This window comes from Mesitornis unicolor, unplaced genomic scaffold (assembly GCF_000695765.1).
Source record: "Mesitornis unicolor isolate BGI_N332 unplaced genomic scaffold, ASM69576v1 scaffold1869, whole genome shotgun sequence".
In the NCBI taxonomy this organism is placed as follows: domain Eukaryota; kingdom Metazoa; phylum Chordata; class Aves; order Mesitornithiformes; family Mesitornithidae; genus Mesitornis; species Mesitornis unicolor.
In genome coordinates this window covers 190,247-262,335 of record NW_010206408.1, presented here as the reverse complement: position 1 = coordinate 262,335, position 72,089 = coordinate 190,247, and the positions used below count along the sequence as shown (strand labels likewise).

General features: G+C 37.3%; 3 protein-coding genes across 3 annotated transcripts; all 3 read right to left on the bottom strand.

The window, feature by feature from the left end:
* Nucleotides 1-24,673: 24,673 nt before the first annotated feature.
* RNF212 (ring finger protein 212) lies at nt 24,674-45,160 on the bottom strand. The gene is made up of 12 exons (XM_010191735.1): nt 45,049-45,160; nt 43,480-43,541; nt 39,286-39,360; nt 36,417-36,473; nt 33,516-33,574; nt 31,694-31,758; nt 31,538-31,604; nt 30,667-30,712; nt 29,867-29,930; nt 28,018-28,090; nt 27,038-27,234; nt 24,674-24,711 (listed from the first exon to the last, which is right to left on the bottom strand). Exons 1-12 carry the CDS (start codon nt 45,158-45,160, stop codon nt 24,674-24,676), a joined length of 915 nt encoding a protein of 304 aa, XP_010190037.1.
* A 3,146-nt stretch (nt 45,161-48,306) lies between these two features.
* LOC104546360 (transmembrane emp24 domain-containing protein 11-like) lies at nt 48,307-53,481 on the bottom strand. The gene is made up of 5 exons (XM_010191734.1): nt 53,329-53,481; nt 52,330-52,430; nt 51,516-51,641; nt 49,302-49,448; nt 48,307-48,456 (listed from the first exon to the last, which is right to left on the bottom strand). Exons 1-5 carry the CDS (start codon nt 53,456-53,458, stop codon nt 48,307-48,309), a joined length of 654 nt encoding a protein of 217 aa, XP_010190036.1. The 5' UTR covers nt 53,459-53,481.
* Nucleotides 53,482-58,812: 5,331 nt separating this feature from the next.
* Nucleotides 58,813-63,891, bottom strand: SPON2 (spondin 2, extracellular matrix protein). The gene is made up of 6 exons (XM_010191733.1): nt 63,830-63,891; nt 62,804-63,029; nt 62,221-62,444; nt 61,761-61,952; nt 60,816-60,990; nt 58,813-59,820 (listed from the first exon to the last, which is right to left on the bottom strand). Exons 2-6 carry the CDS (start codon nt 63,024-63,026, stop codon nt 59,642-59,644), a joined length of 993 nt encoding a protein of 330 aa, XP_010190035.1. The 5' UTR covers nt 63,027-63,029; nt 63,830-63,891; the 3' UTR covers nt 58,813-59,641.
* Between the last annotated feature and the right edge of the window lie 8,198 nt (nt 63,892-72,089).

Genomic DNA, 72,089 nt, shown 5'->3' with positions numbered 1-72,089 from the left:
CTATCTTCCCTGTTGCTTCTGTACCTAAACCATCCTGACAGCATCCTTGTTTGCACCTCTACCTCATTCAAGTCCCTTTTAACAAGTTATTCCTTTCAAAATGCCCACAAAGAGAAACCAATAATGGGCCAAAAGAAGACAGTGAAGCCATTCACCTCTTTGATGCTGTCATGCACCCATGAACTCAGTGTTCAGGCCTTCGCAGTGTGGGCTGCCGTTCCCCTCTCTCAGTCCTGCCCAATGCCAAGAAACTTCATAAATAATTAGGGAATGTGATTTGGTTTGGAGAATGAGGCACTGACCTTGCTCTGCTTTCAGCCCTGCCATTAGGCTGCTAAATGACCTTGAATAACTTTTTTAACCTTGTCTGTCCCAATCTGTCTCATCCTGTGACTTTTTTCAACAAAACGTGTAAGCTTGTTATGTGCTGTTAAAGTCTCTTGAAGAAAAGGGCCCTATTTTACCATTGGCTGATACTTCTCCCCTGCAACCACAGACATCTGCATTGTGAACGTCTACATTTGAGCAATTTGTTCAAGCTTCCTAGAAAGTCAGAAGGAGAAAATAGGCAGTTTTAGGTTGAGATTCACCTAAGCAAATGCAGACTTCACATTTGGGATTAAATTAATTGCTCCATCAGAACGCTTGCATGTTGACCTCAAATACTAAACAATTACAATTCATTGGTGAGTTTGGCTGAAATAATTGATTTTTGGGGCCAATTAGAATTATAAATAAAATATTCAATTAAAAAAAAAATCATCCAGCTCTTTTGGGAAATACTAAATACATGGTAGGTGATTTTTCTAAGTCTTTATAGAAGTCTTTTTGTAAGTGCATTCTTGAACTGTTTCACGAGGCAGTTTTATCACATTTCTTGCTCCTGAAGAGCTATAACTGTGTGCAATGCATGTAGACAGATAGATAACAGAAAGTCAGCACACTGGACCCACTTCAGAGAATCCAGGTTGGTTTTAAGTAAGCAAAAGCATGACCTCCTTAACATCTTGAGAACACCACCAGTACCTAAACATGAATATAGCACCACAAAAATAAGATGTGACAAAGACACTTTTCCTGCCTTAAATGAGCACATGGAACTCCCATGAAATGGCATTTGCTGAGGAGTACATGGGAAGGAACATTCTGTTTTCCTACCCAAAGGAAGAAGTTTTGAGAACAAACTTTTTGCAAGGCAACTGGATGGAAAGGTCATATCACTCAACAACTAGGCAGAAATTGAAGAGCTGCATAACTGACTAGCATGAACATTACATCTATCACTGCTAATCAGCATCACCTCATACAGCCAAAATGGCAGTAGAATACTGGAGTGTCTTTGAAAACGTCTAACAGAATGAACTTTTGAAAAAAACTCTAAGTTCTGCCAAAACCTATTACGTGCACTCTACAAAGGGGTGTCTGTGAGCAACTGAGAGGGAAACAATAATAATAATAAACTGGAGGAATAGCTTTCATAGGGTAATAAATGAATTGCAAATAGCACACATGTCAGGAACACTAATTCTAAAACAGAAAACTCTTCCAAAAGAGAAATAAAATGAGATTGTGGCTGGGACAAATAGCTTCTTCATCCTTAGAAAAGGAGAGACACTTTCCTGAGCAAAGGATTAATTAAATAAAAAAAAAGAAATCTTTGGAGTTCAGGGGCCATTTCATGTGCTTATGTTAAAAAAATAAATATATACACACGCATTCAACTACCTCAAAACCCTAATCTTTACCTAGAGAGATTACCACACTGAGCATGGGGCCTGCCATGCCCAGTCAAACAGACCTTTTAGAGCCCACCTGAAACTGGATTAGGCACAATTAGGAGAATGGATCTAGCCCTAGGAGAAAACCTTCCACAAGGAATAAAAATCAGGGTTTTGTTCAGTACTCACCGTTATTGAAAATGCCTATGCCAGCTGGAGAAGTCATTGTGGACAATGGAAATTGGAGATGGACACAGTCCCTTTGAAGGAGACGGAGGAGTCAGTACCTTCCTGTGAGTCTTTCTCCCTGCGCTCCTCAGGAAGGGCTGGTAAATGTGGAGGCTTAATTATTTCAGATCGTGTGTGTTTGATGCTCCCGAGAAATACTGGAGTGGCTTGTAATTCTGAAAACTGGAAGCTGCTCAGCTAAAACCTTAGTTAGTTTGAAGCCAAGGAATCCATCCCTATATACAGCAGCTGGGGATGTAAAGAAGAGATGTAACTGATTAACTGGAAGGAAAGCTTCATCAGTCCCCACATCGCTCCCATCACATGCCTCTGCACTGACTTGTAGATCACTGCTAAGGAATGAGAGGATTCTCTGTTTTTAATAACTCTGCTGAGGCCACAGCAGTACAACTGCAATGTGAACGCCTGGTAACAGAGTAGAGGCTCATCATCTCATTTTGAATGGGCCACCAGTCCAAATACTATTTGCATTTATTATCAGGCTGAACTGGACTTTAGCTGGGCTTGGAAAAGAAAATTGTCTTTCAACAACCCCCTCGAGCCATCCTGTTCAAGAAGGAAACAGCACTGAGACATCACAGTAAGGTAATGGAAAACACAGAGCCCTCTTTCTTGAAGCTCATGTCTAATGTGTAGAGCCACCTTTCTTTGGCAGTAACATTGCACGGGCCTAAAGAAATGAAAAGCTATGTGCAGGTGCTCAGAAACACCCCAGGAGCAGCCATGGATGAATACAAACGACGATCCTTCAGTCTTCTTTGAGGTAGAGCAGTGAAAACCTGCATCTTCAGAGGTTCACATTGAGACATCCTCAAAAAGGATCAGCAGGAGTCTTGGATTCACTTAGGAGTCCTAATATTTATGGCAAAGCCTTTTAGAACTGAATAGGGCAAAGAAAGGAAATATGTCATAGAAGTTAGACTGCAAAACAGTACAATATCAGAGTGAAAGCCTTTCTACAGGAAACCTTGAGGGTTTAATTCTGTATTAAACTCATCAGAAGGATTTAACTGCTGGTTCAAACATAAAAAGTTTGCACTGCTCAAGTTAGGAAATAATGTTCTGCTGCAATGACAATGTTTGTGTTTGACTTGAGTAAAATCACTACTTATTTCTTTCCTTTTGGTCAAAGAGCAGTTCTGATGGTGGTCAGCAATGGAAAGGGATGCTTGAGAAACAGAAGAGGATGGCTTTGTAGTGAAGATTCATTTAGACAGTTGGGTATCTATTTCAAGCTGAAGTCAGATGGCGTCTGCATGCAAATGTGAGGAGGCAGTGAAAGGGAACCTCACGCAGTGAGAGGGTCCTTTTTCTTCATTAGCATTTATAAAGTGAGTGAGTGACATAAAGGTGGGATCTGATGACTGGAAACACACTGGACATGCCCTGCATGTCACAAGACTCTCAGGCCTCTGTGCTAGCACCATGTGCTACTATCAAGTTCAAGTGCTCTCCTCATCCAGTTGACTTTAAGGATTACCATTGTGGAAAGGGTCTGTAATCTCACATCGGTAGGTCGTGGCTGCTGCTGCACACAAGGAAAACCTTTGTCCTTTAATTTCTTGTCCCTTGGGCAGAATGGCTTCACTTAGGGGAAAGTAATCAAGATATTCTCAGATGCCCTAAATTCTTTACCACGCTGTCTATGGCTGGAAAGCAAGGAAAACAAAAAGAGTGTGTGACGCAGAAAATGACAGTGCATGCCCCAAGCCTATCAGGGTTTCAGAGGCATTTGGACAATGCCCTTAATAACATGCTGTAACTTTTGGTCAGCCCTGAATTGGTCAGGCAGTTGGACTGGATGATCTCTGTAGGTCCCTTCCAATGGAAATATTCTGTTCTGTTCTATTCTATTCTATTCTATTCTATTCTATTCTATTCTATTCTATTCTATTCTATGACAAGGAATAGAGGGTGTATTCCAAGAAGAGGCTTAGCTGTCTTAGCCTTCAGATCATGTCAGGAAAACAGTCCACAGATTGCTCTTGGAGCCTGACAGTAGCAATTCGCTATATAAAATCGCTTCTGCCTTGCTCCATGACTACTGTGTGTGAGAGAAGGGATGTGAGGAGAGGAGAAAGGCAGCAGATGGCCTTGCACCGGGGCAGGTGATTTTGAGTAGCTTCCAGATGGCACCAGCGCAGAGTTTTCTCTGTCTCATGAAGAAAGTGGATCTGTCATTCAAGCCATTCAGACAGCCTTTCTTTTCACTCTCCTGGAAGTGTTTGACTTTACCTGGCTGTTTTCTTACTGTTACCCATGAAATAAAGATTATTATCCCTTACAGTGTAAGAGCCAGAACTTCTTTATAGTCAGTTCTGTTGAAACAGGAGGCCAGTGATGACTGGAAGAGCTGGCAGCTTGCACAGGCTGATGTGAAAAATAATTTGCTGAGCCCTGACATTCAGATAAGGACAAAGCTCCAGGTCCAGCTCTGGAGGAAGAGTGTGGGATAAATGAGGATCTGCAATTGGGGAATAACCAAGGGAGCAGAGGGGTACAGGTGGGGAGATATTTCTGAAGTGAGGATTGTGGAAATAGCATCTAGAAGACGAAGCAGAGATGGTGGATAGCTAAAAACATGTTTACAAAATTTCATGCAGAAAGGAAGAGACAGCAAAACCACACTGAAAATCCAAGTGTGCAAAATCTTCCCACTGCCCTCCTCTGGCCCTATTATTGCACAGGAAGAAAAAAAGGAAGATATTTTGGGTACAGCTTTAAAACAGGCAATCATTTGCCTGAAATTACACACAAATCTGGTTTTAATTTCCCTGCTGAAGTACTTTCTTTTGCTTGATGTCAGTAAGTGGCCAGAAAAAGACGGCTCAGGAGAACAGTAGGAAGCTTTGTAATGTATGATTGCAGAAAGGAGTTAGCAGGGACAGTAATCTGAATGTCTTTAGTGACAGACCTAATATTAATGACTTTTAGCCTAGCAGTGGAATCAGAATATAGTTAGTAAGTGCTACATGCCATGCCATAATTACAGTACATCATTCTTACAGTACTTACATACAAGAAACATTGTTACAATGCAGCAGCCCCTGCCTTGGCTTCCTCATGCACAAATACATGAGACAATACACTTCCCACAAGCCTTTCAGCATACCAGACAAATGTTATATCCAGAGAAAAGACAAAAGAGTAATTTCAGTGAAGGCTGAGGCAAGGGAGATGAGAGGAAGGAGAGGGAATGGGGGGTGATAAAATGTTGAGTATAGAAAAGCTGTGGCACCCCCTTCTTTTGCAGCACAGGGCAGCGTTGAAGGACGAGAAGTACCAGCACAGGGAGCAACTCGTGTGTCTCCCACCCCACAGACACCATCACTGCTGCACTGGACCATGACAGCAGCAGATAAACAAGATATTATCAATATTACTGCATTTAAAGGATGGCTTCAAACTAAACTGCTAAAAAGCATTTTAATTTTTTTGATTACTTTTAAATCTGAAACTATTCCTTGAAGGCAGTTTCTCAGCAGGAGCTGAAGGAGAATAAGCTGGTTATGGTCTAATGGACTAGTCCCAGAGAGCTTTTCATAAAATAGTTACAATATTATAAATGAGAAATGTCGTAAGAATAGCTAAAATGGGAATTTACACGAAGTATGGTGCCTTTTATTTGCATATGACCTCAATGATTATGTGCAAGATTTGGCCCTCCTCACAGTAAATGCCACATTCCGGTTAGAGAAATACGATGCCTTTGTTTTGGCAGAAAATAAATCTCTTAAGGTAATCAAAAATTCATGTAACATATTCTAAAAATATCCCCTCCAAAACTGTCTGTGCCAGACAAAACAGGAGAAAATATTTGCCTTTGACAGGGATATTGATCTATAAAATGTTTCTTTTCTTCTCACTGCTTTGCCCCCTTGATTTTCTTCCAAGCTCCCTCTTCGGGTGCTCTCAACAGAGCAAGACCTTCTTATGGGAAGGAACATCCTGAAACGCAACTTTTCCAGCTGTCCCCTGGTTTTTATTTACACTGAGGCCCTTTGCATTCTTCTGACCATTTAGAGAGGGATTACAATCATTTTTAAGCTCCTCAGACTCCCCCCAGCATGTATAAGGACCTTTGTATGAGCAAGGACCTAAAATGCACATTACTGCAGAGTTGCTTTGGATGCCCTCTGCCCTGCATGGAAATAAATGGAAATGAACCTGGAAAAAATGTTTCACTTCCTATGCAAGTCAATCCACCTGGAAAGGAATCCTCATAAAGAGGAATACTGCTCGAGGCAGGGATTTCTCTGAATAAAGTAACTGTCTAGGTGCTTAGGAGGTGGATTTCCTATTCATTGCTGTACACTAGTGGCTTTATAACGCTAGGGTGACGCAAAGCACCTATGCTGACTTAAAAATACAGAGTTTAGGATGGCTGGAACAGCAGTGCAAAGCAGCTGGGCTAGACCAGTGTATCTGACACTTGCTATAATTGTGGAAGCTAATTTAGACCAGCTATGGTTTCCTTACATTGGTCACTGCTCACCTCTCACATCTTTTTAAGGTGGGGTGAGGAGAAATTGCACCACTATACATCTCCAAGATCAGGATTTTGATTAATAACCACTTTTCTTCAGAGGACTTTAAAAAAAATTCTGCAGGTCTTTGACTGATATGATTACAAAAAAGGGGCTTTTTTGGGTGGAGGGGATTTGTTTCTTGTGTAGCAGAAAACAGCCAGTCACTGGGGAGATGGCATTTCCAAACACCAGATATCCCACCTGTCTCTTTGACCTGGCACCCTGTCACACCAGAAGAGTGTTGGGTTAAAGCTTTTATATAGTTGACTGCTGTTTCTCAGTGTCATTTTTCCACCAAGGGCTCTATTTCCCCATTAGCAAATGTTTTTACTTCGGGCAGACTACAATGCTTTGTGTGTGTTTGTTTGGCAAGCCATGGTCCTGCCTGGCCAAAGGAAGGTGGAGGCACAACTTATCCCTTATGTGACCCTCTTTTAACAGCTCTGAAATGTTGCTGGTGGGCAGCTGTCCCTTCTGCACCCATGCTGCACTTCAGGCAGACCATTACCGAGATAAACCAACATAACCTATGAAGCATAAGCTGACATATGGCTTCTGAGGGACAAAATCAGATAGGAAAGAGTTTAAATATTGAATCTACTTGCACAGACTTAGAATTTTTCTGTTTGTAAGAAGGCAAAACACAGAGGCTTACTTTGAACTCAGTCAATCATTTCAAAACGCAGTCAATAAAACCAGTGTATAATAGCTGCTGGTAACCACAACCATGTGTCAAATGAACCATCATATTTTCTAGGAAAGAGGATGTAAGAAAGTCTGGTTCTTGGACCATTCTTTTTCCTGGAATACTATATGTCTAAAATAGCAGCTTAACAAAATACCACAAAGATCAAGGGACATTTGCTGTCAAAGCCCAAAGGAAGCACAGGATTCCTAAACTGAGGGGCCTTCGATGCCTGAAGAAGCACTGAAAATGGTCTTTCAACTTCTCTTTCTCTTCTTTCTGGTTTATTTTTTATTTGTATTTATTTGCGAAACTAAAACCTTCTTTCTCCTAATTCTGAATTCATAATTTCACATGGCTTAAGATTTGTTCAGGACCCATGGCATAAACTGCCATTCAGAAATCTGAATATATACGTCCCTATCTTAGTGCATACATGTAAGTACATGGAGGGTACTCAAGTACACCTAAGTACATGGAGGGTAGCCAGCTACTCTGCTAGCAGTTTCAGGATTTCAGCCTTAATATTCAAAGAAGTCCTTCAGGTCTACAAAATCTGTGACAGGGCTTACTGTTTACAGTGACTTTTGAGAAATACTACCATGTTCCTGGTCCTTCTTTCCCTGCAGCCCGCAGAGAAGACAGGTCAGCTCCTTAATTGCTAGTACTTTCATGTTTTGTGGAGCCAGATAGTAACGAAATCACCTCTCATCTGTGACCTCTTATAACTCTTGGTTAACTTTCAAGAAAATGCAATGAGAAGGTGAGTGGGTCATCTGCACCCTGTAACCTGTCACCTTCTCAAGGCAAGACCAAGGCAATGACAGTTGGAGTCATGTCAATCAGAGCTGTATCTCTGCTAGAGTCAGACTTTTGGCCTTTGATGATCAAAATGAGCCCTTCCACTTCCTTCTTGAAATCTGGAAGTGGCCTTTGCTGTTGAAAACACATCAGTATAACTATTGCCATGGGCATTTAGTGGGCTGTTGGACACCATGACAGTGTCAGCTTCTGAGCAGCATTGAAATGTAGACCCAAGATGCAGCTGATCACACCTAGACCTGAGATTGCTAAACCATCTGAATGTGGTTGAGTTCACACTTTTTTCTCATCAGAGAGAAAATACTGCGAATTTCTCATGTGAAGAAAATAGGAAGGCATCGCAGTTGCTCATGAAATATCAGTCACGGAAAAGGAGTCAGAAATTCATGAGTAACAAGAGTTACATATTGTCACATGAAAATGTGTTCCTTTCTTGTGGAGAACACCCCGCATGCCATCATTTTGCGCAACACACATCCAGTAAGCCAGTTAAATTTCTTTGAGAGAGTGAAAGAAAACAATATCCCTTCTGAGGAGACCATGAGGTCTTTCCTGAAGACACTGCAGTTGTTCCTTCAACTGTGTGTTCAAATCAAATAATTTGCAACTTCTGTTGCAAAAGCAGGAAGGAATCAAAAGTAAGAATTACTCACTGCATGGGAATAAGAGGCTTTGCACAGCTTGGTTGAGTTCCTTCCTCCACCTCTTTCTCCTGCCAGATCCTTCTGAAAAGAGCTAAAATAATCATCTCATGAGTCTATCTATTACTGACAGCCCATTACACGAATATGAATGAGATTCTTGCTTTCAATTTAAAACTGGAGATGCTCTTGCCGTTCATGAATGATTTTGTATTTGCTATAAAAACAGCGCCGTGGGAATGTGTAATTTCAGTAACAAACTGCCTTTCACTGACACTATTGGTCCCTTTCATATTATAGTTAGAGTCACTGATTTTATTTTAAAAGATAGGAAAGTTTCACAGAGGACTTAGAAGCTCCCTCATGCTGAGCTGCTCTCAACGTCTTTCTTGGAAGACGAATCAAACAGTACCATGGAAGATAATTACACCTGACAGACTGGCCTTCACATCTGCAGGACCGATGTTAATAAACCAGTGGAAAAGATTCTCATTAGATGTTCTGTTAATGTCTACTTTTATTACTGAGGCAATATTTTTGTATAAATTTGCAGAAACACACCCATGTTTAAACCTCTTCTCTCAGAGATTTGCTATTTTATAAGTACTTTGTAATCTAGAGTTGTAAAATAGTCCTTTTTTCCTCTGGAAATACTAGTATTTTGTAGTAGGGTTTTGCATGTCTGTGTAAGGTCCTGTACACATATGCACAGAAGCATATACTGTTGCATGATTTGCCTTTGAATGGAGATTTCCCATAAATATAAATTAAACTATTCCCCACAAGCGAATACAGTACAAACACAATTACATCAATGTGTTTCTTACATATTTTGGCAAATTAGTAGGATCTGGTTATCAAATTTATGATGTTCTGCTCCCGTAATAAATAATCTGTGAACCCATTAAAACTGTGTTTCTCATATATCGTTAACTATGATAGACCCAGCACATGTGCAAGCATAATCTCCTTCCTAAAGCCAGATACTGCATGTCAAACTTTAGAGGTTCCTATGTGGCCTGTTTGCAATATTCTTGGAACGGAGGGAATTAAAATGTTTGCTATATATTTGAGACGTATAAGAGATTGGGTTCGTTTCTCCAAATGTCAGATAAGTTTTCCACTCAACAGATTCATCCGAGTTTTCATTCAGTACCTCCTGCCACCAGATGCAAGCCTTAATCTCCCAATTACCAGCAAAAAACCATTCCATTTTTAACTTGCTCAAAATTGCATTCTGCTATTATAACATCTTCCAGCTCCAGCCTGAACTGACAAATGTCAGGTCACTTTTATTCTCCTCTATTTTTAAATCTACCCATCTTGCAGCCACTAGCAGGTAGTGTTATTTTCTTAGCATTCTGCAGCAATTAATCTCCAGACAATTTTGTATCCTCTAGCTCCAGAATAACTCTGCCTCTCCCATTAAAAAAAAGGTAAAACCACCTTGATAGTGAAAAAAAGAGGTTATATTATTTTCTCATGTTTGCACTGGAGCTCTGTGTTTAAGGCATCGTGCAGGAGTACCAGTGCAGTACTGAAGGCCACCCTTCCTTTGGGCAATAAATACTAATGGCTTTGCAAATACCCATGAATTTAACCTGAGAGCAGTAAGGCTCTTCCTGCCAGCAGCACCACCTCTCACTGCAAAAGCAGCAAATTGTAGTTTGAGTAAAAGCTGGTAATTTGCCATCACTCTGCGTTGCTGTGCAGCAGCAGAAGTTGCACTCAAGCTTCCAAATATTCATCTCTCCCTCCCACCCATGTTCAGTTGTGAATTTTCATTTGTGAAAACATTTTTACCCTGTTCTGTTTCTGACAGAGCTCAGAGAAGTTGTGACAGTGATATTACAGCCATCTAGCATACTGTTTACTAAATAATTCTTCGTTACATCCCACCAACTGTTTTCTTTGGAGGGAAACAAACATTCTTACAAACACAACAGATGACAGATGAAATGATAAAAGTGCCTATCGGGTAAATGAAAGATCTCCTTTATTCTCAAAAACATCCAGCTTTACAAGTCTAATGTGGAGTGCTATACTATGCCAGATACATTTGGAAACCATCCCAACTATCACTTTGAAACTCTGCCTATTTAAAAGTTTTGGCAATTTTAATCACAGGCACAAAAGCTTCAGCAAAATTGCTGTTTTAATGAGGCCAGCCCTGCCAGGAAGCGACAAAGCAACCAATGCCATCTGTTTGTATCTACCCACATTTAATCTATTCATGTGAGCCAAACTTAAGTAATCCGTATTGTTTTACTGGTATCATTATCTGGCCTAAAAATAAGCTCTGGTTCTTATTCATTTCTGAAGTAACTGAAATCAGCACTGTTACACCAGATATAAATTGACCCAATGCTTTTTTGGCCAGAAAAGAAAACAGGAAAAGTTCAGCTCCATATGCTGTGAATGCAAGTGAACCTTGGCTAAGCAGACAAATGCTTTCTTTCACATACACATTACAAGCTGAGAACTAACTACACTTGTGGGTCACAGTGACTGTATCCTGAAACTCTGTGGAGTTAAAATACGTGGAATAAAAACAAGTTAAAAAGACGTTTGTACGTTCCTGCGCTACCATCAAGTTTCTATCCAATGTTCCAACAGGCAGTAGCTAAATAAATCCAACTGGCTTCTTTTCTATGCAAGCCCTCAGGTCCCTCAAGAATTTTTTCTTCCATCTATTTTCCACAGTTTAAAACCTTTGGACAATTGCAATGATAAAACATGAATATGGGCATTAGTGGGTTTCTTATATTTCAGTACAAAACTTAAAACCACGAATTGATTTGACACTCTAAAGAAAGACACTGCTGAGAAATGTCAGCTTGCATTTCATGATGTCTCTGTCTATGCATTAAGAATGGAGTAACCAGGGTTGAGCGTGAACTGCAGGACCCTGGGGCAATTCTTGGGTTCTGAGTATGAGCTCTCATTACATTTTAGCTTCCAGACAGGGAGTACTGCAGTTATAAATCTTCACTCCCCACCTCCTTATTACACCCTCTTGCAGTTTGTCTTCGTTTTCTGGCTGCTGGGAAGGAGGTCCTGGCAAGTGGGTTGAGAAGAAGCCACAGCAAGGTTTATCGAGACCTGGTCAGCACCAGAATTGTGGAGGTGCCTTAAAGCATGCTTGTCCTGCAGTCTAAGGTAGTTTATAATGCTTCAAAACTTCTTGAAGAACATGCAAGGCCAACATCTGAGCCAGCTTATGTCATACCTGTGAGGATTAGTCTGGATATCTTAAGCAACGATGTAGTCCCATTCGCAACGCTATTTCTGAGTGCCGCCTCCCAAAGAAGGAGATGACTGAAAGAAAAAAAAGTTCATTTAAAGGGTGATGGTCTGTCTGAAAAACACAGTGAAGGATTTTAGATGGGGATGATGTGAGCTTGTGAGGAACAGAGAGTGTTTGGTTGACAGTTGCCATCCTTCCTGCTGGAATGTTTAAGCCTTGAAAGAGGAATTTATTTATTTCATTTTTGACAGTATGAGACTGTACATGTGCAAAAGGAGATGCAGTGTCGATGCACCATTTAACAAGTGTTATCACAAAATAGAGGTAATGAAAGCAAAGGCAGAGGAACTGTAATCTTTTCGACTCCTGTAGAAACTGGAATAGGACATTTCTAGTGGATAAGGAAGGAAATGTTCCCAGTTTTCTACTTGCTTTCCACATGCAGGAATGAATGTGTGTGGAATCACTGCTCTCCAGCACTTCTAAACATAGTTTACTACAAGAAAGACAGCAGTTTCCTTGGCTGACTGTAGGCGTCCTTCTGCAATAGGGATAATTCTTCCCAGTTCCTTGGGCCTTTCATTGCTTTATTTCTTATTTGTTGAAAAAACTACTTAAGTTCACCTATATCCTCTGAGTTAATGGTACTTTTTTTTCGGGCAGCTTATGTTATGATCTTTGAGGCTATACTGGATTTAGGGATTTTAGTTTGGTCTTTTGTGGCTCATACATATCACAAATCTAATACATATCACAGGGCACAGGGTAAAACAAAACGCGTAACTGAGGATGGCATTTCTGTAAAAGCCCAGAGTGCTGTAGTACACTGGCAGGCTAATCTGGCATGACTAAGAATTATTATATGCATAAGTCTATACCACACAAACAGAATACTCTGATCTAAGTGAAATTACTCTGGTTTCATGGCACTGCTACTTGGATTGCATTACAGGCTGTTACTCGTGGCCTTGCTCTGGCTGTAAGTGGTGACAGACTCTGGTGTCTTCTATAGCTACATTGTCCCCTTACTTTCAGTGTTTGATCAACTGGCATAAATAAGTCTGGTTTTATGGTATAGCTTGATTCACATGTCTACCTCAGCCTCCTCTCTGGCAAGTATTATATTCTGCTTTTTGATCAAACTTTTTGAATGTATCAGTCTTCTCTTTTTTTCAACAGTGCTCCTTACATCTTGCTTGCCTGATTCTTAACCATTAGGATTTCACTAAGCTGTGACACGAGCAAACTTTTCCAGCATTTTCTACCTCTTCAATGCCAAAGTTCACAGCAGTTTATAGATTTTACATTACCATGTTTATTTCACATTTTATTAGTGTATATATATCAGCACATCATGTTCTGACTTTGCGGAATGTTACAGGGTTTAGTGTTGATTTCTCCTAAACACAATAAATCACAGTTCCCAAACCCAGATTACTTTAAGCATCGCTGGCCTGGATGACCCCAAAGACACAAGTTCTCAACACACAACGCGGCCGCCGCATCTGCTCCAGCTCCGACTCACGGCTCCTACATCAGCTGCTGCAGAAAAAAAGGTGTAAACGAGCAGGGTTAGGGTAACCTCCAAAGAAAATTTATCCCTACTCCACCACACCTAGTCACTGGATTAAGCTCTGGAAAAGATGCAAAGTAAATTATTATGGAGAATGGGAAATGTGGGGGGGTTACAGTTTAGTTCCATGTATTTTGTCAGTGCAAGAAGAGGTCTGTACTGGCCTTGGGCAGCGTGGTAGTGGGGCAGCAGGAGCAAGGGAACACCGTGCAACAGTTGCATTTAGAAAGAAAAGTACTGATTACTACTAAAAAACACAATTCTGTGCTTTGGATGCTAAGCTGTTGTACATGAATACACAAATATTTCCCCTGAACACAGTGACACAAGCTCTGCTGTCTAACATTCATAAATACAGACCTTAGCCTCCAAATGCAAAAAGGGAGATAAACTACAACCCTCTCGATTTTAAAATAGCAACGTTACAACTGTTTTAATAGCCTCCAATATTTATTTTTCAAAGCTAAATCCAGACCACCGGCCGTATTTAACAAACGCTGGAGCATGAGCCGCCCCTCCAGCGCCGGTTCCTCGGTGCGGAGCTGGAACGGCACAGCAATGAATCAGTTACAGGCTGCAGACCACGCTCCAGCTGTCTTCCAATAAACCCAACTGCAGCAGCTCCAGAAGTTCACAGTAGCGGCACTAATTTTTACCAGCTGAGGGCTTGAGCCTTTATCTCTTGTTTAGACTTCAGAGCAGACCTCATATTTCTGCAGCGCGAGTCTCCTCTAAACAAAGGGTTGATCTTTGGGTTTCCCTTCCTGCAAGCACAGAGAACCCTTTCCTAATAACCGATGGGGTGTTTGCACGGTTGGCGCTGCTATAGCGTGCAGCTCTGGTGACAAAATGACATTTAATACCTGGAACAATGCTGCCGTGGATGCGGGAAACACAGTACCTACCACATGGGTGCTACTGAAATGAAACTGTCCCCTTGTGCCAACTTTGCAAAAAAGAACACTTTGTTTCTGCCCGGCCTTGGCAAGCTTTGAACCCTGGCTAATTTAACATTAAAGCTACACTAGCTGTCTCAGATCCATATTGTTAAAGCCAGCTGGATATGCCAAAAACTACAAAGAGAGTGAGCTTTTTGCCTAAACAAATAATACTGACTGTCACTTTGTATCAGGACTTAATCCTGTTAATGAGCTACAGGTGGGGCAATTTCCCTGATTGAATGCATTTTTCAGAGACCATTTCCATTCACTGTATTGCTTGCTGATAGCCATAAGGTATGTACTGTAATCCGGACTTCACTCTTACTCAGCAGTTCATTATACAGAGGGCCTTTTGCTTTTATATCAACAGTTATCTCTACCACTGCCATAAGGAAATGCTGTTCTCATTTATTGCAGGGTTTGCAGGCTGTATTCAGATTTGCACCAGGCTGCAGATTCATACTTCGTGTTGTGTAAAGGGTTTGGGGGAGGTTTCAGCTCTGCTCTGCTGAATATTCACAGGATTAAATTAACAGTGATGAAAATTAGGTAAATTCCTGGGTTATTCCACTTCAGCTCCTAAAATCTTGCTTTGTGCTGGAGAGTAACAGGCCCATGGATTGGAGGAGTCTAACATCTGATTAGATATGAAAATTAGTCCAGAAATGCTATTTCTGTTAATAACAAAATGTATCTTTGTGTTTCATGTGTGCTGCTTTAATTTGATCCGACCATGTTTTGATGGCTGTGGAAGCAACAAGAGAAAGTTTTTCTTTGCTTCTGAAAACAAGTGATTGGATTCATTTCCTGATTTATATTATATGGGTATCCTTGGAAGGAAAATCCAGTGGTACCAATTGAAAAGAGACCACCTCACACCTCTAGAAACAGGGGGAGTAATGGTTCTTATATTGATCCTGCTTAGGTATCCAGCAGGCTGGGGGAGTAGTTTTTCAGCCAAGCTTTGCTATGTGACATCCTCATGTGACATATGTCTCACCTCCACTTGCTGTCTCAGGAAGGAAAGGATGGAAGAGGAGGCAGCCAGGATACCTGTTTACCTGTCCTTTGAATAAAAATGTACTATTTCAGGTAAAGCATTTTTGGGTTTACGATCTTCCATTTTTTGGTTGACAAGTTGAAAAATATGAAAAGCCTGCATATTTTTCAATGAGCACGAATTTTTAAAAAATCACTACATTGTAAAACTCACATCTTCTCACTGAAAACCAGTTCTGCTCCTGAAGACCACATAAAGACCAGTGCTAGTTGCAGACACAGGACCTGCACACCTAATTTCCCTGGGCTGTTTCGTAGATCACTACCGCAAATGATTTGCTGCTGGTTTCTAAACTAAGCACTAGACAAAAAGGGCTACTTTGGGTTAAAAGAACAAGCACTTCTTTGAGTACAGGAACTACTAACAGGCTGGCCTCCAGCAGCCAGCCATCTCATGCTTTGTTTGTTTTTACCTGAATTAGATTAGTGCTGCAGTGCGATTTCACCCCTATTAGACACTAGGAAGGCTACACAATGTAGCACTAAGCTGAAGGAAAGGTTCAGACAGAGTTCACAGCTAATTAGACATCCCAGGCTCCACAAGGCAAGGAAACCTCGCTGGTGGAGTGGATTCTTGTGTGTCTGATATGACCGAGCCGCACAGGCATGGATTTTGACTGTCACCAGCCCATGGGGCTCATCTGGTGTCAGAATACTGTTGCATCCAGCTGGGGGCTTTCCCTCAATGGTGAACTGATGCTGCCTCTCCCCTCCCAGTTTGCGCAAAACATTTACTGGAAAATCACGGAGAACTCTGTTAAAAATACCAGACTTACATGTCAGATAAATATTTATGACAGAATAGCATAACGAGGCATAACTGGAGCTCAAAGAAAGGATATACGTAGCTGCTACCATTCGGCGTAATATCTTTTTGGTTTGACTTTTCTAAATAAATTTTAAAATTAAAGTGAGTTGTGTTTTTTTGTTCTTTTTTAAAACATTATTTTTAGGCTGAATAATCAGGGGCTAAAGATAAATTTGGTATTGCCAAAACAATAATATCAGGTTTACAGAAAAGGATTGAAACATAACCCCTACTAATTGTCAAACAAACATTCGTATTTGTTACCTTCCCAGTTATAACAACCCGATTGCCAGAAGCTTGGTTGTTTATGAAATCGTGTGGCAAGACACATGCATGTGCTTCTTTTTAAACCACCAAAACCCAGCACGTGGGTAGGAACTGAGCGTGACTGGTGGTGTTCCACCCCTGATTGACTTTCATAGCAATTGTTTCTCTCCCTTCCATTTAAAGACATGTTGCTCTATTTTAAAAGTAATTATTGGCAACAAACAGTCATATTCCAGACACCTCTGCCCAAAAAGCTGCACAAAGAATAAAATACCCTTGTGCTCAGATGGTCAGGCTCACGTATCACTTGGTTGTGTTTTCAGCGTGTGAGCGGGCGACCACTGGCTCCCAGCGTGTTTGCTGACAGCCTTTGCTGGAGGAAATTCATCACTGGGTGCAGGGCTCTTTGATGGCAAAATCTGGCCTGTGCCCACCGGCTTGGCTTTGGCTGTGCTGTGTTAATATACTCTTTCAGGAGCTGCTTATTACTGCTTAAAAGAAAAATGTGAGAGGTTGTATTCCCTGGATAGGCACAATTTTCACTGTCTTGGGGTATAAAGAATGTGGATTAAACACTACGTAAAGTTGGGGAAAATACGTAGTACAGCAGTGTCTCATTAAACGTGATCTATGCAGCAATATGACATTACATATGGTGTATTCAAACCGTTCAATACTGTTGAATGGTAATTCAGGTAAGGTAAAAACATCAATCAGCGTATCATGAGAAAGCTCTAAAGCATTCTGCATAGTCTTCTATACTTTTTTTGTTACTCGTGAGCTAATTAATTTTTTGGAAACATGCTGCATTTATGGATTTTGGAAGTTAAATGAAGCACAGCAGGGATTCCAGTTTACTGCCTAGCAGAAACCATTACTCTTTTAACAGTTCTGACAGGCACAGCTGACTCTTACAAGAGCTATTCCCTTCTCTCCAACCCTTTTTTGTCCCCTCAAACACTCTGTTGCCCTATTAACAATCAATGTAGAAAACTTGCAATTACCTCACCAGCATATTGTAAGGAGCTGATTTTTATCAAGGAACAGCATATGAATTAACCATTACAAACAATGGGACGGCTTTCAGTGTATGTGTAATTTATATATAGTGTATGTATATTTGTAGATACATATTTTATAGCTTGTATCTGTACCACTAATATTTATAGCTCTATCATCGAAAATCAAGGTAAGTTTTAAGGGCATAGCAGTTTGAAACAAAGATTACCCTGCAGAAAGAGGGCTTGAGTTATGATGAATTAAAATGTTTGCACATATGAAAAGTAGTTATGAAGTCACCCCTTGGTCTGAGTTACAAAGCCAGGATGCGGGGAGCAGATTTCACTGCTGAAGTGTTACAACCATTAATCACAGGCCATAGGAAAGTCACTCTGAGTGTTACAGGAGGAGAAGCACGGGGACACCACCATGCAAGGACTCCAAATGGGTTTCCATACTTCAGCACAGAGACAACTTTCTGCATAACACTCCTACAAAGACTGCCAAAAGCTGCCAATTTCAGCCCACCAGTGAGACTCCAAACTCCTTATTCCTGAACTCCAAATGGCTGCTGTCTCCTCCAGTGTGCAAAAAGGCTTCAGCAGTCTGACGCCTTAGCATTAGTTTTATTATTAACTGGCTATGATTTATGGTGTGAAGGAGAGGGGGGTGCCTTGTTCAGTTTCCAGTTGGAGCTGACCTGGAAATAGGCAGCAACATTCCTCTAAATCTGCAACAACAGCACCAATATTTACATGAGGGTAAAGATGGGCTTCTGAGCAACCTTGAGCAGTGGAAGGTGTCCCTGCCCATGGCAGAGCAGTTGGATTAGACAATCTTTAAGGTCTTTTCCAACCCAAACCATTGTGCGATTCCGATACAGATCCCTCATTTACGCATGCATCCATGGCTGGGTACCAGCTGTTCAGTTTATGCATGCGCACACCCACCCCTGCCTCACACATGTCCTGCAAAACGTGAATGGATGGGCTCTTTAAGAAAGAAATTACTTTGGGGGCTCCTGTAATTCCTTTAGGAGGGCAATATTGTACTGCTTAGCATATTGTATATGGCATAGGTTGTGAGAATACCAGTTAGCCTGAAGGAAAAATCCTTACTTTTCCACAGAACTATTGAAACACTGACAAAGTGATATATGAGCAAATAACATGTGAGTTTTCTGCATACAGACTCGCACTTCCTGATACATTTTTTTCTCAGAATTCAGTGCCAACTGTTTCCTGTGCCATTTTTCTTAAAACCCACTGTGCCAACCAAATGTCATTGATATGTGACTTTCCACGCAGATGCATAGCATTGCAATTTTTCAAAATACTGCATTAAGGTTGTTAAGCATATTGATTTAAACTTGCACCAAAACTGGAGGCTATGAAGGAAACAGTGAACTGGCAGAACTATCCTTTCCACCACATATGTCAGTAAGACCTATAGCTTGGCAAAATGATGCTTCCTGGAATACAGCACTAATGTATTTACCGTATGCTGTGCTAGAAGCTTTTCACACTCACACTAATAATCTGCAACCTCGGTAATTTCACACACACAAACTGGAGCTCTCTTTTTATGTTTCAGCAAAGATTTAATATGTGGTGCTGTAGCATTACTAGGCTGTGTTACTTGTTCTCACACACTCCACAGACTGTCAATAAACTGTGAAATGCTGTCAGACGTAACAGTAACTGCACTATGCTTGTGAAAATGTGCAAGTCCTCTACATTATGAGGGTTATTTGCCCTGCTTCTTATCCCTTAATCTATTTATTCCTTTACATAGAAAAGCTGCATAATTTGTAAAAGACTTGCTAGCCATTACTAGGAGCTGCAGAGTTTCTAATGGAAGGGGAAGTAAATACCTAGAAAGCTGGAAATGCCCATTTCACAGCTTAAAATGAAAAAAATAAATACAGCAACCCAGGTCTGCATATCTAAACCAAGAAGAATGATATCAAAGCACAAAACAGTAGAAATCTTGACCAGGGGTATTCGACCAGCTCTCCTTTAGGTGTTGCACAGTTTCTCCTTGCTTTCAACACCTTCCAGTATCAAACCACTGCTGATGCATGGGCAACAGCAGAAAGGAGAACACAAGGAGAAAAGCTGAGCAAGACTGGAACGAGGTTGTTTATGTTGAAAATATTTCTGATGCTCCCGGATGCTTTTGTTCTTCCTTCCTTTAGCCCTCCCTCTATCCTCCAGCCAGGCTTTCCCATCCCTCCCCTGCACCATCCCCAGTTTATAATGCTCCCATGCTACAGGCAATCTTTAGCATAACAGCCAACCCTCAGACAGCTGTCCCCCTCCCCGGCTGGCTCCTGTTTGCAAACATAGGTCAAAAACATAGGTGAGACTGGACTCGGTAATCCCAAAGGACCCATCTGTTCCTTACTTCCATCACCCAAAGCCTTGCCTGTCATCACCCGCTGTGACTCTTGGAGCTCTGTCCTGCCTGTTTCAGATCCGCTGAATTCAGAGGAGCTGGAGGTGGCTGAAATGTTGGTTTTTTTCACCATGTTCTGCACAGTCAAATGCATAAAGACGCAGATGTACTTAAACCATCTCCAAAGTCAGCTTCTGTTTGGCTCAACACTGAGCTGGGCAAGGATGTCAAACATGGCTAAAATGTGTGCTCAGTTAAGGCAGGGCCAGAAAAAGCCTCTAGGAATGTCTAGTGGGACCGATTTTCTCTTCACTTTCTGTGCTCTTTCCTCCAAATGCCTTAACACAGGGATAGATGGCCCCTGATCTTGTTATGGGGTGGCCCTGATAGGAAGCGTGTTGTATGCCTTTATTGAGAGACCCTGTGTTGGTTAGGACAAAATACCACTTGCATGGGCCAGATCTCTAGAGTACCAGAATTAAAGTGGGTTCTCTCAGCATTGCTGATCTTCTGCAGAGGTTTTTTTATTGCATGGGGGCCTTAGCAGCACAGCTGGAGTAAGTGCCTGGATTCAGAGTATTGCAAGGTGAACCAGGATGTAAATAGCCTCTTTCCAAGCTTTAGTGGCTTCTGAATGGCTTTATGGTGGCTTTTGAATGGCTCTACAGCAGCAAGGTCAGGGGACTGCGTAGAGCTGTGAGCGACCTTTCCCACGTCCTGCTTAGAAAAGGAGAGCAACCCTGTTTTCACTTGTAGAATGGAGTTTGCCTCTTTTGCTGGTGGTAAAGTGTCAGTGACTTGATAACAGAGCTTGTTCACTGACTCCTAACACTGAAAAGCCTTAAAACACAGCCATGTCCCTCTCCACCTCATTGCCACACAAATATCACCTTGTCTCAAGAAAGTTCTTTCTCCATCCCCTCCGGACAGTTGGCACCCTAGTCCCTCATACTACTGCATTCTCCTGAGTCCAGGACAAATATTAAGTATCTTTCCAAGGCACAAATTATCAAGGCTTTAGACATAATTGAAGGAAAAGCTGACCAGAGCTCATGGGGCACACCAGCCAAAGAACCCTTGGGGCAGGACATCACTAACCTTCTCCATGAAGACATCCAGCAAGATGATCCTGTTGCTATGAAGGGCACCAGTGTACATTGCTGCAAATCAGACGGTGTTCCTTGCAAACAGTTGTAGCAGTCAGGGATTCTAGTGATGCAGGCACATTTAGTGACTGCATAGTGCTAAAGTTTGCTTGAGCTGATGGGATATATAGCAATCCTGAAGGTGCAACATGGAAATGCTTGCAGCATGGACATGAGCAGCTATCCACATGGATGTTTCTGTCTGCCCTGAAGAGACTTGTAGGAAGAGTCTGGCACAACAGCACATGTCTGACCATCAGAAACAGCATGTGCTCCAGAAGCACACAAAGCTGATCTGCAAAATGATGTCGGCACTCTTGAGACAGAGACCACAGAAGTAGAGTATTATCAAATTGCATTTTCTCAGGTCACGAGCAGGTTAAATTCTAGAGAAAAAACAGGACTATCATAGATAAGCCAACAGTGCTGCATCTTGATGAGTTATGGCATTTTTTCCTGATTGCTAGAACATGAGAGTTCAAAAATAAGTGGTAGCAATTTCACATTTTAATTGGCACAATTGTAGAAAATGCTACTTGGCAAGTATCAGGTATTATGTCTAACAGACTAAGCATTTGTCTACAACAGACTTCCTTTGTATTACAAAGCAGTAAATAGACATGATGCTACCTTATATGGTATAAGCTTTACCTTGTGAAAGAGATAAGTGATGACTGCGAAAGGAAGCTGCATTTGACAATGCTAATGCAAAAGGATACCTTAAGCATTCGTGGTGACCCCATTGCATCAACAGCATGATTCTGACTTGTAATAAAATCTTATGCTATTGTTTGTGTGTGCATAAAACACCCTTGTAGTGAAATATATACTCCTGTGTTCTCTCTCCCAGAAAACTGCAAAAGAGAAATTAGTGCCGTCTTATGACTTAAAGCCAGAAAGCTGCAGACTGAAACACTGAAAAGAATCTGAGGCCACTCCAGTCTCTGTTCCTCAAAGCCGTACACCATGGCTTTGCCCCTGGCATCTTAACCCTGAAGTCCCGAATACCGGCTGTGATGGTGCATTGACCCCATCCCAAGAGACCAGCACATTGCCAGAGTGCTCTGATAAGAAAGTTTCCCAGTGTCAAGGCTAAATAATGTCTTCCTTCAGATAACTAGTGCTTTCCCCACCACCATGACTAATCTCTGCTTCCATTATTTTTTACATTTCACGTATTTGTGGACTGCTGTATCTGAATTACTGTTTTAACTTCCAGTTTAGTTCACTCAGTCTCTCTTACTTGTTGTTCATCTTCGGGTGCTTTTCTGATGCTTTGTCTTCAGACTCTACATATCTTGTTGCCCTTCTTTTTATTATCTGCAGCTTTTCTACATGAATTCCAAACTGAAAAGGCTAGAACAGTACAGATTTTACTCCACTTACCCAAAAGTGGTGTGACTAAATAAATGTGTTTAGAGGTAAGTTAGCACCCTCTGGTGTGTCATTAGTGAACTGCAAATTTTCTTAACGATTAAAGGACGTTAATTCCTCATGAAAGCAACCAAAATTCGGTGAAGATAAGATGGCTGAGAGATGAATAGAGAAACCTTTGTGCTTATTGTCAGATAGAGGAAACTTTTCTTTTTCTCCTTTTCTTAAAGAAGAAAATATTGAATAAAGTATTTTCAATCTTTTTGAATGATAAAAGCATTGAGCTTGACAAATTGCATTCCTCACATATATTTTTCTATTTAATTATTTTTTCTAGCAATTATTTTGCATTATATGAGAGCCACTTAGACATAAGTCTTGAAAAATTTCACATTATAGTCAGTTCATTAACTTGTGTTCTCAAAACTTTCATTTTGTCTGAACTGGGAAGCAAGAGGGTATTTCCACTCAACATGGATGGCTTCTGTGCCCTTGTTTCTTACTAACATTACATTCTGTTTTCTCTTCAAAATGCATTTCAAAGCTGTAATGCCTCTGAAGATGAACATTTCTTTTCCTTCAGCACTGGACTGTGGGCTCAAATAGAATAGGTAGTACCTGCTAAGCAGAAGACACTATAAGGTACTACTAAGTGGTTCAGAGCAAAAGTAAAATTATAAAAATAACCATTCTTATGCCGTACTTCTTTTCTTTATTGATGCAATGTTCCAAATTCTCAACCTACAGCCACAAAACACACTCTGCCTGTGTCGAGGTTTTACCAGACAAGGTGAACTGGTGAAGATTACCAGAGCCATGAAGATTGTTTCTGAATTTGTGTGGAAACCAGTGTGGTGATGAGCAATTCAGCTCTCTGGGTGTACTTACTGACATATTTGAATGACAAGGTTCATGTTTTTAATTACTGTTGGTTCTGCAGAACTAGCACATGTGACTCCTTCCTATATGATCCCATCCAGGAAACCTTCAGAAAAGTCTCATTTATAGACACAACTTTCCCAAGGTAGAACAGTATAAGCAGTTTTACATTGAAATAAGAGAAATGTGAAGCTTAAAATATGCTATGAAAGACCCTGCTCTCTCATTGAAGGGGCACACTTACCAGTTAACACTCATCACAGTAACTAGCCAGGGAGATGATGTAAGAACTACAGAACCAAATTCAGAGATAGTAGAAACAATAATTTGCTCTTCTCTTTTCTGGGTGGATTAACACTTCATCTCAGCATCACAAAAAAACCTCCCCTTTCTGTTCTAACTTCTCTTTTAGGTCAAGCAAAACATTTCAATGTGAAAGAAATTTATAATGCACTTGGGGGACTTTATCCCAAAAAATCAACTTTTTAGTTTTATTACTTTTAAAATAGTCCAGGTAAAGTTAGGGCCAAAACAAAACGAAGGTGCATATTCGATGACTCAGTCATACCAGAATTTTGCCAGACATACACTGTAATGGTGGGAATTTCAACGTAAGAGTTATTCTCGAAAGAAAAAGGTTGCATTCTGGCACCCTCCATTCAGAGTCTCCAGTTGCTATTCCTGTGTAAGAGTAAAGATAGTCCCCACTGTGTTTTGTGTCTTCATCCTAGTTCCCTCATTTCATTCCATTTTGGGGAGAAATCATTGCTACCTAAATCAAATGGTAAAACTCCTGAAGTGTGGAACAGGTACTGTATTATGAGCTCGGCAGAGCCTGCTAAATGTAATATCCCTAAAATCTTACCCCTTTCAACAGTGGGGTGATCTGTTGAGTAAAAACCAAAATATGGAATTCTGGAATTAAAAAAATCGATAAATTCATTTTTTTTTTAGGACTGGGGCTCACCTCTAACACTATACAGGCGCAACCATTTTAAAATAGAGTTCTGCTGTGGCTCAACGCATCGACAGAAAGAAATGCTCGTTGAATATATAATCATGTTTTGTTTTAACACTTAGTTAATAAAGACTGTTTATTTATACAATATATTTTAAGCCAAAATTTCTAAAAACAGCTAGACAATTTTCTACTCCCATTTAAAACTACTGTAGATGTTAATCTACAAGATCAGTGATGTTTTAAGTAAATTATCATGCTCAACAGTTAGCTCTTTAACACCAATTTGACATTTTATAGTAATCACAAATACTTTGATATTCAAAGACTGTGTAGGGCTTCGCCAGATGTGTAATGAGCAAAACAATTCACAGATGTTTGCTTATCTTTCTGTTGAATGTCCTCCAAAATTAGTCGATCCTAGAAGAAGAACACAAGCACAAATGGAAAACAGTTCAGTAAGACTAAAGAAAAACTTCATTCATGCAAATTATTTTGGGAGCCTATTCAAGGAAGAGAGAAAGTGAAAACTATCAAAACCTAAAAATAAAACCCATACATTTTGATGAGAACTTTTGTACAGATCTTTTTATGAATCTAAATAAGCTCCTTTGTATTTATATAGAATAACTAGTTTCTCTTTCTGAAAAATTTTTTTGCCATATTCAAATTCCAGTTACACAAGCAAACGTCCAAAGCATTGTCCTGCATCTGAACTGCAATTACCTTGTAAACATAGAGCTCAAAGACAACAAATACTTACGTTCAATATAGCTGTTTTATTTTAACTTCAATTTCTACTACATCATTTACAGACTCTATCAGGCTCATGCATTATTTCACATATCACTGTCCAGAAATTCCACAAGAAAAACAATTATGATGTAAGCATTCATAACTTGGGTATGAATGACTATCTTAAACTATCTTTATTTTGGTTTCATGAGGTTTCATGAACTCAAAACTACTTGGGATGTGTTACTTAATATGGACTGGAAAAATGTTTTATAGCTGAATTATCCTATCAACACAAGTAACAGATTTCACTTGTGATGTAAACTCTGCAATACAAATAATTAGTTTTCCAGTAAGTGATTGGTCAGGGTGCTAGATAACCTCATCTAGGCTCCCTTTCCCACAAAAAGTAGGGCCAAGGTGCCTTCCAACCTGGGCGGTTCTATGAGTCTATGACTCATTTTATGATTTTATTAATTAATCTGCCCTAGTGCAATTCCTACCTACACCCCTCTTGGGTTGGTCTCTTTGCAGCTGCTTTGGCTAGTTTCATGCTGCACTCAATAAATAATACCCCAAACACTGCGAACAGTTATGTGGGTGTCTTGACAGCTAGATCTGTAACAAATGTGAAGTTGAGACAGAAGATTTGGCAAATGAGAGAACAGTATTAGGACTGAAAAAATAATGGGATTGGAAAGATTACTGCTGAAGTCTGTCACGGGACAATAGGTAATTATAAAAGAAATAATGTTAATATCGTACAGAATATTGGAAATATGGCCAGCAACAAATGATCATGATTATGATCTAAGCCTTTCCTCCCAAACTGTGAAGATAAAGAGCATGTGACAGAGAAGTACAATGAAATAAATAATAATACTTACAAAATATAAAAACTAAAGACTAGAAAATGCTTTTGTCTTCCTTAATTCTCTTCCTATCATTTTCTTATTCTTTGGTTTTTTGTCTGATCTGTATGTTGCAACTATTCAGAGCATCTCTTTTCTACTTTTCTTGCTTTTCAGGAAAAACAGCCTTTACTGTCTGCTTGTCTTTTTTCCTCTGGTCCATCCCACTGTCTCTTTTACATTAATATTCTGCATTCTTAACTCCATTCTTCATTAGTTCTTTAATCTGCTTCCTCTATAGCCTTTATTCTGTCCCATGCACTGTTCTCTTTTTCTACTGGACTCCTTTTCTACTTCCAACCCTTTTAATATCCTCACCTTGTTTTCTATTCCTTACCATGTCTTCCTCCCTTTGCTCTGCCTCATCACCTGCTCATTCCCTATCCATTGTTCATTTTCAGAATGCGTTCAGTCATTTGTTCATTTCTATTAATATTCCCTAGTTCCTAATAACCAGCTGATTAGTACTTCACTTCTTACTCTCAGAATACTGCAGTTTCCTTTTATGTTTGTTTTCTCTGCTGGACATTGTGAGACATCAGCTGTCATTTTCTACAAGACAGTCAGTCATACAGAAATTGTCTCCCATTCATTCTTTTCATTGTAGACCTTTTCTTCCTTCTTTCCCATGTGTCAACTCAACTATTCTCTTTATTAAAGGACTCCTGTTGACTATCTCAGTCTTGCTATGACTCCCACTGAGTTCACTGCACTTCCTCCACTAATGTTTTTTCCTCTACTCCTTACTTGAGATCTGTTGCAAGATTAGACTTTGCCAAATTATTATATGCTTTGGATTATTTGGAACTAGTAATTTTTATAGACAATGATTATGAACATTGTCAGATTTAAGTCTCAAAATATTTTTCTGAGGTAAAGCAAAAACACATTTTTACATTATATTGCACAGAAGACTAAGGAAAATACCACGAATTTTTCATATTCTGCTGACAACTCACTTCCAATTTTGAAATATCATTTTTGTATTGCTTAAGTTATTTATTTATTTCTTATTCTCCAATAAATGAGTAATAAGCATATGTTATGCTGAAAATTTTTCAGGAAGTGTTAAATGTTGCTATTTTATAAAATATACTTGCCTAAATGTTGTCTTTGAAGAAGTCCAGAAATGGTGATTGGATGTCTTGTTACAGACGACTGCAGAGAAGGTGATGTAAATGGATACAGCTGAGGGGTTCTGAAGTCAGAAGTAGCCCATGACCCCCTTGTACTACTCTGTGACCCAGATGATGATGTAAGTGAACATCCGCTATGTGGTAGTCTAATAGGTGTGGATCTGTTAATGGAATTAATGCATGGATATGATTTGAAGCTACTTTCATAGTATAAGAGATTTCAAATCCACTTTAATTCATAGTGCTAATATTTTAATAGAAAATGCTATCAATTATTGTGTTCTACATATTCCTCATAATATTTTTACTTTTTTAGGTTATTTACATATTTTAAAAGCAAAAGGACAAAACAAATAATATGAGAAACAGAGATGGAAAATAAATATTGAATTAAATATATTTTAAATTTGTGCTAGGAATATATATTTGGCTTAATGACTACAGAGAACAAGAGTTTACTTTTTCTGGAGTAATTTTAAGTCTTTTCCTGATTTTAATAATTCTCACACTTTGAGACATTTTCAATGTTTAGATGAAAAACCTGAAACACCCACTACACGCTGCATGAAGATGTTCAGGTTATTCAGAGAACAGCTCTTGTGTCTAGATTGTGTTGTCATCTCTGATTTTTAGAAGAATTATAAAGCAGACAAGTTGTTGCACTTTCCTACTATAAAATTACTACCCTCTGTATAAATGTACCACGACTGTAGATGCCCACAGCTACAGGAACTCAGATTATCTCTGCACATTTTTGAAGACAGTGATTTCAAAATAGAACCTTCCAACAATAAGAAACACATACAGGGAATAGCTAGCCTGTACAATAGCATTTCTTTGGATATAGAATATAACCTTTAAAGGTACAGATTAATACAGGCCAGGCAAGAGAAACTTCAGTCTCACATAGCAGACAGTAACATCTTGAAAAGGTATATAATTACCTTGTAGATCCTGCTCTGCTATTTTGGCCTGACATTATTCCAGATGACTGAGAACCTCTGTAGGATACACTACCTGTAAAAATAAAATTTTTGAAAACAGGACCAACATTAATTACCCCATTTTACTTAAGAGTTTGAAAACAAAGATTAGTACTTCAATTGCATTATTTGGGACAAATTCACGACCAGTTTATTCAAGAATTAAAAGTGATGCACAATTACAACAGAAAATGAAAGGTAAGGAATTGGCTGACAAAAGAAAATCACCATGCCATTTGAGAAAGGATTAAAACAGCCCTAAAAATTAATGGTATGTTTTTACAATTCAACACAGACAGGACATTTGCTGAGGCATGAGTTGCCTTCCAGTACCTCTGGAAGAAGATCTATCAAAAGTGAAAGCCATCGGAAGTCCTTACCAGTACTCCAACAAAGTGTGAATGTGAAAAATTGTCTTTAGGCTCAATAGATTAATTCTACACAGAGCTTAGCTGTCATAAAAAAATCATATTGCACAGTTTCTACAATTCTTTTTGAAGTTAAACACTTATGTTGGTTTCTTTCAACTTCTCTCATATATTAGACTATTTCTAGGCTATCAGGATAGTTCTGCTGAGATGCCTCAGTTCTTCAGCTATTCCTTGTTGCACCGTCCATCTCTGAGAAGCAAACTCTCTTTAGTGCACCATTAAATCACTATTTCTACTTTCCTTTACTTTTGCCAGTATGCTTTGGCTCATTCAACCTTGTCCACTGCAAAACTTTATGGGTTGCTTCTGAAATGTGCTGAACACATAACTGTTCAAGATATGATTTTACTATCTAATTAAATATCAGTTTATATTTAGACACAATAAAAAACCAGTTAACCTCAATTATTGCTATCTTGTTACCATAAATTTATAGGGAAGCATGCATTTAGGAAGGATCTCCATATAAAAATTAGACATAACACAGAAAAAGCAATTTTTGCTCCTTCATTACAAATTGCATTTGCCTTTGTTTCGGGATGTTTACACCATGTAAAAACATAAGAGTGCTGAAAGCTCTTTATGTGGCTGGAAATATTAACTGCTGAAAGTCTGCCTGAAAACAGACTGCTACAGAAACATGCTGAATGTAAAAAAAATTTTGTAAAAATAAAAGAAGAATGGGAGGGGCACATGAATGGTAGACCTGCCAAGCATTAGGAATTCTGGGAAACTCCTCACAAATAAACAGTATTCAAGGAGACTGCACTAATTTCAGCAGGCTGTCATTCATGTCTCATTTATGTCAGAGTGTTACCTAAGCTCTGCAACAGCCCCAGAATGAAAGGAAGGACAGGCAGGTAAAGTGCCTTACACTGTATTACAGTGATAAGGTGAAAAAAAAATCAGCTTTCTGAATAAATTCTTCATACTTCTGTTAACTTCCATTTCATTTCCCTGATTTTCCTCATGTGATTTTAAACATGACATTATGGACAATGTCAATCTCTGGTAACTATAAACAAAATTATGAAGGTTAATAAGGGGTCAGCAACATATATTGCAAGCATGCCTGTTCTGTTCAACCATACACATCGTTATAGCATTTTCTTTGCAACCGTTGACTACGATTGCTCAGAAAAAATAATTTTGGTTGCAATTAGTTATTAATAGAACAGAGTAGGACAGCAGTAGGAAGACTTATTCAATTCTTCATTTTTAACCATTTCCCATCTGCTGGATTGACGTCTACATGATAAGTTCCTTATACCTCAAAATAATTCAAGTTTGCTCAGTAAAATGATAATGTATGGATTTTACTTTACTAATCCTCTTAATGTAATACAACTGTTATCCAGTTACAAACTATTTTTACTCACCCATACGTCCATCTTGCGGTGGAGATATTAGTGATAATCTTGCTGGACCAGTTGGTGTCTCAGGCTAAATGAATGGCAAGGTATTAATTACAGTGTAATAAGTAGGACAATTATTAAGGCATTTTAAGCACCAATGATACATTTTTGAGGTCTATAAAGCCTGCAGTTTTCTGGTGACCTTCTGAATATCCCTTTATGGTCAAGGAAGGGAAACAGCAATGAGACCAAGAAGTATCCTTTAGAATGAGATGAATCACACACTCATCCATAGGTTATATCTATGGATACAGCCAATCCGTAGGTTATAAAAGAAACCCTGAGATGCTAGCAGAGATCTGCACTGCAGACATTTACCTGAGGTCTGGTGAAGGTGGAAATTTTACATATATTTCCATTCCTTGACATAGTAGGACTCAAAATTAACTGCATCTCTCACTTTCATCCATTAGCAACATTTATTTTGGAAACAGTTACAACATTTTTATAATATAAACATACTGAGATTTCAAGAATTTGCCATTTAATTTACTATCAGAAGTTTAAAAGCCTATATACGGCAGGTGGAGAACATAATTCCAGAAATCAATGTTGTGATATATTTCCTTTTAGTTCCTTTTTGGGGAGTATATGACTTCTACTAAGCATCAAGCACAGCTGAAATAAGCATGTGTGTAAGAATTGTTTTCAATGGGAGGCAGATCCTCTTTTTTGCAGTATTAACAGCGTAGGAGAAAACAAAAGCATATCTATGTTTATATACATTATATATATAAAAACACATATTAAAAAACCCCACTTACTTTCCTCATTGGTGAAGGTACAGGATCAATCTCCATTGGCTCCATTCTTACAACAAAGGTCAAAATAAGTATAACATCATAATAAAAACACATATCCATTATAATCACTAAAACTATTTTATATTCTCATGTTCTATTTTTCTAATAATGGAAAAGCATAATACATAATGCATAACACATACAAGTATTTAGGACTATGATTCTATGATTCTGTGACTTGCTCCCAGACCCACTAGCAGTAAGAAAAATCTATTAATTGATTCTGAGCTTTGACTTAGACATTTACAGAGAAAGTTAGTTTATGATTAGCATAGTTATTCTTGTATTTAAGTCACAATAAATATGTATATTTATGTATTTGTCACTTCTTTCCACAACAAGGACATTTTGAAATTTTATTTTTATCAGAAAATAAAGTCACAGTCACAGCTATAGTTGAGAGAGTTGAGTTGAGAAAGTTGTATGTTCAATTTATTTAAAACTTAATGAACCTTACTGGAGTTTATCCCATATAACTTTAGACAACTACAATATACATATAGGTGTCTGTACAAGTAATTTAGTTTTCCCCTACAGTCAACGAGAACAGCTCCTCACTAATAATCAACTTATCTATCCAAAAGTTTTTAGAATAAGGTACATCGTGCCTTATCTTTTTCTCCAGTGAGTAAAAAGACAACCTGTACAAGTGGTTATTATATACACTTGGATAGATAGTTTGTTTCACACTAACAGGCTTTGCAGAAACAAAACATAAAATCAGAAAATATATTTATTTTAAACTCATTACAAAAAAAAGGCTTTGTGCATAAAATATCAGTATTTTGGCATTGTTAAGATTTTCAGTAAAAATTAATGGATTTGTACCTACATTTCAGAAGTGGAAGGATGACTAGGATGAAGAGAACAGGAATAACCATTCTGTTTTCTTGAAGGAACTAAAGCCATTAATAAATTTAATGTTAGAACATAGCTATATCCAGGGATATGTATTCCATAGTTAGTATCTTAAACCAACACTTCTTACTGGAAAGTGGATTTCTACTTGTACTGGAAAACGGTAGTTGTGTAGTTTGTTCAGGAGGTTTCATACTAAAGGGGAAACAGAAGAAACAACAGATATAAATTGAAAGGTGGTTTGGTTTAGCTTGTCTAGCTGGTCAATAAAGCATAAAATCAAAGCATTTTATCCATCAATAGCTGGTTTTAACGTGACATTATTTGTCATGAAGCAAAATAATAATCTATTTGACAAGCTATTAAATCCTTCTTTGCTATGTCATAATGTCTATATCAGTCATTACATGCCATACAATATCAATTTTGGGTAACTTTATAGCAAAGTACTTTATGGAAGAACAGATGTTAAAATAGAACTATTAACAACCGCTGAGCCAAAAATCTTCATTTCTATGTATACATTGCACAAATTTTAAAAAGTTTTTTTCCAAAATAACCAAAATACAGTGGCATATTTATGCTATTCACCAATACCTATGTAAAACTGATACCTTTGCCAATAACCATAAAAAGGAGGAATATGTCTACTGGGGATGCAGGGAGAAGACCTAGGTCACACTCTCTCAGTAGAACTCTGAAAAATCTGAAATTTAGAAAGAACTCTGAACTTTGCAGAATCAAGATGCTATCTATTTGAGATGCAGACTACAAAGAGGCAGCAGTGGATAAAAATATGTAAACTATGATAATCCACCACATACCTGGTTTCCTTTATACTGTTTTTCTTTCAGTTATATTACAAATATATACATATGGAAAATGTATTAATTTCACCACAGGTGGATCACAGTAGATCGGTCTGATATCTTTTTTGTTTTTATTTATGTTCTTGTAAGTAGGGGGTTTTTTTTAAACAACAGTAAAATATTACAGTTTTCCGTGTTAATTCCATTTAAATATTAGAGTACTGTATAGGTCTCATGGACTTGAAAGCAGAGATAAGGGGAATTAATTCAGGTAAATAGACCACAAATAATATTAAAAGGGAAACAACAACAAAAAAGGGTGAAAAGAGTGCAGAAGTGTTATCAATGACGACCTCTTCAGTTTACACTTGCAACTGATCCTTTTTAATGTATTCTCTAACGACTGCAATTTGTGAAATCTGAAGACAGGAAGTTATGAAGATAGAATGTTAGATAAACATAAGGAAGAACTACATAATGATTTTTAAAATGTAATATTTTCAAACAATTGAAATAAAACGTAATTAAGTAAAAAGTAATAGCACAAAGTGCTCCTGGGGATCAGTAAGATCTTTGGCTTTGAGTTGGAAATAAAGAAGATTAAAAGATTAAGGTGTATCAGTCAATGTGATACATTTGTGAAAAAAGGCTAATTTAAGATGAGGCAGTAATTTGGTTTTTCCAGAAACAGAGAAGATGAGAATCATGTTACAAAACTGGTAGTTCTGCAAATGGGTTAGATAGTAGGATAGATACCATATCTGATGCTGGAAATCCCATTAAAAAACCACAAACACGTTCATGTAAATGGAAATAAAAAATTTTAAACTGAATATCTATATGATATTTAATTCATCACAAAAAATAAAGATACCTAAAAGTTCATATTTAGAGCAACTACTGGCTTGAATGAAAAAATAAAATGATTCCTTCCTGGCAGTCTTGATTAATGTGAAGAAAATGGACCTGATGACAGAAATAATTGTTCACTTATTTCTTTAATATGCTGCTTTTGCTTATACAACACAATACATAAGAAAGGCAAACAATGTATGACTTTTTTATTGGTTTATCCATTAAACTTGCTGTTGTCTGACTATAAATACTATTTCTCATTTACTTTTGCTGTATTAAACCTCTTACCGTTGTAGCTGATGCATTTGTTGTGTTACTTTCCTGAGAGATTCTTCCAACTTTGCCGTCTGTGAGATAATAATAGAATGAAACAAAATCTATTTGTTTGATATACAACTTCATTTTCACAAAACTACTATTCTGAAGTGGTGAAAGGCTATTTTCTATTGGTATTAATCTTAGACATGAATGCTATTCGAGATTTACTGGGGTAAGACTATACCTGTTATATGGATCCATCAAACTGAAAAAGTCTGAAAAATATATGCTGCTTTTTCATAGAATCGTCATAGTATCACAGAATGGTTTGGGTTGGAAGAGACCTTAAAGACAGTCTAGTCCAACTCCTCTGTCATGGGCAGGGACACCTCCCACTAGGTCAGATTGCTCAAAGCCTCATCCAATCTGGCCTTTTTGGCAGTTACAGACTTAGTTTGATTACCTTTTGTTAAGTGCACTGGTAATACTGGATAAACGAATACTAAGAAAAGTGCTTAAAAATAGTTTGCTTTTATTTTTCTTCCTCTTTTCCATATCTGATATAAAAGTTATGTTTAATTTAATATGGAATTATCTGGAAAAGACAGCAATAACTGTACGAGTACCATGTTTCCATATGTCTCATTTCAGATTCAAGATTTATTCCACTCTTTGCAGTATCTATTTGGAATATGCTTATGTGAATAGTATGTCCTATTATGTTATAGACACAACCAAAAATATCTCCATTAAAGAATGTTATGAGCTTGCAAAATTGAAGAACATAAAGGTCAAGAACATTAGGTCAGCTGCCTAGTGTGCATTTTTTTTACAGTCTTTCATTACATGATCATACATTATATTTTATGAAGGGTCTAAAAATTTACTCAGCAGCCTGCATCTGTGTTTTATCCTTACCTTCCATTGTGTGACCTTAATCCTTCATTACTTCACACTACTCACATTTTGATTTGAAGACAAATTACGGATTTTCTTCATAACTTTGTATGCTTTTCCTCACAATATCATTTAATATTTAATAATATTACCTGATATACCTTTAAAACATCATATTGTTTGTGGGAGATATTATACTCTTTTTGCAGAAGTGAAACTCTGCAAAACAGGTTGAAGACAAAATCTAATTTACAGAAGATGTGATTTTTTTTGTATTCTTCTTTTTTCTTTTTCCTAATGAGAGCTACGTTTGATTAAGAACGTGGTCATTACAGATGTCAGGAACAATGTACTTTACCCTGTCATTCTGTAGGACTGGATCATTTTAAGGCCAAAATGCCTTAAAGAAGGTGAATAACTTTGGTTTTCAATATCTTTGGGTCCTAGCACAACATGAGGTCTAGACTTGCCAGGAATGTGGACACCAAGTTGTCCACACTACACACCACCATCTGCACCCCAGTAGCTGTACAACTCACAGAAATGGCAACAAAGCAGCTTTTATCAAGGTGATGAGAGCTGTTGGTTGACAGTGACAAGGATTACATACTAGAAATAAGGAATGGGACCACAAATAAGATAGTCAAACATGAGAACCTGGTTGTGAATTTCCTTATGCAATACTCTCCCTTTCCCAGAGGTCAGGACCTGTAGAATGGAGAGTGGCAGGAAGATGCACTTGTATCAAAGGATAGATTTGCACTTCCTCGCCTCTCGGGGTCATTGCCATTTGCCAAACTGTTTATGCAGTAAATCACTCTTGCTCCATCCTTTTCCCACTCACCTTCGTCTCAAAGCCAGTGGCAGGAAGACTCAGATGGAGATTATAACCCTGAGTGTGAGCCACTGAAATAGCAACCAACACTGTCACCTGAACACCTTCTTTAGGTCAAGTTGCATCCTTGAGTGCTTTACAACCACTGTTAAATTACTATCTCAACAGTAAATAACTTAACACCAGAAAGTAACAAAAATCTGCACAGAGTTTTTGGAGATAACATTTCCATTTATGCAAAATTCTATTAAAAACTTTATTTTACTTTGCCTACAGGTTTTAGTTTTACCATCTGGAGTCAGTACAATAGAATAGATTAGGCCTGGCTTTGAAAGCAGGACAGGACCTAGAAAGAACTACCCACTGCACAGTACACTAGGACTGATCCCAGAATGCAGTCATGAAAAACAGGGGAGAATGAGCCACAAAGCACTGAAGTTTCCACGCTGTTGTATCCATGAGAACCATATCAGATGTTCTTCTCACACACAAAATTGTCAACTGGCCAGTGATAAGAGTTTGCCTCCCATCACTTCATGCATGGTTACCTACTGATTTGTTGATCCACCAGTATTGCCAAGTAGCTCTAAGTAATATACCTGGCCGTGTCCTTAGAAATGAATGAAACAGTCAACTATTTTATCAAATATTTAAAAGCAGGTGAGAAATGAAATAAATTTTCTTTCCAACCTACAGAGGAAGAGACATAGCCACAAACTCAGTACCCGTTCTCCACAGAATAACGAATTTTATTCCTCTTCCCATTGAGCTATTCCTAATTCAGGGTACTAGTCCTCAGTCTTGTTCTCTGTCACTAAAGCTTTCCATTTAGCTTGTCAGCTCCAGCCTTCTTTTTCTCCAGGCTCATCATCTGAGTACCAATCTCTCCCCACTTCTTCCACTTTCACCTCCATACAGTGAAATGGTTTCTTCTCTCCTTTTCTTTTGTCTCTCCATTTAGTGTTGGTCACCCCACAATTAAAATCTGTTTTATTAAATAACAGTAGCCATAATTAAGAAAGTTCTCACATATTTTAGATAACTAAAAACTAGTATTTATAATAGAGAAATGAGTAGAAATGAGGCAGTCCTGATAAATTATTCTAAGTATTCCAATAAAAGGTACACATATTTTCCAAAAATAAACCACAGAAATAAGGCAAATATAAGGAACAAAAATAAGAAAATCACAGAGTTACCTTCTGTCTATGGTATGCCAATAAATGTTTACGATGTTTTTCTTGAAATTCTGAAATCTAAAAATAAATACAGTTATATCAAGCCTCACCTAATTACATTTATGCAACCTCAGCAAAAAAGGGATGGAGAACTACTTCACAGTACTCAAATTTTTCTGTACTTCTATAAGTATTTAACATAACTGCTTTAAATCTTCTCCAACAATATATTCTGAGTTATTATCACTGACAGAGAAAGTCTTACAAAGTTTATTTTAATCTAGTAAGACCTACCCTAGAGTTGGTAGATTTACTGTACTGAATTTATATTTTACCACTATGTTCAATAACAAGATAAAGACATTGGAAAGCCAGTTTAGCTGCAGTGTTTCTTATTCATTAGCGCTAAGCAAACGCATAAAATTAATGGCAACATAAAAAAGTAATGTGTCTTAGTGGCAATTATAACTTATAATTGTAAAAATATCCTGTTAATTAAAAAATAATTGTTAGACACATTGTCTAGTGGCGTGTAAGCACTTCGTGTGTCTAAATGAGGATCATAAACCATGACAGGTTAGAAGTAAAAACATAGAAGGTAGGCAAGAGAAGAGCCTGAGCAACAAACTACAATAGCCAATAACGCACTAATAAATCTTTCTTCTCATGTGTATGAAAACTGCCAGAAAATGCGTAGGGATAGAGACATCTGAGAAGAAACACTCAGAGAAGATAAACTCACAGTGAAGTATCTAATTGAAATAGTTACTTTTTATTCACTGTAGAAGAGCCTGGAGGTTCCCATTAGATACTCATCAAAGGATCAGAAGTGTCTTCAGAAGAACTGATGGAAGAAACAGGCACTCAGAAAGTAATGGCTCTGAGTTGCCTCCTACTACACAGAAATGAGGTCTTAAGTCTATAAAGGAGAAATCTGGGAAAATGTCAATTCAGTGCTCAGTATCAGCCAGTAAAAGCAAATCAGATCATAGAAGTGGTTAAAAAAAAGAAATAGAATAGGGAACATCATTATTCCACTTTAAAAAAACATATGTTACTATATCCTGAGTCTATATAGTAGGATATAGTAGGTCTTGAAGTAGTTCAGATTAATCAGAGGTATGTAAGAGCTTCAGTAAAATAATGATCACACAGAGCATGAGTTTTTCTGGCTGAAAAAAGACAGTTGAAGAAGGGATGAGTTAGCAGTCTAAAACTAATGATTAGTACAGACAGATTGCATGGGAATGGTTGCTTTTTCCTGCAGAATGGGATTCTGGAGTCTTAAATGAAGCTTCAGGTAGCAGGTTAAAACCTGATAAAGGAAATCATCATCACACAGTGCATAACCTGTGGATCTCATTTTCAAAGTATGTGATAGATGCTCAATATTTAGAAAAAATCTTGACAATTGCATGAGGAAAAATATCGACCAAAACCATCTGAATGCAGGGCACTAACCCCACCTTGAGAAATCCATGTGCCACAAGCTGTTGAAAACGAGGAAGCTGTTCTGAAGACATATGCATGGCAGCCTTGTTCTCATATGCTTCCCTCAGCACCCGCTTTTGTGACAGGAGATTAGATTTGAGAGTATGAGCTCCCTTATGTCTTTTGATGCTGGTAGATGTTCTGAACATTCCTTAATAACTTAATTACATTTCAATATGTCTCCCATAGGTTGCCTCAGGCTACAGAAAACCCACGTTAGTCTTTTGAGACTTTTTCCTTTCTTCGACACATTACAGAAGTTTGTATTCACACATGATTGGTGGGTGGTATAGCTGTCAGGATTTGTTCAGTTTACAGAGTAACTGCTGATCATCATACATGCTTTAAAAAAGTGGGTATGAAAGGACAGAGGAAAGCTTCTTGTTTACCTTGTGTCACCTATGCATCTCAGAAGGAGAAGTGCTGAGGAAAGGGACCATGCTTAGCTTTGGAGTAGTTTGTGAAGCATAGTGTAGAGCAAGTGTGAATCCATAATCACCACTGAAGAAAGCAGATGATTTTCCCTGTGTTACTTTTCTGCTGGATGAAGAAGCTCACCACAAGATCAAACAAGTAGCAGCTCAAGGGAGACGAGAATACATAACGAAGGTTGCAGGTGAGTTTGGGAAGAATATACTACTACAGTTCAGCCTAGAGTGGTTGGAACTGCCACTGAAATCCTCAGCAAGAGGGACAAGGACAAGGACAAGCCCCAAATCCAAGCTGAAGAGATGCAGAAAATGAGGTGGCAATGGGAGTTTGCCATATGTATTCAACAGCTACTGAAGTTCTTGACTGCAAACTAAGCCTGAAGGAAGGCATCCTGCCTGGGGTTTACAGAGGGCAGGGAAAAAATTTACATTGAAGTCTTTTACAGCATCCGTCTGAAAGAAAACAGATCTGTTTGGGGTTTTTTTTGGTTTTGAGGAATTGGATTGTTCTTATTTTTAAAAAAGCCTAACCTTTGAGATCAGAGATCTTTGTTAATTTGCTCACTTTGACTAATGAACAAATAAAGAGAGAGACTGCATTCAGCTCAGAGCTTTAGCCAGCTCAGGTTTTCGCTGTGTAAATTTTTATGGCTGTAACTAGGGCACACTATCTGGGCATGTTTAAGGTTCTGGCAGATCTAATTTTTCATTGCATGGCATTGAAAGTGATTTTATATCATTAAAATTACCAGACTAGTGGTCCTCAGAGAGAGTTTGAAAACATAAGCAGTGATCGTGATGAATAATTTATGTTTTCTTAAGAACTTTGAAACTGGAATTAAGGAAGTAAAGACAGTAATGGGCATACATTCATTTTCAAGCACTCATATATTTTTTTCCATTTATATAAAAATCAGTAGAAGTTGCTGATTATTTTATAAAGTTAAAAAGTTTTAAGGCAGATTCACCTGTGTTATTTCTTTTGAATATTTCTTGCATAACGTATCTATTCCCATGAACAGTGACTGAATATCAGGATTTGTCTACCAAGAAAAGAAAGTATACCAAGGTTAGCATTTTTAATCGCAAGTCATCTTAAATAAATCATTTTGTGAAGTGTTCCTTAAATTGACTGAAGCATATAAATAAAAAATTGTCAGATAAAAAGTAGGATGAAACAGAAATTGAAAACAAGGCCAGCTTTATTTAATGCCCTTATTAACCCCCTGGAAGGCTTGATGCTTTTCTTTAGATACATTACATACATATATACTTATTGTATCTAAGACAGCAACAATTTCCAGAGGACATTCAAGGAAGATGTGGACCCCTGGAAGAGCTATTGCCTTCAGACCAATAGCCAGGTTTCTGGCAGCCCATCTCTGGGCTTTTGGGTTCTGACCATCCCCACCCACACAGATTCATCCTATAATCAGTTTTGTTTCAAAGTCCTTTTTTGGAATGAGTCCAGTGCTGACTGGCATCCATTTATCCCTCCTGCCTGCTGGGCAACAGAATGCTATCCTAGTGTAAGAACAAAAACCTAAAATGGTAGTTAGTATTTTATGACTGAGACTTTTAACCAGAGATCATGATGTGGCCTCACAAACAGCCATCTGTTTTGTTAGAAAATGCTAAGACCTCTGTACTTAAGCTATCATTGTAATAAAAGTATATTTATTATTTATAGTGAGAAAGAAATGCTACAAAATGTAAGCTAATTTCAGAATGATAGTGACATTCAGACCTTTATCTAAATATATAAAGCAAAAAAGTAGATAACTCAGTTAAGTGTTACTTTAATCCAAAATACATGTATTCCTAATTTATTCATAAGAAAAACAAACAAAATACAACCCCAAAATAGTAATACTAGTTATAGTACTACGGTAAACTAGTTACATGACTAAGAACTAACAGTGATCATATCTGGAGTATCTTCTACTGTGACAGAAAGCAGCTTTTACGAATGAGAAATCTAGCCCAAAAACCCAACATACACCTGTAAACTGTAAACTGGAAGGTTTTCTTCAATACATTGTGATTGTACAATAGAAGGTAGGTTTATGGCTAGCCAAAAGATGAACAAAACAGCAAAAATAATCCCAACTTAGATAGGAAATTGACTGTCCCAGTAAAAAGGCATTCTTCATGTAAGGAACCACCTTTCAAAATCCAAAAAGAACTGAAACAGCTGCAGGCAAGATGTGAACTAATCCCAGAAATAATAAAGAACCTCAAAAAGTTTAAAACAATTGAAAAATTAAAGAAAGGCGAATTATTGAAAGAAATAAGAAGTAGGCCACCTGATAATGAAGCAACATTTTTCTGGGCTACTATGAAAACAGAAAGGTAAGAGCTATAACCTAAATTAAAAATATTGCCCTGAAATAGAAAAAGAATTAGGCTTTGCTCCATTTGGAAATGCACAAATGCATAATGACATTTGGACATCCATCTAAATCTATAAAGCAATGCAGATAACTCAGTTAAGTGTTACTTTAATCCAGATGACAGGTATTCCTAATTTATTCATGAGAAAATCAAACAAAATACAACCCCGAAGTAGTTATACTAGTTATAGTACTAAGGTAAAATAGTTACCAGGCAATAATTTTCTCTCTCCAAAAATACTGTAACACTAGTATAAAGTCAAATATTCAAGACTAAGTAACAGCTGCATTTGTCAAAGCTATTTTCAGTGTGTTCTTAGTCTGTATTTTTAATAATGAGAGGGAACTACGTTTTATATGCATGAAAAAAAAAAGTATGTGTGGAGTTAAATTAATAACCTGGATTTGCAACAGATCTGTCTCTTTGGTTCCCCATATTCTGACCTCAGCTACTCTGACGTCCTGTATAGCAATTCATCTGACCAAAGATGGTGTGCGCTGTTTGGTTACTGTAGCGCTGCCCATGTGGCTGACTACTGACACGCTGTACTTGCATTTCTCTCACCAGAGGAACTAAACTGTGTTTCTTGCTTTCCCCACCTACTAATTTTTATAGAACTCAAAGGAATCAATTAATTGTATTTGATACTTCCTCTGCTCTTTTAATTTGGTTGACATTAGCCTAAACACTCAAAAATTTCCACAGGGTGAACTGGCAGACAGAAAACAAAAAGCAGGTAAGACAGACAGCAAGGTCTGACCTATCTATGGTATTTAAGAAAATATAAACAAGACCATAAAATTTCATCTAGAAAAATTAATGTTTTCATAAAAGTACATTTGGCCTCTTTAAAATGTCTTTATAGGAGGCAAGCTCCAGAAACCTATTGAGGGTCCTAACAAAGCAATGACCTTGGTTTAAGTACCTATCAGATCTGAAAAAAACCAACCACCAAAAGAACCAGCTTCATTGCTGATTTAATAACTCTTTAAAATAAAGGTTTGTAGAACACTGTTTATACTTTATTTACTGCATGGAGGAGTAGCAGATGTTAACATGACATTCTGAAATAATGAACGGTGAGATTCTGATTTATCATAACACTTAACCATCCTCTGGGACAAAGCAAGCGGGGATCGTGAGACATAGAAAGAAGATATAAAGGTGACGAGCATGCATCACTGTAAAGACGAGAATATTTAATGTGTAGATGTTGATTGCCCCAATACACAACTTAATGAGGAGTTTTAACACATTTATAGGACCTCCTACTCATTGGGAATTCTTCCACAGCATCAAGCTCATAAAGTTTACCAGGTATATTTCCACTCAGGTTCCTGAATTATAGAGCCATGACTTTTTTATATGCATCTTTAATTATCATTCTAATCATTTTATCTGTTCTTAATCAAGGCTAAGCAATCATCATTAATGTCTTTTTTAAAGAATATGGAAATTTGCTTCCTTCCAGTCCTCCAGAGCACTGGCAGGTTCTATTGAAACATCTAATATTCTTGTTAGTATCACAATCATTGAATTTTTTAATTCCCTCAGCATTTTTGAATTAAATTATCAAGTTCTGTTGAAATGCTGCAATTTAAGATTAAGTCTAACTTCAAAAGTAGCCTTGTTTTGAGCAAGGTGTTGGACAAGATGACCTCCAGAGGTCCCTGATAACTTAAATTATCCCGAGACTGAAATTAATAACAAAATGTGAAGCCAGGCTAGACTGATACTGAAAGCTTATTAAAATACTTCCTTTAGAAGTTTTATGAGGGTTTATTATGTTTTTCATTCTGCTGTTTAGCTGTAATTTCTTTTAATTTTGGTAGCATCGTCTCCTTTCCCGTGTTTCAGTTCTGTAAGATTCTTTGTTTACGAATATGAAATACACTGTAGCAGTTTTTGATTTTTCTTCTATACAGTATGCAGAGGTAGAGATTTCTGTTTTTAGATATACATCAGCTCAGTTTTAAACATATCCTCCTTCAAGATCACCTCTTCAGGGTTAATCCTAAATTTTTCTCTATTTCATATGCAATTCCTTATAGCCTTGTAGGACTTTATGTGTTAGCTTAGTACATTTCTTCTATCATTGTAAGGCAGGCTTGTTTCCTAGGTAGGTATCACTCTAGGAAAACATAAATGTTTTCCCAACCCATCTATGAAACTATCTAAGATGATGATTCCTGTGAGAAATGGGAAAATTAAATCTTTCTAATGATTTCTCAAGAAAGGTAATTAAAAGCTATTCGTCCTCTAGTGAATAACAAGAATTCCCAACAATATTTCAGATCCTCTCTTAATCACATGGCCATAAGGAAAATGGAGAGAAAAAACACTGATGAAAACACTGATGTGGTGCTATGCAGATTTTTGATTCGGTCTATTACAATATATTCAAGAAACAATTCATTACAATACAGTTTCTCTGATGTACAAATGCCAAAGTCTATAAACATTTTTCCATATTTTGAAAGCAGTCACTGATGTTACACAGAAGCCAGTCATGTTTCTTGAAAATGTTGGAGTGATTTACAGCCCAGCAGAATCTAAAAAACCTAAGAAGTCTCCATAGATTTGATTTGAAGAAATCCATAAAACTAAAAGCTGTATAGTGCATAACTGTCTAAGTCTACCAACCTATAATCAGTAAATATTCATGTCACAGTTGGCAAACAAAAGGGAAGTGTTTTGTAATGCAAATAATTTAGCTGTTAAGCAAACTACAGATTAATGTAATACAACAATACTAAAGCTTCATTTACCTGTTTTGAAAGGAATAATACACGACAAGGAGTTCTACAGATCAAACATTCATCTTTTTTGCCTGTAAGGTAAAGACACATTTAAAATATACATCAAACTGAATAGATTGAACACATTTTTAATGAAATTTGACGTCTAAACCTTTGTTTGGAGCTTGTGGAAGGAATCTGAAGGTTATACAAGGAATGCAAATAAACACGAATAAAGAATTTGCCTTTGTAAACATTACACACAGTTGCACAGAGAAAATGTGTGTGTATGTCATCAAGTTTTACTCCTGCAAATAAGCATTCATATAAATGATGTTATGAATATCATTAGTGTCACTAAATGCAGGTGACTTTTAGTTCCTTTTATTTAAATAGGACTACTTGCCTGGTTTAATTAAATGTATGCTTAAGCGCACTAATGAGTTAGAGTCAATCAGATATATGACTTTTTAGACTGGCCCCAGTCTGGCATTCTCAGTAAAACTGAATACTTATGTAAAATGTAAATATGAAACCTTAACTCCAAATAATAATTTTACCTTGTGAATTGTTCCACTGTAAAGTTCATCAAATCACTTTAAAAAACATTATCATTTTTTAAATGTCTCTTTATTTGCAAATATATTAGCCAATATTTCTAGTAAATGTATATGACTACAATATTTATAATTGATAATTTCGCTGGATGCTTCCTTTCTAAGGATTCAAAGGATCAATGTTTATAAATATCTTTAAAGAGTAAATACATTTTAACCTGATATTATTATTATTATTGAATTCCTAGGAAAAAAATATAATGTCTCAAGAGTTTTTTCTGTCAGACAATATTAAGAGCAGAAATGAAAGCTGTTGTTCAGGAGCCTGCAAGTTGTATTCAGAGGCTGCATTTTATGATCCTCTCTCCTCAACAGCAACTCTTTGATAACTTTTAGTCAAAAGTTTTAATGCTGAAATACAGATCAATCATTTATTCTGTGTGCCCTTACAAAAAAAGTGGGGCATTTAGTATGACCTCAAAGAGAAAAAGTCTGTCAGCTGGTTTTTATTTTGAAAAGTAACTTCTTTATTCCACTATCTTTTTCACAGATTTTCATCTAAGCACATCACAGGAGTACCAGAATATGACTCAGGAATTGCATGCAACACACAAGAGCTTCTAAACATCACCTCCAATCCTCCTAATGCTGCTGAAAATTTTCTAGTGTTTCAGGGACAATACTGAGATTTAAAATGTCTTAAAACTATTATCAAAATCTGCCCTACACAAATCCTATGTTTTGCAAATTGCTCTTTCACTAATGAAAAAGCACAACCTTGCAAAATTAGAAGAGCAGCCAGCCATCTTTTTTTTTTCTTTTACAATTCGAACATGAACCCTAAGCATGCAAACTCAGCTTAGATTAAATCCTCGTTTTCTGGAGCTTTCAATAACATTCAGTTGTCAAGAAGAGAAGCTCAGGCCTTTCTTTTTTCCACAAAGAGTCAGAAATCTTAATGGTTAAGACAGATGTGTACACAGCAGCACTGCCTGACCCTCTTAAGCAGAGGACCCAGACACCCATGGCCAGCAGTCATTACCTTTCTGCAGGCAGATCTCACAGATAACATGGCCACAGCTGGTCAGGCTGAACCGTGGGGTGGGCTTGCGAGGCTCACAGAAGCAGACATTGCAAAAGACCGCGACAGCCATGAGGTCGAGGGGCAAGAGGACCCAGCTGAGACAGATGCTGACCCTCCTTGCCGCCCCCGTGGTGAGGCCTACAGGCCTCCCTCCCCCGCGTCGCTCCTCACTGAGGCAGCACCAGGCCCTGATGTGAAGGGTGTCGGCATCGCCCCCCCCCCTCACCCGGGGGGGTCTGGGGCAGCGCAGTTTGACCCTCACACCCTAAAAAAAGGCTTTTTCTGGCCTCTCGCTACCAAACTGGAGAGGGAGCCCACGCAGAGGATCCTCTCTGAGAGACTTCCCTCACACACTTACTCACAGAGGCAGCGACGCGCGGCGGCCCGCCCTGCCGCTGGGACAGCAGGTGTGTGGAAAATAGGAGTGGCTTTTCACTCTTAAATGCAGGAAACTAGGAAGGTTAATAATGTACTGCCAGAGGTTCGTTGTTGCTTCTTTTGGGGTTTAAAAAGAACAGAAAAAGGAGTTTTCATTTCTTAGTCTGGGGAAAAAAAAACCACAACCAAAACAAACAAACAAACAAAACAAGCCACAAAGAAACCCAGGGCTTTGCAGTTTCCCTTGATGAAAATTTTAGGAGAAAATTCCCTTACAGACCTGCTTGCAGCACGGGCTGTAGCTCTGAGTACAACAGAGCCACTGCCTGCATAGTAGGAACCTCCAGTTTTTAACTTCATGAAGACTACTGTCCCCAAAGTGCTTCCCAAAAGAGCTATGATTCAGCTTCTGCTTTACAGAGTTAATTAAAAATCTTGAAAGAGACTGAAAACATTTCATCAAAGCAAAAAATATTATAATTATTCTTATTATTATAGACAGAGAATGAAGCACTCTCAAGCTATAGTCAAAGCTCCAACTCTCAGTGCTGGTTTGAGTACAGACCTAATTAACACAGAGGAGCGTAATCGGCTCCTTTATAAATTCTGGCATGGTACCTGCCCTTTTGGTTTAAAAGCTTAAGTGTATTGTAAGTGGGATGAGTTAAGTTTGTCATTGGGATGTAGTTAGGAGCCAGCTAACAAGCATCAACTAAAGTCTGAACCACAGCCTTGTAGCAACCCTTTATTAAACTTTCATATGGACTTCATATACCATATGGTTGTAACAGATCTTTCCTTCTTTCCCACCACCAAAGATGTTATTGCAAGACATGCTGTAAGGGAGTGCTCTATAACAGTGAATTTATTAACACTTATTCACTTTGCATTTCAACTGACAATCCTAATCTTAGAATTAAAGATTTTCAATCTCAGATTTAAAAAATAGAGGACACACCTCAGTGAGTAACTTTGTGAGATTTTATTTTGATATATTTGGTGCGTCAAACATTGCTTTTTGTCTGTACTTCGTATCAACTTTACGGATTCTTACATACCCACAGCTGTATTTTCATTCCCATAACATAAACATAAGTGAACTTAAAGAGCAATGTCATTTCCTTGCTACTGGAAAAAAAAAGGTGAGAAGATAGAAAAAAGAAAGAAAGCAGTGCCTTTAAAACAATAATTGGTCACAGATATTTCAGCTTTCACTACCTTTCAGACTAGCAAAGGGGCTGGAAAGACAAATAGGAAGCCAAACTACAATATTCTGCTATCACAGTGCTCTCAAGAAACTTTTTCAAGAATTTCCTTTTACACGTTGACCAAACTCCGAGATAGGTCATGCTATAACCACCTCCAACTCCTTCTTACACTACTGTTGTTTTGTCAAGCTAATTATCTGAATTTTTCACCACAGCTTTTGACTTGTAGCTGCATGATACTGTAGCTACTCTGCTAGTTGTATATAAACTAGCTAAATAAAAGCATAAAGATATATTCAACCAAGCCTGCAATAAGTGAAATGGAATACATGATTACGTTAAAAAGTGATGACAGTCATGTTACAGTTGCTGATTAAAATAAAAATAATTCTGCAACACAGAAGCAGACTGAAGAATTTAGTGTAAGAATAACAAAATAGGCACAAGTTCGGTGTTGACCAGGAAACCTGTGATTTTGTTTACTTTGGCGTACTTCATGAAGACTATAATTTATATAAACTACTGTGGGAAAGGGCACATCTCAACTCTATGACCTAATGTTTAGTGCTTATCTGGGAACAAAAAGTAAGTGCAATTCCAAATTGTTTGTCTGGGACTCTCTCTTCCATGGCAATCGCTGCAACCACAGATCATACTATTAAGGGTGGGCTCCACTGTCACTTAAAACAGAATATTTTAAAAGAAAATAGTAGATGTACTGGTTTGGGCTGGGATAGAGTTAAATTTCTTCATAGTAGCTAGTATGGGGCTAGTTTTGGATTTGTACTGGAAACAGTGTTGATAACACAGGGATGTTTTAGTTGCTGCTCAGCAGTGCTTACACAGAGCCAAGGCCTTTTCTGCTCCTCACAGCACCCCACCAGCGAGTAGGCTGGGGAAACACAAGAAGATGGGAGAGGACACAGCTGGAACAGCTGACCCCAGCTGACCAAAGGGATATTGCATACCGTATAATGTCATGATAAGCAATAAAAATAGGTGGTGGTTGGCAAGGGATCCCCACTCAGAGACTGGTTGGACATCAACCAGTTGGTGATGAGTAACTGTTTTGATTTGCACCAAAACAATTTCTTTCTTTGGTTTTATTTTTGTCTCTGTTATTTTTTATTCTTTCCTTATTAAGTATTGTTATTTATTCTTATGATTTGTTCTTATTAAAACTGTCTTTATCTCAACCCATGAGCTTTCTCACCTTTACCCTTCCAATTCTTTCCCCCATCCCACCAGGGGAAAATGAGGGAGCAGCTGTGTGGTGTTTAGTTGCTGGCTGGGGTTAAACCACAACTTTGAAAATTTATGAAACTTTTTTTCATTTCTATTTTAGATTTAACAGTCCTGAGTTGAACTTAAACGTTGCCTTAGTCATTAAGCCCCTCTTCCAGATTTAGCTGTACAACTGCAGAGGAAAAGAACAGATATAAGATGGGACTTAAGGAGTAAAATGTAAGGGGATGCCAGAGACTGCAATAGAGATGGAGAAACTGGAGTAAGAACCAGAGTAGACGCTTGAGTTATATAAAAACAATTTTCTTATAGATACAGGGTTACTCTGGATGTTAGGTGTAACATGGTGTGCCATTTTTTAATCTGTAAATTTACATTATAGAACTTAAATGAGTTTCTTAGATATAAAGAAATCTCTGAGAGATTTCATTTGCCAAATTCCAATGCAGATGAGGATTAATGTTTGTACAATAGCCCACCACAAAATATTGCTGTTGGTTTCTTCACTTGTCTTCCGAAATCTTTCTTCACGCTCCTGAAGAAAAAAGGAAAAACATCATTACCTTTTGGCATCTGCATGTTTCATGCTGCTATCTGGGTAACTGGACAGGCATCCCTGTTTAAAACAGTTTTAAAATGTTGATCAAAAATGACAGTTTGTTCTTATCCATAAGGTCTAAATCTTTACAAATCAAAACTGAGAAGCAGACACACTGTATCCTGAAGTAGAAAGGCAAACAGAGCTTTCCCTTGTTCATAAAATACATATTGTGCTAAATATGTCCCATGAGTGCAGGCTTAAGCCTTTTCAGGTTTACAGTCACTTTCGTATTGTAGTCAAAAATGCTTTTGCAGCCAAATGTCTTTTTTTAGGTAACTAGTTGATAGATTTCAAACAGAGTCTGACTACGTACATACAGAAAAGTGAAGACAATGGGTGTACATTTGTTTGAAGGAAGACTTTGTTTCTGACTGCATGGAGATATTTAAATACACACTCAGTCATTTCCTTACCCACTCCAATAAAGTTTATGCACACAGACCAGCATAGAAACAACAGCTGGCAACGTAACAGGCCACAGTACTTGACACCTGCCCAGCTGCTGTTACTAACTGACCAAGAAAACTGTATTTGGGAATTTCTGCTTTAAAATAACACCTGCTGCTATAAGCATGAGTTCACAGAGATTAATTACTTTTTATGTTACAGCTTAAAAATAGTTTGCAAGGTAATGTAGGCTATGTTGGTTAAATACCAGCAGATTTTTATGAGTTAGTTAAAAATAACACTGCAATTAAATAATAAACCTCATAGTACTTTATAAATCAATAAGCATATGGCACAATATTTTAATCATTTCCATTAGGGAACATACATACTCTTTCATAGTTTTGTTCTTTGGATATGTGATGAATTTGCTCAATTAGATGTTCTAGTCTAAAGTTAACTTCATTCACTTGGTCTTTGGCTTGAACAACAGATTCATCCAAAAAATGTTCTCCAACTCTAATGTCCAAATGGATACGCTGTGAACAGAAAAGATATTCTCATTACTGTGTCTTTGTGTTTTCAAAAGTCTTTAGAAAAAAGAAACAATGGGTAATTTCCCTTTAAACTCATTACAGGAAAATAGTTCTACTTGTTTATAGAAATCCTTCCTGAAATTAGAATCAGGTGGGATATTTAAAGTGTTTCTTAATTTTATTTTAAAATTAATTATACAAATTTAAAATCTTCACTGCTGTTAGGGCATTATATTATGCGAGTATTGATTCAACCACCATTCAAATGTTTTCTGTTCTTTGTCTAAACTAGTTAAAAAAGTGAGCATCATTAGGACAGGTCATTGTGTTTCACATTCCATCCTAATATTGCAGAAATTACATTCTTCAAAACTACTGCAGTAAGCTTTTTATAGATGCACTTCTAGGTTTCCTGCACTAATACGAATAGAAGACTGAAAGGAGACCAGCTGAATCATTGTTTGCAGTTTATGGTAGATATTAAAGCAGAACCGTCCATAAGGTATCTTTTTTCTTTCTCTACATATGGTTTATCTGGTATGAAATACCTCCCAATATCTTTTAAGTTTTTATCGGATCTATAACAGAAATGCCCCAAACCCGTCAAGCAATAGACCCATAGAAATAAAAGAGAAGAATGCAGTTTGCAATGTTATGCAACTTATTTTGGCATGAATGAAAAATTTAACTGAAATTAATAGGAAAAAATTCTCCTAAAAGCCAATTTGTACCTAAGAGAAAATAAAAAAGTTTTATCCAGACAGATAAGAAGAACACCTATTCTTTCAGGTCTCCTGGAGTTAGCTAACTGAACATCCAATAATCAATCTCACAAGGTTATGGTAGTCTTTGCCCATTAATTTATTAAACTTCAGTTTGAAGGAGCTCAGATAACCACCTCTGCACCTGCATCTTACAGAAGAGCACTTAAGAATTTCACTTAGTAAAGACTGTTTTTTTTTCCTTTTATGATCTTTATTCCTGCAGATATAATTATAAAGAGTAATATTCTTTTTTTTACCTCTAAGTTCTCAAGCTAAACAAACCGCTCTACTTAATATTTGTGCTATTACTGTTCTTCTTCCCTGCACCTGTTTATTTCTTTTAAACAGGGTGAACAGAACTGTACATGGTCAATGCATTGTGTAAAATTACAGTAATACATCTCCATCCATACTGGATAAAAATCTTCTGGTGTATCCTCAGAATCACATTCATGGTGTGTAGTTAACTCTGACCAACCAATGCTTTATCCTCCTTACCCTCTCTAGTTAAGCCCTGTATTTTTGTTTAATTATTATTACAATCTAAGTGCTTTTGCAATGTCTATGATTAAATTTCCACCTATTTCTGTAAATGAGTCCATAAGAACATTTACTTATTTCAGTGTAACCGCTTCAGCACTGTTCACTCTTGTCAGTTCTCATCTACATGTGCCCAAAGCGTACAGCGAGGATGAAATTTGGCCTACCTCACTTAACACATCTATGAGATATCTGTATCTAGCTGATTATCTAACGCTTTTGCAGTCAACTGGAAAGAAAAAGCACCTCTAGAGAGCAATTCTTCTCACCTATTCAACTGTCTTTTGAGAACAGGCATACAGATAAAATTTTCAAAATAGTGTTTATGAAATTGTTTGCCGAAATAGATTAGAGCCATGATATCACTTCTGATGGCTTCTTTTTTGCAAAATCAGCTTTAAGACTAACTTTGTCTTAACCAATTCTTAATTTTAATATCTTTTTAAGATTAAAATTTTGAAATTTTTTTTAGGAATTCAATCTAAGCTAGTGAAGACACGGAATATCTTTATGACAAGTGTTTGTGTTAGTCGATCTCAAGTAGCTATCTTTTTGAACCAAACAGTTGTTCTTATTCATTGGAATCTTTCACATTAAATATCAGAAAAGTCTTTTTATCTCTTCATCCTCATAATTGTAGGTTTATCTTCTTTAATGACTGGGAAATACTGAATTATCTGCTAGAAGTTAGACCTAGTTTGCAGACTCTGCAGTCTGTGTACAATTGCGAGCATTACAACAAAGAATATTTAAGAAATACACCTACCAGTTTGCTTCCTGCAAATGCCACAAATCTTGTGGAGTTAGACTGTAAACAGATAATATGCTCCCCAGATATATAGGATGTAAAAGAAAATGTTCCTTGTGGCCCATACAGTTTTGACAATAGTACCTGCATAAACAGTCAATAAAAAAAAACCCACAGTATTTCAAATTAGATGTAAAAAGTAACCAATTAACCTCCTGAAATCATTAAATTTATCTGAATTTCAGAATAGATTTAGAGAAAAATAAACACTTTAGCCCAAAGTGAACATTTAAATGCTATTGATTTCAGTAATGTACAAAAGCCAATGCTTTTAAAGCATTTAAAGTTTGAAAAACTAAGCCCTTGTCTAGGCGCAGAAATAAATTGTCCATTGCTCAAAAAGCTCAGGACCTCATGGCAACCAGGCAGTTGCTATGCATGACGGCTACATGCAGGCTCATGGTAATCTTGACTTCTGCAATTTACTTTATCATCAGCCTTCCTTTCTGCTGCTCAAGTACATTCTGTGCTATTTTACTTCCTTAGTGATTTTTGTTATAAATCTAACCTATTTTCTCAGTTGTCACAATTCTTAGTGAGACAGTTTCCCAAGTTTGTTAGTAATGCGAAAACTGTCCACACAAATGATTATCAAACATTGTCATTTCTGTTTTCTTTGACAGCAGTCACAAGGGGCTTAAAGCTTTCAGCACCAAAATACTGAATTAGCTGGTAGACCCCCCCAAAAGTGTCTATATTTTTTAGATAGTGCTGCCTTCCAGTGCCAAAAGTCAACTCAAATCCTACAGAATGATTCATAAAGCAGATTTACCTCAGTAGAAGGAGTTGTGACAGTCACAAACATTCCCAAACCAGGAGCCGATTCAAGAAATTCTTGTTTATGTATATCCCAACGCTGTACTTTGTAATTCCCTGAATAAAAACATAGATAAAAATCTGTTAAATAAAACATAGCTTAATATTAAACATCTTCATTGCTTTTTCAGCAAAAACATAAAGATAAATGTGATAAATGATTAACAATAAAACAATATATGTATTTCATGTGCTTATGATTAAAATTGCTCAGGGGGCACTTTATAACAGTGTAAAATGCAATAAATTTTTACTACAATAGAAAATGTTCTAGAAAACTACAAAAATGGTTGATTAGCAAGCAATACTTTCTGATTGCTCTTAATGCTCTTGCAAGATTAGCATATACAAGGCATGCTGAGACCTCCAAAAGCCTAAGTGTGCTGTATCCAAATTACATTTTTAGGATTGTCTTTCATACTGATCGCATTATTTATAGAAAAGAAGACTATATATTATTTTTCACTGTCCCCTTTCAGTTTTACATTTACAGTCCTGTAGATGAATTTAATGTGCTTGTGACATCCCAGGTGGAATGGAACTTCAGTACATCTTGAATTGCTTCTTTTCAGACCAGCATTTATCAAAAAAGTTACCCTCCCTTTCATATGGGGAAAATCATGTTACAGAAATTCTAGTATGAATGAGTAAATCAGTCAGAATGAAGAGCAGACATGGAAACAGCAATTCCATTGCTGCAGAACTAGAAGACAGTCATTTTCTTCGTCTAGTTAGTTAAGCACTCTGGAAATCTGCATTTCTTTGTGTGATGGATACATACAAGGTGTGAGGATGTTATGATTAGCTCCTGTTGCAAGGAGTTATTTTCAGTGTGCTCTCTTTCTTATCACCATGGTTTTACCATCTTTATCAATCACAGATTTTCCTGTTACATTACCAGCTATCTTTATTATTGCGTAGGTTAGATCATCGTATAGCAATGGTAAGTACTTACCAATTACCAACGTGTCACTGGGAACGTCTTCAATTATACATTTTTCTTCTCTTTCTCCACTGTGAAAATACAAAGCAAGTGAAAGAGAAATCCAAAAGTTAATAAGAAATCCTATTAATTGTCTTTTCATGTTTTTTGTGTATCCCAGTTGTACTGCTTTTGAAGACAACTATTTACAAATGTATGTGTAGTCTTGTGGTTGTTCCTCATTTGCTGCTTATCGGTGTATTTTTGAGGGAGAAAAAAAACCTGTGAGAAAAAGCAGCTGGTGGTTACACATTTAAAAATAGCTACAGTATGTTCCACAGCATGAGATAACATGAAAAAGATAGCTTGTAAAATCTTTCTTATTTCCCAACATCTAGAGTGAAATTTTATTTTATACCCATAGAGGAACAGGATACTGGAAAGGACCTCTCAGGTACTTGAGATCAGTTCCCTAGATTACTGTAACCAACCACATTGACTATCTCTTTCCATAAACCACTCAATTTTCAACTTACATGACCTTGTTAACTTATATTTCACATTTATTCTGGGTGATTCTTCCAGAGCTTCATTTCTGTTTTATTAAGAAATCTTGTAATTTCCAACCTAAATCATTGGACACACATATATACCAGTACAAAACCCATAGGGACTACATAGAAGGGCTGAAATAAGTGTGCAGAAGTAAAAATAATTTTAACAATAAAAGTCACTGCAACACTAAAGAATATGATACAGCAGGGAAAAAATAACAGTTTCTGAATAAGATTTTTTTACATAAGAATGTCTTTCTCTTAGATACTGCCTAATAATTTCTCTGAAGAAAGTTATAGTGTAAATTAAATAACAATAGAAGTTTCTATTTTTATCTTTTGTACTAACACAGACTGAGCAATCTATATGCCTGGTGATGAACTCAGTTACCAATCAAGTGTTTCTTGTCCTATAAACTGAGATCATTGTGTCTGAAAGGTTGGCTTGACGTATGATGATATGTGGTCATTTTCCAGCAGGGAAGACCCACCTATGGGATCATTTCCAGTAGGGAGGAACCACCTTTGATCTCATTTTCACCTTCAGAAGTTCACTGCACTTCTGCTGTAAGACTCCGTAGTTTGATCACTGACTCTCTCCAACCCTGCCATGTTCCTCAGCAGCACCTGGCATTTGCAGATGAAATTATTCAGTCATGTTCTTGAATGTGTCTTTGATGAACCTCTTAGTTCACTTCAGAGTTCTGTCATCTTGACTTCAGGATATGGGATATAAGCTACCTCTACTGCACCCACACATGCCATATAGGTGGTATGCAGTGCTGTAGACAGAGAAACCTCCATCTCTGTGCTGGAATTTTACCAGCATTATTTTACTTGAAAAGGTGGTAGTTGAATTTTATTTTATGTTTTGTTTTTGCATAGCTATCAAATTCTCAGCTGCATAAGTTGCATGCTCAACACTTTGTGCACTGAAGGATCATGACTAACCCTTGTTCCTTAGTGTTCATCACCACCTCTGAATTCTTGCAGTTTCCTCATAGAATGTCCCATTTGTATTTGCTGTTATTTGGTGACACCTGTCTATTGGTAAATAAAACCATGCTGGTCTTCCTATCCATTTCTTAGCAGCCCTTCTGAGAACCTGATTTGGCAAGAGATGCATTCTGCTAGCACTGGTAGCTTTAAAATTAGCTCCATCATGACACAAGAACGTATATTTTCCTAGTATCAGGGAAGAACATGGACAGCAACTTATCCTCAATATCTGTAACCTAAATAGCTAACATTTCAGGATGTTAACTCTTACTGGATTATTTCACATCTGCTGGTTTATTGCCCTTCGCTGCACCTGCTATCTATAAAGTTGCCTCAATAAAAAATGTCTTTGTCTAACACTCACACAGGTTCACAGCCATCATAAGTTCAGTCCATTCCTCAGCAGGAGGTACCTTCATAGAAGTTCTAGCATAAGTGTTAGACCACCTCCAGCAAAATACCACATCTCTATACTGATAAGAGATTGTCAAAGATAAGGAGCCTTGGTTCCTTAAACATTACTTCTTTTTCTTTGACTCCATATGGTTAAGGATACAAGGATGCCTCTCATGGCAATCATTAGAAGTCTCAAAGGTGATATTAGGACTCCATTAGCACTTTAGCGTTTATAAAAATAATTTTAGATTATACAGAATCTCATCACATAATTGGACTCTTACCGCTCCACCACAGGGAGATCTTGACTGACATGCAGCTGCATAAATTCGTGCCATACTACACCTGCAAGAAATATAGGTTTGTCTGCAGATTGTGAGCTACCTAAGCAATCATCCTTTTGGCTTTTCATTATCCTCCACTCTATCCTTCACTCTGCCCAGACTAGTTGGGACAGACACATTACTTCTGTACTTTTGGCTAGCAAATGCTAATATAGCAGGGCTGCTGGACTTCAAACAAACAAAAATAAGTTAGCCTTCACATGATCAGGTTGTCATGCAGTATAATGAGAGCTTTTTTGTCCAAGGCATTCACAGTACCTGTAGATTACCATGGATACAACTTCTGCTTACTACATCCCATTATCTCCATGGAAGTGTTTGAGCAACCTGGTCTAGTGGGAGGCGTCCCAGCCCATGGCAGTTGGGTTGGAACTGGTTGGTCTTTAAGGTCCCTTCCAACTCAAACTGTTCTATGATTCTATGAAACAGGATTCAGCTGACTTCAGAACTGATGTATTAACTGTTGGATTTATTTTCTGAGCACCTTAAATATTGTCATGGAATAGTCTGAGTTACTTTATGATATTGGATCATCCATGACAGGTCAGATATTCCTAAGGTACTTCAATTACCTCGGACTGGGAATATAATGAAATGGACTTTTTTGCCTTCAGTACCATCAAGTACTCCCAGATCTTTTGCTTGCAATTCACAAATGTCCTGATGGGGACAGTGCTCATTCAGTGATCAGAAAAGCTGGCATATGCTTTCCCTCCCATTCTACAAGTTAGGCACACATTAGTTTCCATGACCACGCTTAACTTACACAGTGTAGCTAGGATATTAGAGCTATTTTTCAACAAATCCAAGGCTGTCCTTCCCCAAAATTATCTTTAACAGCAGACCCTGTGCCATTTTGACAATTGCCTGTAACACTGCATAGCAGGCTTGGTGGACAAGATTTGGTCAGAGTTGGCCCACTTATACAGAACACTTATATAGTATAGGGTTGGCCATCTGATACAGCTTCTCCTCAGTTATGGGAACTTAGCAAAATGGAATAGGGCCTCAAACTGCAGTTAGTAAGTTTGTTTGACACACACACTGGGCACCCATTCCAGTCATTTTGGAGTATTTGGTAGAACAAAATGTTTTCTCTCCTGTAGTCCACCTAAGGCTCACACTTATGCTATGGCACCAGGGAGAGCTTTTCAGTTCAGTTCAGTTCAGTTCAATTCAATTCAATTTGTAGATCTTGACTTATCTACGAAAGTAAACTGTTTTTTTCCTAATCATTAACCACCAAGGTGCTGTACTGGATATCTGCAGAGAAGCCACAGCCCACAGAAAGGCATGAATATATACACAGCTTCAGCTGGCGTTCCTACCTACTAGGAGGTAATAGGAAAAGCTTTCATGCGTTCACAGCTAACTGTCCCTAAATTCTTTAAGGTATTGGACAAGTTTTACTCAGTAATGAGGTGCCCTGTTCCACTACAGGAGTTGAATTTGGTGTTCATGGTTTTTGTAGCACCACAGTTGAAGTCTATGGTGACTTTTTTTTACTCCTCCACTTATCTTTATCTGTGTCTTCCATTCTGCAGCAATATCTCCCAAGGCATCAAAGCTGATTCTTCCTAAAAAACACTCTTGCAAAAAAAAAAATTCTTTACAAATTCATTTCAAGTTTCCTCCCAAAGTGCTGGCTGAGATCAGTTTAACCCAGAAATTAATTTACCTACTTCCTTTCTGAAATCTCATGTATTTAGGACCACAGCATCTTGGCTGCCAGCCATCTATAGCACTAAATGTAAGGGAAAAGGATGGAAGAGCTTCTCTGTGTTTCTTTGCTGTCTCAAAATTTTTAAGACAAATCCAAGACTGTGCTTAAAATAAAAGCTACAAAAGCCTAGCCATAGCCACACAGGGATCATGTACCTCACTAGTCAGTTTAATAAAGTTATGTTATGAGAATTGTGCTCCATCATTAGAGCTCCTCACTAGAGCTCACCTTCCCCTCTCATCCCTTCTCCTTCAGTGTCCTTTGGGAAACTTTTGTCTTCAGGAGTTTGACTAAACACTGGGACTGCTCCACTACCAAATCATATCTTGTACTGAAATCCTATGTTTGGCTCATGCATATAATTACAGATGCAGATACTCTTCTACTGGATCTAACCCTTTAGTTGTCCTGGACATGTGAAGAAGCAAAAGTCCAGTGTTTAAAGAACTTCCAGGAAGGTTCCTTCAGGAATACCTTGTGGTTTGTGTGTTTGTTTTCCTTAAGTTATAGTTCTGACTTGCATCTGATTTCTGCCCAAGACCTTTATTCAGTTTAGTCTATAACCAGTTGTTCAATCAATTTGAAATTAGTTTCTGTCCTCAGAGTATATTTAAATATATACATCAATATATATTTAGTTTTCTAAGATGGTGATAACTGTGTAGCTATATAGTAAATAAGTTTAACACAGAAGAAAACATAGAATGAGTAAAAATTAATATAAAAAGAATGAAAACAATTGAAAAGACAAATTAACTGAACAAAAAGTATGAAAATGATAGTGTAATAACACTATTTCCATTAGAGAATGGAAACAGGGGAAACTGAAAAATAAAATGGTATAGTAAAAAGAGTAAGTGAAACAATATTGGAAAACAAGCAACAGTGGGAATATGGAGATGCAAGATGTAGAAATTACTTAGCTCTAACAACTGTGTGTTTATCAGCATTTGCAGGACCAGCTTAGTCTAGCCTGATAATGGTTCAAATTTCTTTGGGTTTTTTCAAGATTTATCTCCTGGAAAAAGATGTAGAGTACATCTTTAGTGTTTCAACCCTACGGAGAATACAATGTGCTTCTTTGAGTACATCATAAATTTTCTGATATTTGGCATGCTCCAGAAAGAACCTACTCAAATCAACACCTCCCATCCAGTATCTGTGCTGTATATTTGTAAAATTGCAGTGTGCTGTAAAAGTTTTGTGGGCTGGTTGTAAACATATTCTATGAACAGTGTTATTCCAAAAATCCTTTTCCTGCTAGGTAGCCACAAGTCTTTATGAGCCATATGTTACATTCATTTTATAATAGTTATTTGAGCACTGAAAGTTGTAATCAGAAACAATTTCGGACATATTGTGTCGTGTTACATCTGTGTATACCTCAATTTTAGATAATATTAGAACAGTGGTATGTTTTTCTCTGTAGAAAGGTTGCAAATGACATAAATAGCGACAAACACATTTAAAGAAACATGGACACATTTACTGCATATATCAAGACAAAGATATAATTTATGTTACAGTCTACAGTGTTAACTTTGAGAAAGTTGTCTCATGAGGGACACACACCAACAATAAGTTAGTTTTTAAATCTCAGCTAACACTTCTAATTAAGTTCAGAGGTTTTCTACTAGTATCCACACTTCCGATTTTTTCCTAGTAATTTTGTTGGCTGAGTGTCCTCATGACAGATATTCTTCGCACTTTTGAGAAAAAAAAAAAAAAGAAAAGGACATTTTCATATATTAAGAAGTCTCAGGACAAGTTTACTCAGTTACATTATTGTCTTAACCACACTGCAAACATCTGGTCACTCTGATTTATCTAAGTAGTTTCTGAAGAAATGCATGTTAAACAAGTTTAGAAAGACAACAAAAATGCCAATAAATTATAAAAAAACATAATTTAGAGAAAAAAATCATTTCTCGGTATAAATAGCTGTAGATCAACAAGTTACAGTAATGAAGAAGGTTATTAGTTTATGTTTTGTGATAGATTTTCTACATGTGTGAAGTATAATCTTTTCAAATGTCTTCTTTTCTACCACTAGAGGGTACTCCAAGAACTTACAGTATATTTCTAGCAAGGATTTATTTGGGGTTTTCTGGTCTGTAAATGATCAAGTACTGTTGTGAGACTAAACCTTAGGAATGTAACTCCCAAAAATCTTGATAATAAACACCAACTTTCAAAACCAGTCTAACAGACCTTTTCAGCAAAATAGTGCAGCATACCCAAATTACAAGGAACATTGACTGACATGTAGTTTAGCTTTAGTTAAACTTATCTTACTTTTAAATTATCTAAATCATTATCTTTTCCTTATTTCAGACACAATTCTCTGGTTCACATGCTGTTTCTTCATCCAGATTTGGACAAGGTATCCCATTATTGGCAGGCTGAAGAAGTACAAAACGAGTTCTGATCTTGGTCCCTGTTTTTCTGCAGGGACCTCTACAAAGACCCCAGGAAGACCATTGTGAAACCTCACAGTCCAGTGGTGTTTCTGCAATATACACCAAAAAAAAGGTAACTTTACATAAATTCTCTCTTAAGGCAAATGCATAGTTGGCAAGCCATTAAGGAATGATGATCAAATAATGTCCTTTCTTATACAAAATACATGTGATAGTAATAAAATCCATATTTTGTCTCATAAACAAAAACATCTGTTTTCAGCTCCTAAACTCATCCACTCCGGTATTATCATTATTATTATCACCATCATTATCTTCATTATTATTATTATTGCAGCCTAGAGACTAAGTTACTACATTAGTAGTGCAGAATATAATTTATTGAATTGAAAACATAGGACTCCTATCAAAGAAAACTATGCTTAACATAATTGTGTTCCACAGACTGCATTAAAAATATTTACCATCAATTTTATAACTTACTTGTCTTTGCATGTCTCACTATAAACACTAGGTTTAAAGCTTTTCTCTGGTTTATTTAGGTACACTTATATCTATTTGCAGATACATATTGTTCCTACAGATATTCATGCTAAATTTCATTTAAAGATTTTTTCAATTGAATTATAGCAGTTCTTATTGCACATAACTATCAAGCACTCTGACCCAGAAAGAGACAACAATAATAGTTCTTTTGCTCTGTTTTGTCATGTGAAAACTTAAGGATAAGTCTTTACTTCAAAGTTGCAAAGAATTCGGGAACTCTGATTCTGGTCAAGTGTGGTGTATTTGTCACAAAATTCACTGAACTATTCTGATGCTAAGGCTTGAGTAATCCTCAGTGTGGACATAACCCAAACCTTTGAACCATAGCTCAGGTATGAAATCCCTTCCTCACTCCTTCAGGCATTCTCTTTTATGTCAACTGCCTTGTTTTATTTCCCATGTGTGAGTCTGGAAACTATTCCTATGCAGATAGGAGAATATTCTGCCTAATTACCTATTTCATCCACATCACCTGCCAGATTTCCACATGTTTTCTGAATAAATCTAAATTTAACATACCAAAGTACTAATCACTTACCTGACACAGAGTCTATTATTTCGTTGCTTTTATCTGGAAGATTAAGATTAAATGCAGGAAGACCCAGCTGGTTTTTCTTTAATTTCACCATTGTTACTTGAGCAATAGGTGGCAAAATTTTGAGTTTGGGATAATAAAATGAGTTTGCCGGGTGACTTGGAGAGGAACAAGTGATCTGTGAAATAAAAAGAGGAACCTTAAAGAAGCTACATCATATTAATAAGTAGATAGCTGTAAAATCATGTTTATACATCACGTTAATACTTATTGGCGAGTAAAATGCAAATAACCGGTTTCTATGAAGGTCAGTTCACACAACCACTGCTGATAACCCCAGAATTTTTATGCATACTGCTTTGAGACTGGGCACAATGAATTGTGCCAACCTTTGAATAGAGGACTGTAGTGGGAGGCACAGAAAACAGAGAAATGTATGGAATAGTTTAATGGGAAGAAGTGGATGTTACTACAAGGGAGAATGCAACAGTATTAAATAATAATATTACATATGCTATAGCAGCTGTCATACAGATACATGAAGCCAAATGCCTTTTTTTTCCAGCTTCTCTGTTCCTTTTCTCATTACTCATTAGCACAGCATTTGGCTCTAGAAAAACTGACCTTAAAGAAAAGACTGAATGCTTATAGTATTCAAAACATTTGAATCAAAATGCTCTGTTCCCCACCACCCTTAATTGACACAAGCAAAATATGAGGCATGTAGAGTATCGAGGGAACAAGAGATTGAATGTGGGGTCACTGCAAAAAACACCTCCTCCCCACATCATTTTCACTACTAAGAATTTTCCTGTTTAGATACGTATTTAGTCATGCCAGAAGTTGAAAAAAAAATATTTTTCTTTTCCTGGTGTTTTAATGAGTGTTAAAAATAATCTAAAAGCAGTTGACTTTTACAGAAAATACTTTAAATGTATGTACACCTACCTCTGTAACTGTGTCCTGTGGAATAGTGGCAAAGTTTGGGGAGGAAAATGTGAAACCACTGTCAGTTCCAGCATCATATGGATATAGATCTACTGATACTTCTTCCACCCAGTGGTCTCCTTCACAGAGATTTAGGCTGTCAATACCCACAAACCAGTCGGGGCTTGGAACAATTCGTACAACAAATGAAACCTAATGGAACAAAATGATCCATGACGATTGCATCACTTATTTTTAAATGCTCCAGTCCTGCTCATAGTAATTTTAACTTGAAATTTTTGAAAGAAATGTCATTATGCTTTTCTACATTGTAGAACCTGTACAGTTCTCCCTGCAATATGACATGCTTTTTAGTAATTCTTTGCATTATATTGTTCCTACAAGTGAGAACTCAAATATTTAATTTTGTGTGCTAGTGACATAAAACAAACTTTTATAATTAATATGTACATTTACTTACTAAAGGATGTCTTGAGTGTGCTTCTAATTCAGTGAAGGTTTGTCCTGTACCACTGGAAATGGCAGGAGCAGAGAAGATTCCATGTACGCTCTGAATTTTCTCTCCAGCTTCTTCTATTTCTTTCATTAATACCCATGCTTCACCCTTTTCAGCAAAATCACGTACACCATTGCTGGCATACTCATTTTTCTTCCACATGCTGTAGTCAGAACTATGAGTAACACCTATTAGAGTGAACACATGGCATGACATGACAGTCTGGTTTAGATTGTCCCTGTTTCGTCAATTTCTCTGTTTTATTTCTGAGGTTAAAAAAATTGTCTATAAGAATGAGTGAACAGTAAAACATTTGGCTTATCACTGTTTATGTCAGCTGCAGCCAGTTGAAAACAGAAGTCAATTAAAACCAGTTGTAGATTTTTGGAAGCAGTGTGGATACTTCAGTTCTGCATTACATTCTTGATAGCTTTGGTTATTTTTTTCCTTTTTTCATTAGTTATGTTAATTATTACCATTAAGAGGAAGAAAGATCACAGTGATCAAGAGATTTCTCTGTTCTGGATACTATACATATTTCACTTACCTAGCATTGATGACCACTGTGCTGGGGGCCTATAAAGTGGATACTGCTTGGGGAAAGCAGTCTGACTCCATTTCCCTGTGAAGATGATGCTGTACTTAGCGAGTTCCTCTGCTGTGCAAATAGAGTCATCACCCACAGGCAAGCTGCTGGCAGAGCCCAGTACTGTTACAAGCAGTGTCCAGATAACTTTACAGGAGCAGCAGGCAAGCATCAGGTTTTCCATTCCCTTCCACAAAGAAAGAAAAAAAATATGTTAGCCATATTAGTCACTGTAAACTCAAAATTGAATAACAGTTACCTAATAAAGTGTAACGTACTGTAGGTTATAACCAACTAGAAAGCACACAGCTGAAACATTTTAAATTGTTATGCTTCTACAAACATTATTATAATGCTTTCAGATTCGATCGTACCATGCTATATACTACAGATCTGTAACTCTACCTGGGACAAGTGTTTCTAATAAAAATAAAAATATCTTAACCTTGTTCATAATACTACCTCTGAGAAAAATCTGTTTCTGATTTTCTTTTGAAATCTTATTAGAGTCACATCTTGAATTAATTAGAGTAGCAACTGTTTCTGTGGAAAACATTAGTGGTATATTTATTCTTCTAAAGATTAAATTGCAGGTTACTTTGCCAAAAGAAATTATTTATTTTAAATTTGTGTTCTACAGAGGCTGTTTTATAGCATAACATGTAAAGTCAAATACATTTCATATCTATATAAATTACTTTGCTGTCATAACTAGTGCATTAAAAAATACATTGTAATTGCTTCAGATTGTTTAAGTTACACAGTTGTTAAAACCCAGTATTTTTTAAAAGTTTCTGTCATAGGTTGTGCAAATTTTGTTGCTAAATTAATATGATAATTGCATCAGACTGTTGAGCCCCAGCAATTGTTTAAAATAACAGCCTTAAAAACTTATTTTTAAATGCTTTTATCCTTTGAGAATACTATACAAATATAACTAAAATGCTAATAATATATTAATTTGCAGAAAGAGCTGTGAATACTCACTAAATATTTCCTCTGGAGCACTGGTAGGGGGAGAGCACCTGCTTTTGCTGGCAGCTGAGTTGGTCTGCAAGAGAAGACAGTAGGAGTCTTGCTATTTATGCCTGAAGAGGGTCCCTTTGGTCCAACAATTATTGTAATCTTTAGACTTTCCAGGTTTGTGAAAAGCGTGCCATCTTCTTGTTTGCAATCTTTTTTGGATGGACTATCAGAGGTTTCCTGTCTGTCAACTGGTTCAAGTTCCTATCAGAAGACTGTGATGCCGAATAGACGAAATGCTTTAAAAAAATTACCTTGGATCCTTAGTAACAGTTCGAGTTTTCTGGTGCCTTTACAGTTCTCTGCTCTTATTAATGCCTCCAAGCTATACAAATGAACTGCTTCCAACACTGAAATAGTTCTAGTGAATAGGCTTTAAATGAGAAGCATGTTTTCTTGTAAGTTTTATTGTCTGACAGATGCTCCTTCCAAACATTTACAGAGAGCTTGCTCACTCTCACACACCATATGTATGTGTTCAAATAAAAGGGGTGAGGCAGCTAAAAAAGTCAAGAGGAAAAAAAGTTACATTTCATAATTGCACATACTCACACAGACTGCGTCTCCTGCAAATATGAATTAATTTAAAGTAGTACAGTGTGTATTTTTGTGTTCTACAGCACCGTATGCTGGATGATGAAAGGGCTCTGTAACATTGTGGTTTCTTTGGAAAGAGAGGTTTTGGGAAGCTCTGAGATTTTTCTTAGCTGTCTTCAGAGTAAAAACCCCAAATAAAAATCTCATTATTACACTTAAATCATACATCTTCTGTACAGTACATATATTTACATCAGTGAAATGATTTAAATTGTCTATGAAAAATAAGACAAAATACAGTGACCCAATTAATAAATAATGCTTAATATTTATTTTAATTTATAATCCCCACTACCTTTCAAATCAGGGAAAACAAGGGCTTTGTGCCATGCCTATAAGGTTAACAAATGCTGTTATGGCTGATCAGCAAAGGAAGTGAAGTTCAAAAGTTTACAGTGAACCACTCTTTCATAGAGTCCTCTTTTGAAATGGTGAGGAATGTTACTTAAGTACTTCCACAGATCTCTAATATGATGGTCCAGCATTTGGAAAGGAAAAAAACCAAACCAGTTATTTTTCAGATGAAACTCCCAGGCCATCATAGGTGTGGAGCTTAACTGACACGCTGCTGTCCACCAGGAGGGGGTTGCCAAACAGCCAGACTCAGCTTTGTGGCACTTCAGCTGGAAACTCATCCTTCCCTTCTGCACCCTACCCCATGGTAGATCGACAAGAAAAGCTGAGTGATGAATAAACAGGAATGTCTGAATGGAATTGCCATTGATTTTCCTCCTGGCAAAATGGCATCTATTGCAAATTTCAACATAGATGGATTCAGCACCCATAGCCACTGTTCCTGTGTATCTGGATAGACTGTGGGAATTCAGTACCAGCTTAAGCCATCTAGACATGGACATGCCCTTTATTTCCAAGTCCCACTCCTCCATCCTATGTTAATGCAATGTTTTCCATAATTTATTTCTGTTCCAGGAGCAAGACTCTACTAAGAAAAAGGGCAAAAAGACTTGTTGGATACTTTTATACCAGTTCCTTGAGTGTTGTTTGAGGGATGATTTTTGAATTACACCCAGCTCACTCCCTCCTATGCACAGAATTTCAGATCCACAGGTTCCTTAGGGATTTGAGTCTACTTACATGAGAAGTGGGTCATCTTTCCAGACCATGCAGCCCTCTAGAAGAACTATACAACTTTTAAAGTATATGGCTTAAAGCACTGTTAAAATTATTTAAGGCTTACTTATTTATTACTAAGTAACATTAAACTTGAGTAGGTTTTGTTGTTTATCATCACAGTTACTGAACCAGGTAACTTCACATACTGAAACTGTGACACTTCCAGGACAACGCTTGAAGTGAGAAGAAAGCAATTAGCTCTGGATCCAGCACAGAATTCTTTAATATATCAGACTAGACTTTTCCTTTCAAAGAAAAATTACTGCCAAAAAGCACATCACCAGACTAGATAATTCTGGTTCCATGACTACATGGTATGAATGTACTCAGGAACAGGACAATGCACGCAAGCTGCATAATTTGGCAGGGCTATTATAACAAAAAAAAACTTACTAAATGATAAAAGAAACTGAATCATTGGAAGTCATTAACTTGGGAAGGTTTTTCTAACTACAGTGGAGACAAAAAATAATAAAAGTGACAAAAATTATGTTTGATTCTCCCTTGCAATAGAGTGTGCTATGCTTTGTACTGAGCATCCAAGAAGCTTTCTATTTCTACAATTCTACATAATCAGTTTATTCTTCTTCTGAAACTCCACTGCTCCAATTTCTTCCGGTTATCATACTCTACAACACCAGCTACGCAGTTAATGGAATATAACTGAGTCTAGATCTTTCACTTTCCTACCCTGCCAGTGTGGGAATGAGAGTCTTTGAAGCATTTTAGTTTTAAAAAAAACCAAAAAGTGATTCTTTCCTCAAAGGCTGCAGATACTTACAGGGAAACTGGGTTATAGTCCTTTTACTTGTTCTCTGATCTTGGTCCAGAATGGAGGTTCTCTTCCCTGTGACTCCTACACAAGATCTTTCCCTGTTTACAAGACCTCTCATGTGACAGGTTTCTCAGGAAGTATTGAAATCTTCAGTGCCTACAGCCTCTTTCTTATTTTTGTTGGATCAATAATTAAATTGTTGACAAAATACAGTGACTGTAAATTTTACTTAATTATCTTCTTTTCTTACCCCCCCGCCTCCACCTACATGACTGAAGAAGGAGGAAAACAGAGAAAAATATAGCTAGTAATGTCATCAGGAAATACTAACTTGAGGATTCCCAGTCTTACTTCTTTAAATAGAAACTGTGTTAAGCATAATCAATCTCTGACACTGTGAAGGACATAAAGACACCAAATTTAGTATCTCACAGATGGGAAGAAAAAAGCAGGGAAAAAACCCCCAGATCTCCACTCCGTGGGTTACTTTCATGGCTGGGAAGCCACAGATGCCACATTTCTGTGGGCCACTAGTTGGGGGAGAATTTGCTGTGGGATCAGAATCTATGCTTGCATTCCTTCTTCAGTTTGTATGTCCCATTAGAGCTCATGGAGGAAAAATCCTCCTCCATTCAGAAACCATTTTACCTGTATATAAAATTGGACTTCTCTCTTTCACAGCAAAGTACCTTTTGTTTCTTAAGTTTGTCTCTCTTCAGGTATACCTTTTTTCTATCCATATCCATACCTCTATAGACCCCTAATGCTTGAGGGAGTAGGCATGCAAAGCTTTTTTTTACATTAGCATCAGTGCCAAAGTGTGCCTCATGTTTAATTTTACTTGCAGAAGTGTGCAACTTCCGCTGTTTTGTTTCATTAAGACACAACAGTCTTACAGCTCCTGCAGGCTTTACCAAGATTCAGAGGATGAAAGCTGGAAAGTGTAAAACAAAAATGCTGTCCAGATATTTTTGGGTTTTAAATAACAGTGTCTAAAGTATTCTGTGTTTTTGCTAACCAAAAATGATTAAGAAAACAAGAAAACAAGGAAAAGAGCCCTACTTTAAAACATAGCAGTGCAGTCAATATCATGTTGATTCTTGAATCATTTATACCATACAAAAACAGTTATATGAACATGTTTAGGCTATCACATAGCACATTAAAAGTGTGTAAATTTCATTTTGATTTGTCAGATAATATTTAATTCTCTGGTAAGCAATGAGATTGGCATAATTAGTTATGACTTTCTATTAAACTATCAAATTAAGAGAAATGAGATTTAACTAAAATGATTGATCTGAAGTTACTTTGCCCACCTTTATTCAAAACAGAATCTATATTCCTGAACTATTACTATACATTAAGTTTTTATTAAAGCAATTTCTGGTTTGCTGGTAAGGAGTATATTTGATATTCACAGGCTGTTTAATATGCTTATGACTAGCTAGCATCTCTTTGTCTACCAAGAAAAACATAATATTGTATTACTTAAGAAGGATTATACACCCGTACTTTCTCTCCTGTAGTTACCATGGATACACATACGATTATGGACACTCAGCAATGCCAAAAGGTTTACATTCCCTCAAAACCCTCTGAGCTCTAAGTTGTAAAATCTCAGTACCAGAGCGGCAAGCAGCAGAATATTTTGTTATGGAGAAACTGTGGTGTTTGTTTGGAAGCTTTTCTAAAATAAAGCATTTATTTAGGAGAATAAAGCATTCCCAATGTTGGATGGTGCAACAGTAGTGAAGGTAGCCTTAATCTGTATTTATCTTTTGGGATAAAAATTTAGTTTGCAGATTAAGATACTTAAAGTGAGTGTGTACATATGAACTAGATATGTAAACTGCCACAACAAAGGAGGTCCAGTCATTATTGTTTACAGAATCTAGGGAAGTGTTCAGCTCACCCTTTAATCCATATCTGTAGTTCACCAAATGAGTAACTGATGAGTAGCTCTCTGGTCTCCACTAACTATATTGATAAGCTCTCCATTCACCAGACATTTAGCTCTCTAGCTCCCATGTGAGCACCTACACATAAGTAACTGATTCAGGTATCTCTATCTTTTGCTGAATCTGAAGCCAAGTGGAATTCATTAAAAGTTCTCACTGATGTCTGTAATCAAGGTTCAACTTGCGAGTAGGGAACTGCAAATTCACTCTTTTCTTTGAGTTTAGAAATTCCCTTTATGAGGATGTTGGTTTTGGGGCTAGTGGTAGGGTGTGTGGTTTGTTGTTGTTTTTTGTTTGTTTGTTTTAATTCAGAGCTCACTGAGAATTCAAGCCAAGATAAGGAAAAGAATAAGGAAAAATGCCAGTTTTACTGATCACAGTGACACTGATCAGCAACCAAACTCTTCTTTTGCATTCTTCTGTTATCTGTATTTAAGTCAGTTCTAGTACAGAAAAGCCTAATATATAGGCCAGGACTAGATAACCAAATCAAAGTCTCCTATGACAGTGACCAGAGACTATGCTTCTCCTTGGGCTTCTTCCCCTGCCCACACCTTAGCTTCATCCAAACTGTGCAACAATAGCAAACATATCTGTTCTGTTTTCCAAAATAATTTGCAAAAAGGACCTAGAACACCATTGTTTTCTGCATCTCAGCATCTTATTTTCACCTCCTTTACACCAGTAAAAGGTAGCTACACAGTGAGACAAACTGAAGAACTGACCCAGTTAACGGCAAATATTTCTAAGCTTCAGTCCAACTAGTTTCTTCATTTGACTCACTGTTTGACCCAAGAGAAACACACTAGAACAAGCAGCTCCCAATAGGAGAGTGGGAGCACCCGTGTCAGTGGCAATACAGGGTTCAGTTTATATGAAAGTGGCATTGTAACCATGGATTACACATCAGTTGTTGAGACTAGGGATTGTATCTGTCAGTCCATCCATAGCCTGGGAGTTCTTTCGCTATTCCAGTTTGCTCTCTAGTACCCAAGGTGTTTGACTTTTCTGGATAGCCACCTTCACGGGCACTTTTGGTTTCCTAATGTTTTACCATATTCACACAGAAGTTGTCTTCCACTGTATCAGTATCCTTCAGAAATCAACTCTTAGTAAGGTCAGAGCCATTTTCTCCTGTTTCACCACAGTCCTTCAGGCATAATATGTAGAGCTGGTAGCTCTTGGCTCTCACAAGTGCTCAGCAGTTGGAACATCTTGATAACATCAAGGTTATCTATCCATTTCATCTGTAACAGAAACCATGAAATCATGTAATCTCCAGTATGAGTAAAGTAGATTTATCTTGGCCACAATGAACTCAACTGGAAACAAATCATTTAAATCCTCTTTGCCAACTCAGCAGCTAAATCATAAGTCAGGAGTCTCCTATGGCTTGTGCTTTTGATAGGTGTGAAGCAGAGTCACAAGGTCTATGCATTCAGATGGCTCCTTTATCCTGGACTTCATCGTCATTCAGACCACTGAATACCTGCAACAGCCAGCTGGTACTGCCACTGCCTCTTTTTGTTTCCAGAAGGTCTTGCAAGAGGATGTTGGACGGGGAATCCATGCTTTCTATCCACCAAAACTCGACAGAGCTTCTTTGACCCGTTCCTCAGTCTTATATTCTGAGCTCTGGGATGAGGGTGAGCTTTCAGAGCACTGCGTTTAACTATGGAGTGCCTGCACCAGTAGTTTTAGCTCACTGGACTCTATAGCTGCATAACTTAGCATAGCTCTGAAACAAGCTGAATATTTAAAAGATGCTGAAGGCAAATCTTCCAGTTCTGAGGAAGACACTTGCAGGAATCCCTACTTGCTTCAGATATTTGCAGAAAAACATCCAACTGAAACAGAAATTGCTCTGAAGAAAATCTAATGTGTATTGTACTACAGTTTCATTACAGTATAAGGCAGGATATTTTTGTGGCATTGTGCACACACACACTGTAAAAAAGTGTTTTAATTACCATATTAGTTAATTCTATCATTCTTCAATAGAACTGAGTATACAGCCTGTGTAGAAATCCCTGTGGTGATTCCATTATAGTAATTTTCAAGTTTAATGTATTTGTTTAACATACCAGCTTTAGTTTTTTGTCCTACTTGTTTGTTTCCAACATGAAGAGGTTTGGGGTGTTTTTTTTCTTGAACTTCATTCTTCTGACATCCTTTTGTTGCTAATGGGATCGTCTTTATTTCTAACCATCACCTCCTAAAAATTCAATAGTTTTCTATTACATCATAAAGCAAAGTTAAGACAGCTGTCTATTCAAAGATTTAAGAAGAAGAGAGCTGAAAACTGGCTAAGGAAAATGGGGGACAAATCTACAGCAGGATAATTAAAAGAATAAAAATTAGTTCTCATTCTGTGGAAAACATGGATTGCATCTCCCACCTAATCCAATCTTCCTATTATATATTTCACTTAATTTCTAAAGTGGAATAAAGTGAAAAGGAATGAACCTGTACCATTAACGTTTGTACTACTTGTTTGCCATTGAATTTCCATTGAAGAAAGATTTAAACACCAAATAATTCTCCTCATACCACTACAAAGGCTACTTTTTAAAGTGTTTACTTTCTAAGACCAATCTGATACTTTCTTTACCTTGTAGAAATCTCAGTCCTTTATGTCTGTGACAAGACTGCAGAAGACCACCAAACTATATTTCTAAAGTAGTCACTATCAAGGCCACACTTAGTTTACATTATTTTCTGCTTCACAGTTAGTTTTGCTGATTCCTCTTGGATGCTTTTCAAAGGTCTTAAATATATTAAATGATAGCTGTAGACTTATTAGAGTTACATCTTTAATTCATGTGAATAATGAAGTACTGTAAAAACCGAATGATCTTTTCTGGGAAGTCACCCATATATCAGTCCACACATAGCTCTGTTTCAGTAAAAGGTTCATTATTTGCCACTGTAGCACAGTATCAGTACTGGTGAAGAGTCAATGCAGACTTAAGGGTAGCTTTGGAATGAGGAGTTGTAGTCCACTGGCAGAGTGGAACTATGGTTTTGGGACCAAGATATATATTTTTACCTAACCCTATGGAAATTAGATAGGAAAATGAGTACAAAATTCTGTCATCATTCCTTATCTTGGCTATAAATATGATCTAGTCATGATGTAATCACATTAACACAAATGAGAAATTTCCAATTTAAAGGCAGCTGATAAAAAAAGATTATGTCATTTGAAAGCATAAGTTCTATAAGAACTATAGTAAAGACCTCAGGCACTTGCAGTATTGCAGTCAGTATTCATTAAACCTCATATAGAATGTTGTATCCAGTACTGCAGCCCCCCTTAATCTCCATACAAGAAAGATACTGATAAACTTGAGTCAATTCAGTGGATAGTCACCAAGTTTTGTTCAGCTTGGAAAAGGGAAGGCCTTCAAGGGAACCTGTCTGCAACAAAAAACTTGCTCTTCTCCAGAAATAATGAATTAAATAAAATGTTCTGTTTGCCCTTTGGTTCTCAGCAAAACTCAGTGGAATGTGAACAGTAAGAATAATTTTTTTTCCTAAATCAATATTTTTGCCAGTATTGCAGAAAGTAAAATTATGAAAAAAAAAGAATTTACTATTTTGAAATTGAAAAAAGCTGCATTTTAAATAATGTGTTATATAAACTCTTGTAATTGGTACTGCTGTTTCAGATCCCTGCATTATTAATAATCATAAGTGCCTGAGTATGAATTTTATTTGTCAGTTATTACAGTGAAAAAGTGAACTCAACAAAGAG

What these genes read in the sequence shown, in the direction of transcription:
- RNF212 (XM_010191735.1), bottom strand. Translation starts at nt 45,160, where the DNA reads ATGGCTGTCGCGGTCTTTTGCAATGTCTGCTTCTGTGAGCCTCGCAAG. An exon ending in AAGTAGAAATCCACTTTCCA is followed by an intron (nt 31,605 to 31,693) that starts GTAAGAAGTGTT and finishes TAATGGCTTTAG; the next exon opens with TTCCTTCAAGAAAACAGAAT. An exon ending in AGCAGAGCAGGATCTACAAG is followed by an intron (nt 27,235 to 28,017) that starts GTAATTATATAC and finishes TTCCATTAACAG; the next exon opens with ATCCACACCTATTAGACTAC.
- LOC104546360 (XM_010191734.1), bottom strand. Translation starts at nt 53,458, where the DNA reads ATGAAAAGACAATTAATAGGATTTCTTATTAACTTTTGGATTTCTCTT. An exon ending in CAGTGACACGTTGGTAATTG is followed by an intron (nt 52,431 to 53,328) that starts GTAAGTACTTAC and finishes GTTTTTATTCAG; the next exon opens with GGAATTACAAAGTACAGCGT. An exon ending in TCACAACTCCTTCTACTGAG is followed by an intron (nt 51,642 to 52,329) that starts GTAAATCTGCTT and finishes CTGTTTATGCAG; the next exon opens with GTACTATTGTCAAAACTGTA.
- SPON2 (XM_010191733.1), bottom strand. Translation starts at nt 63,026, where the DNA reads ATGGAAAACCTGATGCTTGCCTGCTGCTCCTGTAAAGTTATCTGGACA. An exon ending in ACAGTGGTCATCAATGCTAG is followed by an intron (nt 62,445 to 62,803) that starts GTAAGTGAAATA and finishes TCACTCTAATAG; the next exon opens with GTGTTACTCATAGTTCTGAC. An exon ending in CACAGGACACAGTTACAGAG is followed by an intron (nt 60,991 to 61,760) that starts GTAGGTGTACAT and finishes TTTATTTCACAG; the next exon opens with ATCACTTGTTCCTCTCCAAG.